This window comes from Eulemur rufifrons, chromosome 4, assembly GCF_041146395.1.
Source record: "Eulemur rufifrons isolate Redbay chromosome 4, OSU_ERuf_1, whole genome shotgun sequence".
Lineage (NCBI taxonomy): Eukaryota > Metazoa > Chordata > Mammalia > Primates > Lemuridae > Eulemur > Eulemur rufifrons.
Window position 1 is genome coordinate 12,687,293 of NC_090986.1, and position 72,089 is coordinate 12,759,381.

Genomic DNA, 72,089 nt, shown 5'->3' on the forward strand with positions numbered 1-72,089 from the left:
GTCACTAAATCAACTACGCGGGGTCACACTTTCCTATTTCCTTCATTTACTCATTAAACATATATTGAGTAATTACTTTCTACTGGGCGCTGTGAAGAGCACAGGGACATGCTAACCGCTTGGCTGGATATAAGGGGCCCTAATGCAGAGGGAAGGGGGGTAGGAACTGACTTTCTCTACTGCCTCTTCCAGCTCTGGTAGCATTGTTTTAGGTTGTTCTATTTTAATTTTCTTTTCCAAGGCATTCATTATTCCCCATTACTTACGGGATCAAATCTTTAGTCTAATATTTGAGAATTACCACATTCTTACTCAAACCTGCCTTTCCAACTTACATTTCTACTGTCCTCCCTGCTGACATTATTCCCTCCAGTTACAATGACTTGTGGACAGGAAGTTTTGCTTCATCTTTGTATCCCTAATGCCTAACGCAACGGCTGGCCCAGTGTAGATCTTCAATAGATGATTAATAATGGATACATGGATGCCTCAGCCCATCTCTTTTCCTGTCTTATACTGTCATACTTTGGAGCCCGTGGGATAAAGTACTGCGAAGCTTTGATTCCTTCAAGGAAACGAAGGAGTGATTTACTTAGAAGATTTTGAATTAATAGCTAGATTCCATTTTCATTTTATGAAACACATTTCCAGGAATTTCTCAAGAACTAATAATTTTCAAAAATTGCTTAACATTTTATAAATCACGATGAAGGTATTCTGTGATAATTTTAATTACATGCAATTCCAAGTGTTTAGATATTTAGAAACATGTGGATGTTCTTAGTATGTATACCGAATTGGTTTTTTTTTTTTTTGTTTTTTTTTTTGAGACAGAGTGTCGCTTTGTTGCCCTGGCTAGAGTGAGTGCCGTGGCATCAGCCTAGCTCACAGCAACCTCAAACTCCTGGGCTTAAGCGATCCCACTGCCTCAGCCTCCCGAGTAGCTGGGACTACAGGCATGTGCCACCATGCCTGGCTAATTTTTTCTATATATATTTTAGTTGGCCAGATAATTTCTATTTTTAGTAGAGACGGGGTCTCACTCTTGCTCAGGCTGGTTTCGAACTCCTGACCTCGAGCAATCCACCCGCCTTGGCCTCCCAGAGTGCTAGGATTACAGGTGTGAGCCACCACGCCGGGCCTCCGAATTGGTTTTATGATGATTTCACAAATCTTACTGGAAAGTTCTCAAAAAGAAAAATTTAAATTATTTTCTTTTACTAACTTTGCTTCAACTAAAATAAAATCTTTAAAACCTCAGGTGATGGGTATCCTTGTGTTCAGAGCCCCTGGAAGGCATTTCAAGCACTATCATGGATTTTGGGTTTTTTGAACCTTATAATAAACAGTGAGGTGGGAATTTTCCAAGCTTATGTATTCTTTCATGTTTAGCGATGAGGAAATTCGGTTTAACACCCATCTTTGTAGTGCTATACAGAGAGCAATAAACAAGCCATAATGTGGTTTACTTGGGCTAATATGTTAGCCATGTAACCTAAAAGCTTGAGCCACATTGAGAATACCCGTAATCCGCACAAGCTGAGGTGGAAAGCAAACATGACAACTGAGAAAAGGCAGGGCTTCCAACAACCTTTGTGCCTGCCTGCGTGCCACCCAACAGAGCAGCTGGCAACAGGGCCCGGCTCAGACTGCCTGAAGCTGGGTACCACTCAATCTCAGCTGTGTGACTTGGTCTCTTGGGGCTTCAGTTTCCCTATATGTGAAGCTCTTATATCAGTGTCTGGCACATGGTCAGTGGAATGCGTTTGCTGTTATTGTTATACAAATGAATTGGATAGCAAGCTAGTCATAAAGAGCTTGCTTTGTGCGCTACCGTACTTACATTTTGCCTCGTTCAGTCTGTTCATTTATCCATAGATAAAATAAACATTTTAAATAACTGCTTCTCATTTGTGTGCTCATGAATATTTATTGAGTGCCTACTATTACTACATAACAGCAGTGTGCTACGTGCTGCGTCCTTCATGGAAAATCTAGAGAGCAGCTCTCCCCACCTGGGCTCCCCAGATTGTTTTCACCAAGCCGTCTCCCAAGGAGACATGAGCCAGGTACCCAACCAGCACTAAAGGAGGCGTCCACCACATGGCTTTCATTCTGTTCACACAGTTGCCCCTGCTGGCCACCTACTTAGGTGCTCAACTGCCCTGACAGTTGGAAAGGCTGGCCTTGCTCCTTGGGAAGCAGGAAAGGGAGAGGATGACCATCCTGCCCCCACAGCCCTCAGCCCAGCAAGTGGCTCCCAAGACCACTAGTGCCATATCTGTGTATCCTCATTCTGAACAGATACTGCTCCTTGTTCATGTTCCTCTTGCCATGACACACGGAGTATTTGCACAGATATTCTGCAATGCTTTTTATCCAGAGATTGGTGTCCTTGCCTGCGATAATTTCCCGTGCTTTTTTCTTTAATCGCTGGGACCTGATTTTTCTTCAGAACCACGCTGTGCTTCCATGAGCTTCCCCAGAGGTTCCCCGCCTTACTCTGCAACTGCTCAGCTCCGCCAGCGTTCTCTTGAGAATGTCCACGCCAGCTGCAGGGTGACTCCTTCCTCTCTGCACATTTCTCCTGTGACAAGATGCGTATCGCTTTGCATCAGGTTGCATCATATGATGTCAGAGAGTGGAGAGAAAACAAAGTGCCCTCCCTGGGGAGCTGGGCACTCCAAAAACAAAAGGCGGCAGGGGAGGGGCCGGCCCAGCTTGGGTTTCAGCGGGAGAACAGCTATCTCTGGCTTCAAATAGTCATTCTTCAGTCACACATTCTATATTGGTGGGGTTTTCCCCCCTACGGGCATTACAAACACATTCTTAATTCTTAGGTGTTTTCTGGGACTCAAAATTCATTTTGCTGTTTACTAACATTCAGGGTTCCGTACACTACTTGATTTTGTGTCCATCATATTTTAAAGACAGATGATTAAAATACCATCAGTAACACAGGGCACCTTGTAGAAAGCTTCACCGGAGAACTAATGTCCTATTGATGACTCTCCTGATTTGCTCAAAGCTCACTTCTTGTGAAAGACTTTTGTGAGATCGAATGCTTTGAAATAAAAATTTATACATAAAAAATGTAGGTGGTGTTTTGTTTAAAACAGAGGGAACACTATGACTTGAGTTTTAGTCCTTTCTTAATCATGATTCTTTTTTCTTCTGGTGATCTTTGATTAAATTTTATAAAGGAGCCTTGAAATGAAATTGGCATTGATTTTTTTCTCTAGTGAGATCTTGGTTCAGATGCTAAGGGAAGATTTTTGAGGGTACTGGGCCCCCCAGTGGAGCTGGCTCAGATTCCTTCTCCGGGGTTGAGACACAGCGGTGAAGTCCTTTGGGGAGACCGGGCACCTGCTCCACGGCCACTATGGGGTCTGGGCTGCGGGAGGGCATCTCTTGTGCTACTCTTGGACGAAGATCAGAAGCACGCACACACACAAACTTGGGGGAGTAAGTCTCACATCCTAATCTGACTCTAACTCGCAGTTCCTGTACAAGGGTAAATAAGATCAAATTATACCCCAGTTTTCTTCTCCACTCACAATTGTCCCACTGGAGGGGAATCTTGGCCCATGAAAGCTCAGGGCTGGGCTGTCCACTCCTGTCCACAGGCCTACCTACCTTGAAGGGTGTCCTCAGAGACAAAAGACAAAAGACAGGCCAGGGCCTCTGTTCTCCTAAAATAATCTAGAATTTCCACTGTAGACATTTTCTCAACTGCATTCCAAACACAGGGCAACTGCTGGCAATGCTGGTGGAACAGTTCTGGAGGGCAAAGGAGCACAACTGTGTGGGTGATGACGCCTGTCGGGCCTGCTTTGGTTCTGAGCACGTCTGGGAGAAGTCAGTTCCTCACTGGAGGGTGGCGTCACGTGGGAGAAGATAGGACGGGGTGAGAGTCCGGGGCTTGATCCCCGGGCCATGTGGCACTCAGCGGCTCACAACTCTTGCCCCCTCAGTCTGTGAATCATTAGTCAGCGAAAGGCCATCGCACGGGGCCTGGCAGGTGTGGGATTTTGCAACCCTGTGTGCTGTGTGCCAGGGCTGCGGCAGGGCTGCCCCGCTGCCAGCCCTCCGTTTTGCCCTCTTCCATCCGCCTCTGAATTGGGAGGCACAGTCATGCCTGACAAAGGCCACCAGGCCCCTGCCCTGCCCACAGCCCGTGGCTGCCCCCTGCTCAGCATCTTGCTCTTCCCTCCCCGCTCCCACGCCCCGTCTCCTGTTCTCGCTCTCTGTTCTGCTGCCTCCAGGGCTTTCCTCAGCTGTTTGCACACACGATGCTCCGCTGCCTCTGGCTGGTCACAGGTACCACTGCTTTTGCCTGAGAAACCCTTCACTTCCTCTTCTACCAGGTAATTCCCATGGGCCCTTCAAAACGCACCTCACACGTTGCTTCCTTAAGGAAACTTTTTTTCACTCCCTCTCAGCTTAGGTAAACATTCTCCTCTTTTATGATGTCACTGTGCCATGTACTTCTTCAATTGTTATAAAACATGGCAAATATTTTTGAGCCACATTGGGGTAATTTTACGCTTTTTGTTTCCTGGTACACGGCCGGCCCTCTCGTCCCTCAGCCCGGCAGCCACCTGCCCTGGGGCAGGAGGGTGACCAGGGAGAACGCAGAGCACAGATTTATTATCCACGTGTTAGGATAGGCAGCTGCTGGCATGCTAACTAGGAGATTCCAGGTCACAAAAACACATAGGGCCTGAAGGCTGAGCTTTGCAGAGAAAGAAAAGGATTTCCCAACTTGGGGATCTCCCCTTTTGACATATTCAAAGCCAGGCAAAGTGGATTTGATCGTGGAGTTTTTGTACAAGGAAGGTGCTGACGGAACAGAAAGAGCGAAGGGAAGACCTGTCAGGTCCCACCGCACTGTGGGCAAAGCAGTGTGTGACGAAGGCAGCTGGGTGTCAGGGTTCTCGTCCACCCCAATGTGGGAGATGAGGCTGGGGGTGCACGGCAGCCATCCACAAAGACGGAAAGTAATCTGCCAAGGGCAGGGGGCTTGGGTCTTGCTTTTTAGTGAGGACTTTGTGCATCGTAGGCCACCCCTCCTCCAAAACTCAGGGTGGTCTTCTCAGAGTGACGGTGGCTGCGCAGCTCAAATAGGTAGAGCAAGGACCCGAGTTTAGTGTCCCAGTTGCCTGTGGCAAGGAAAGCTTTGAGACTGTCCCACAGGTGTGCAGAGGGAGTGGGAGGAAGCTGAGGACAGCCCAGAGGTCATCTCTGTGGCAAAGGTTGCCTGGACCCAGAACCCAACAGAAGTCACAGATAATTTCAGGGGGTTCATGGGACAGTGAAAGTGAGGCCCAGTGAGCAAGGGGAATGGCTAGAGGTTCCTGGAAAAATAGCCTGAGGCCAAAGGGACCTGGTGTTCGCCATCCTTTGCTATGAATGGCAGGGGAGCTCAGGATGGGTGGTGCAGGGGTGGCTGGGATGGAGGCTCAGTAACCTGGGAGCATTGCCTGAAGCTTGGCGCCTGAAGTGAGAGACGGTACATATCGATGGACTGTTCATGGCGACTGGCCCTGTATTCAAGTCTGTGTTCGAATCCTGCATCCACTGCATAGGAAGTGTATAACAATAGGTACATTATTTAAACTCTGTCTCAGTTTGCATACTGGTAAAATCTCATTTTGTTGTTGTATATAATTCAATGAGTTAAAGCAAGGAAAGGAGTGAGAACAGTGACCCTTGGATAGAGAGCACACAGATGCTCACCATTTTCTGCTGCTAATATTTTTAGAAGGTAAGCTTCGTGATGACAAAACCCATATAAGTCTTTTTTACCAGTGGGTTTTCTGCGGTTAGTAAAATGTCATGCAACTAATGGGAGATTAACAAATATTTCTGGAACAAATATATAAATGAATGAATGGGAAGCCTTAAGCTAGGTTAGAGTAACATAATTTTAAATGCCATATACTTGTGTTAATAGCATAGAATGATGCTGAAAAAATATATATATTATCAGAACTAGTATCAAGAAGCTCACTCACCATAATATATAATAAATATAAATTGATGGAACTTTCTTAACAAAAAGCAAAAATTCTCATATTAAATTTTATTTATGTATACATGTGTGTACTGAAGCAAAATGACACAGAAAACACACAAACTCACAAACAAAGAAATTAAGACATAAAAAAAATAAAAAGAATCCAAAAGAGCAACATTCATATTATACAAAGTAAAATTAAAGAAAAAATAAACAAGGTATAAAGTGGGCTATGTTATATTGATTTTTATATTGTATGTATTTTTATATTTTATATTGTACAAAGCACAATTAATTATGAGAATGTCATAGCCAGGAATGTTTAAGAGCCAAATGACATGACATCAAAAGATATCAAATAAAATTTTTAGAAATACCATAAAAGATAGGTAAAGCAGTGTTAATAGGACACTTTAAAAATATCTGCTTTTTATATATGTTAAGTAGATAATTTTACAGAGAAGAACTTAATAATGTCATTAATATGTTTTATTTACTCAGTATGTTAAAAAAAACATGTTATCTTCAGAAGTCCGTGGTGCATCTCAAGAAAGAGCTCAATACAGCAAATCCCAAATTCCATAGTTGCTATTTTCTGACCATTAGCAATAAGCTTAAAGTAATAACAAAAAGTTCAACACCAAATCTAAAACCATCGGAACTTAAAAATACTTCCTAAATAAGCTTTGAGTTTTTAACTCAAGGAAAATAACAAAGAAAATTAAAACTGAACAAAGAGAGTTTAGAAGGTAATGATACCATGACACATGGGATGTCATCCAGGTTATGCCAGGAGAAAACTTTGGAGATTTTCGAGATTTTCATCTATGAATAAGAAAGTATGAAAATAAGCTATCTGTTCCACTCCAGAAGCAAAAGCAAACAAACAAACAACAAACATAAGCCCCCTCCCCCAAAGCCCCACCACCAAAAAAAAAAAAAAAGTCCCAATGAAGCACAAGAAAGAAATTAATAAAGATATAGTAGAAATTAATGACTCAAAACCTGAAAAACTGTAATGAATATAGCAATTCAAACTTAATTATTTGAAGTGAAATATAATGTCAACAAATCTTTGGCATGGCTAAAAGAAAAATAAAGAACATGTAAAATATTCAGCGCTGAACATCAGGACATGGGGAGGGCAGTGCAGCCTAGTGGTGAGCACAGTCCCTTGGCCAGGCTGTCTGGGTGGAGGCCACCACTGCCCGGCTGTGTGATCCCAGCGAGGCTGCATGCCTCATAGGGCTGTTACAAAGATTAAGTCCAGTTACCATTTGTAACTTAGAACAGGATTTTAAAATAAAATGTATGGTGTTTGTTAGGTAAAAGAAAAACAATATGGACAGGAGGTTTAAAAAGTAAAGCAATACAATGCACACCCATAAGATAATACATTTTGATATCTAGCTGAAATGAATGAATTTCTAGGAAAATATGTTTACCAAATATAACTTAAGAAGAGACAGAAAATTTGAATTTATCAATGCTCTAGAAGATACTGAATAAAAGGATAGAGCTATACTTCTGCTGGTGGAAAAAATATTTATATTTTGCGTTCACTCGGTCATTTAACAAATACTGATTAATTGCCTGCTATGTATCTCATGCTGCTTTTATTCTGTTAAAGGTAGGATGATTTTTTTCCATCTCCATTTGTTTAAATTTCAGAAGTAATCCATATTCCTTGTTAAGGAGAGAGTATCAAGTGGTGAAGATAAAAAGCAAACATCTCCACCTCCTCTTCTCCCCAGTCTCCGTCTGCTGTGTGTTCTTTTAATTGTTTTTAAACATTTATCTGTCTGTCTCCATCAGTCCAAGGTATGTGTGTGTCTGTGTGTATGTGTGTGTGTCTGTGTGTGTGTGTGTGTGTGTATTTACTCTCGGTAGGATGAGATTATCCATTTGTTTTGCAACTTGTTTTTCACATGTGATCCAAGGCAAAGATCTGCTAGATTCTTTTCAAAAGCTTTGAAAGTTTTCTGAGCTTCCCGTAGCTGCCCCTGGTAAACGCACATCATGTTGTCCTCCTCTATTTTTTGCTGTGGGAGCTTTTAGAATTTTCCTTTAATTCCTGATGTTTGTAAATTTTATCGGGAGCTATCTAGGAATGGATGCGTTTTTTTTCTTTATCCTGTTCAGTCCTTGGTGGACCATTATAGAAGAAATTTCAGCTCTGAAAAGATGCTTCAATCACTTCTATGATTCCTTCTTTCTAACATTTCTTTCTGTTCTCTTTAAAAAAAAAAAAAAATCTGTTAGACAGTTTGAACCTCCTGGATATATCCTGTAAGACTTTTTAAGTTTTCATTTATTCAGTGTCTGTTTTTTTTCTCTTTTAAATCTGGGAGATTTCTTTGACTCCATGGTCCAGCTGTTGCTCTCCAGAGTGGAGCAGGTCTCTCTTCTAGAAAACCAGCTTGGTGTTTCGATGGAATTTTTATTTTGTCAATCATATTTTAATTACCAGTGCCTCTTCCTTTTCTGCCAGTGCTGTTTTCTTCTTTTTATCTTCTCCTTCCCTCCCTCCCTCCCTCCTCCTTTTAATTGTAGCTAATTCTAATTTTATGGGTGCAATTTCCTCTCCAATCTCCCAGGATCAAATTGGATTTTTTTTTATTTTTATTATTTCTGTTTCCTCTCAGGTGAGCTGTTTTATTTGCTCACCATTCCCATTATCTTCCACGCTGGTATTTTCCTTCTGTGTTGGGTGGCACTTGGTTTGGTTCTTTTTTATGAATGAAGGCCTGGGTTGATTTATGTCGGGTGGTTGTGGGTTTCCTCTGCAGTTATGCACATCTGTTTCCTGGCAGGCCTCTTCCTTGAATGGCGAACTACAGCCCCATATAAGTGGGTGAGGCGTCAACAGCAGGAAGAGCAATCAGGCAGCCTGAGGACCTCCTCCTCCCCACGCCCCTCCCGGGCCACTTGCCAGACTGGGGAGTTTTGTTTCCCTGAGAGCTGATAAAGCACCGAGACTTCCGAGCTCTCTCAGTTCATGGCTCTGTCATTGTCTCGGTAATTTTTTTCACAGCACCCCTAGGCCAAAAGAACTTCCTAACAGTTCTGTTTATAAGTAGTTAGCTCCAAACAACTTAATGGCTGTGTATGCCCTAACAACTTAGTAGCCGTTTGAAAAACTAATACATAGATATAAAAAGAAAAAATCTTATCTTTCATTCTTAAATCACCATCGCTTGCCAATGGACTGCATGTGCCTGCTGGGAATTGCGCAGCTTCTCAGACTTTGAAATTGGATCGCATACCTCTACTGGCATCCTCTGCTCCCCATCGATTTTCGTGTGCCACGTGCCTTTTATCCTAGCAACTGCTGCAAACCCAGCGTTGCATCACGGAAAGGAATGTCGTGCAATCGAACGTTGAAACCATGCACTATCTAGAGCAAATATTTCACGTGGTATCTGATGGATTTCAAGAGGGCTGTGTCCCTCGAAAATGTAAAAACTCCACAGTGCCCCTGTGAGTTTGCCAGGGTGTCCTGGGCCCTGAGTGTACACTCAGACTGTGGCTTTAGTTCGCTAGTTTTGCCCTCCTCGCAGACTGATGGGAAGGTCTGTGCTGCTTCTGTTAGGCCTTTAAAACTTCACTGAGAAATTCATCTTCTTTAAAACAGAGTGTTTGGGGTTTATCTTTGGGAGAAACATTTCCTCTGACAGTCGTTTGTAGACTCCATTTGGGGGATCAGTGGTGGGGACCTTCCTGACCCAGCAGTTGCAAATCTCACCCTGATGTTTGGCTCTTGGCAAATTCCACGTATTCTTGACTTTGTGCGTGTAGCAAAGTCTGGGCTTGCTTGAGAAGAAGTTTTCAGCATTTATATTCCACTGCTATTCCCATTTTTTCTTTTCCAGTAATGTTATGTTTTCATTTATATATGTTCTTTTTTAAAAGAAATACAAACTTGGGAAAGAGAAAATATAGAGCCATCTGCTCACTCAGCCACACTGAATTCTCTTGAGATTCTAATTGAGCCGGGCATCAGTGTTAATTCTCAAAATTTTATTTGAATTAGAACAAATGAATTTTGAATCATATTGATTCTTTTTGGATTTCCCATCTTATGCTGTCAGTTATCATTTAGCTTGACTTGAATCCTAAATCACAGAAAAATAGTCAAGCTGTCATAGTTTCTCCATTTTTAATGTAAGAATTTGAGGTTCAAAGTTAGCCAATTATACAATATGTTCCAGAGTCAGAATGGACACTGAAAAACTACTCTTTTCTGGGATAAAGATGACTAAATCAGAATCGCAGAGAACAGATTTCCTCTAAAATGAGCTCAGTTTGCAAATGAAAATGGACAAACCACAAAATATAGCAGACTTGCCCATCTTATCAGATGCCTGGAGCCTACATTTGTAGAAAAGCAGTTTGATTCATTTTCAAGGCCAGGCCAGGGGTAGGCGACCTTGAAGAGTAAAAGCTTGACGCATACTTATTGGAAAATGTGAGAGACATTAAAAAGATACAACACAAGCCTCTTAAATTATTGCAGTAGGACTCAAGGGAGAAAGAAATCATATTAACACACAGTGTGGCTTTGCCTGGTAGCCACTGGTGGAATGTTTACAAATTGCTGACAATTTTATGCTCTAACGCATATATGCCTTTCTGAAGTATGATATTTTACCGTAACATGGGATGTTTTTCCTATTTCCTCATTCTAATATCTCACAGAAACAAATTATTTGATAGTCTCCATTTTATGTTGTGTTGCACATCCCTGGGTGCTAACATATTAGGAGGTAAAATTACCCGCAAAACTGGGAGGATTATAACTCGTTGTCAGAAAATAAAGTCTCCCCACCCCATATACTCCTCCTTAGTGGATTTTGGGCTTCTCTTCCACTGCTAAAGTCTTAAATTAAATGTTCTAGAGAAAGCGCCCAGCCTCTGATCATTTCAAACCTGCCTACTTCCAGTCTTCAGTAACACACCTTCATCGTCATGTCTTTCCATGAATGGCTAGATCTGAATTTCCAAAGGCTGTCTGAACCTCTGCACAGTCACCTCAAACTCGCTGTGCCCTAACCTGATGGGCCTTTCTTCCCCGGAGCCCCTGCCTCCTGTATTTCACATCTGAGCTGACCATATGGCACTGGTCTCTTCTGTCCGACATCAGTTCCCTGAACGGTGTCGTCTGTCCCAGATGACTGCCCCCCACACCACGGCTCTTGCTTCTTTCTCTGAAATGCTTCTTTCTGAACTCCCCTCCTTTTCCTTCTTTTCTCTCCATCCTCGCCCACATTGCTCTACCTTGGGCCCCACTCTCTTTCATCTGGAGCCTTTCATGATGGCCTCTTAAATATCTCCCTCTCCAAAGATACTATCAACAGAACCACTTTCCAGAATCTTAGGTAGAACGGTATTGCTCCTCTAGAGCCTCAAAAACTCTTGGTCCATTTTCAGAAATATCTAAACTCCTGGCAACATAACTCAAGGCTTCTCACATGCCTGGCTACACCTATCTGGTGTCATCTGCCATTTCATTGGTTCATAAGCCCCATTCACCTGAGGTTTCCAAAATATGCCTTTTACTTTCACAGCCCATTTTCCTCTCATCCTGAAATGAACTTCTTTTCTCTGCCTCTAAGACCTACTCACGCTTGAACGTCCTGCTAAAATACCACTTCTTCCAGGACACACATTCACTCCCGAGCCTTCCTAGCAATTGTGACCATGTCTTGTCCTGTGCTACTTATTTTCTGGCTTTGTTTGCTAGTTGCTCATTCCTTGCCTTACGCCTTACCCAAGAAAGATTTTAACGGCTTCATAATCCTCTAAACATCCATAGCTTCAGTTCTAGATTAGTTACCCTTTTGTTATTTTTTGGAGGCAAATTTTCATCCAAATTTACTAACTGAAATAAAATTCCTAAGAAATCTCTACATCAGAAAGCAATTTTGGCATATTTGCATTAGGTATTTTTATATTAATTAAGATTTACACAGAAAGAACTGAATAAGCCAAAACCTGGGGGCTGAAATGCATGACACTTAACCCTTCTGGAAAGAGTAATTTTGGTTATATAATGGATTAAGTTTAAAGTTTTGAAACAGGTATGGGATTTTTAAAAAGTTATTGTGTTCTAGTTGTCTAGCCACTGTAAGGTCTGGATAAGTCGCCCCATTTGTAGAAAATCCTGTGTACATCACAGTCTCTCCATGTCCTGGAAAGTAGCAAGTGGCAAATATTTTGTGAAAGAAAATGGAGCAGTCGAGGCTGGGAAAAAAATAAAATTTCCATGACAATTATCTGGGAAACCTATCGAGGAACCAAATATGGGGAGTTCTGTATATGGCTAGTTCAAAAGCTGTGTTTGTGACCTCCACCTGGATGAGGAGACGAAAGGAAACAAATTAGCCAGGATACGAGATTAATAGAATCTATTAATAGATTGGTAACACTGTTTTAAGAAACAGGAGGATGGAATGAATCCAGACATCCTGGTTCTGACTTATTTGTGTTGGGATAGAAAGTGGTTTTCCCTAATAAGTGGATGTAAGGGAAACTGATGGGGAAAATGTGTTGACTAGAAATAAAAATTGTCCTATGGAAGGCTTGCTGAGGAATTCAACTATTTCATTCCGATAACCAGGCATTTTGGTTGCCAGCCATAGCCTTCCCAGGAATAAGCTATGTCCTCCCAAGGAAGCCATCTGGATTCCCTCGGCCTGCATGTCCTCAGCTGTTAGATGGCGATTTGGGCTGGGTTGCTATAAGCATCTCTTCTGGTGGCCAAAACCCGTGACTTCATAATTCTATGTACAGCTCAGTTGCTCCTTTGTGCAGTCAGATGATAACAAGCAGATTGACGTGCATCAGGGGTAGAAACTGTCACCTCCTTTCTTCTTTCCTCCCTTAGTTTCCGAAACACTACTTTCTCCTGGTTCTCGTTTCTGCTCTCTTTGGCAACCCATTCTCAGTTTCCCTTTTCTCTCTGCTTTTTTTAGATATTGTGGTTCCCCTTAGGCCCAATCCCAGGCTGCTTTTTTCCTCCCTGACCCCACCAGCAATTTATCAAAGGCAACTTCTTCTGCACAGATAGGTTCAACTACCCGATTGTTATTATTAGCGTAGACCTTTTTCCGGAGCATCAGACTCTAGACATCTTTGCTTCAATGCCCCGTAAGTGTCTCTAGCTCTGTATGTACAGAGCTGAATTTATTATCCCTTGCCCTTAATTGATCTGTCTTGAAATAGAATACTAATTGATTTCCTTCCCTTCAGTGTAACCCTCTCCAATCCATCTTCAGTCTGTCAACAGAATGATCCTACTAAAACCCAAATCTAATCATGTTTCTCTCATGAAGAAAAATCTTTAGTTTTCCCATTACATTCAGAATTCATTTGAAACCTCTTTCCAGCTCTTTGCAGCCCTGTCACCTGCTTCTCAAGTCTTTGTTCTCTGCCATATGGGCCCTTCAGCCACGTGGTACAGCTGACATTTTTGGTTGGCGGCAGTTCTGTCAATTTTGACTTGTATGGATTTGTGTAACCACTACCACGATCAGGATAGAAATAATTCCATCACCCTGCAGATCCGTCAGGCTGTGTCTTTAGTCACACTCTCTTCACATCCCTGCCCCTGGCAACTACTAATTGATTCTGCAACACCATAAGTTTGTCTTTTCAATATTGTCATGCCAATGTAGTCACAAGGCATATCACCTCTTGAGGTTGGCTTCATTCATTCACCATGATGCCTTTAAAATCCATCCAGTTTTGCGTCAGGTTTGCTTCTTTTTTCTGGGTTGTGGTCCATTGTGTGAACAAACCACAGTTGATTTACTCACTCAGCTTCTGATGGACATTTTGGTTGTTTCCAGTTTGGGGCGATTATGAATAGAGCTGAGATCAACATTCATGTACAGGTTTTTGTGCCATAACATATATTTATTTCTATAGGGTAAATATCCAGGAGTGAAATTGCTGGATCATATATGGTAAGGGTGTGTGCAACTTTATAAGAGCCTACAAAACTGTTTTCATGGGTAGAGGTCTGTATTTTTTTAAAAAAGTATTTGTGGTTGATCAGGATGCACGATGGGTTGGGAAGCCATGGCTGTGGATAATGGTTCATGTGCTGGTCGCCCCACAGACTGCAAGCTGCTGGGGGGTAGACACTGTGCGCATGTTTGCTGTTGTAATTGCTGTACCCCCAGCGCCCAGCTGCGTGCCCGCACACGGTTGAATAAAAGAGAGGATGTGTCCTCTGCAGGGATGAGGAGTAGGTGGTCACAGGCCTGGCTACTGCCCAACAGTGGTGCACTCAGAAGGTGTTTTTCTGAGAGTGAGTCTGGCTTTCTTGTCTAGGCTGGAGTGCAGTGGTGTGATCATAGCTCACTGCAGCCTCCCACTCTCAGGCTCAGGAGATCCTCCTGCCTCGGCCTCCTGAGTAGCTGGTACTGCAAGCGCCACCAGCCACCGTGCCTGGCTGCACTTGGAAAATATGACACCTAGAGCAGATACTTTTTAAACACTTCCTTCCTTCCTATAACAAAATTATTTTTAGTGATGATCATACAGTAATCGGTAATAATAATGATTTTTCTTGTTTTATTCTTTAAAAACAAATAAAAAGCAGTTCAAATTGTACATTTCTAATTTTAAAATATTTTAAAACTTCAGTAAAATATTTTATGAACTAAAATTTGCATTTATCAAACAAAAATATGATCTCTTGCAGTTGGTCCTTGGTTGCACTGACTTTAGATTTTAAACACAAATAAAATGGTCACCTCCAATAACTGAATCAAACTAAATTAAGTTGTGTTTCTTTGTCTTTGCAGTCACTATACTGTCACTTTTAATGTAGAATTCCAGGTTTAAATGCAAGAATATGCATTATCACAGTGGTTGGCAAAGCGCCCGGCCAAGCGTGCGTAGCTTACACGTCAGGGTGTGCCCTGTACCTGAGGGCATGTGGCTGAGTCCCTGTGTGCTGGAGCCAATGGTATAACTTGGAATTTTCTGGAGTGACTTTCATGGACAGTGTGATGTTTATTAAGTGATAAAAATACACATGAATTGATTGAAGGTTACATATGTATTAGTTTCCTAGGGCCACCATAACAAACTGTCCCAAACTGGGCTGCTTAAAATATCAGACGCTTATTCCCTCCCAGTTCTGGAGGTCAGAAGTCTGCGGGGCTATTCAAGCCTCTCTTTAGCTTGTAGTGCCAGTAATCCTTGCTGTCACTCGGCTGACGGACACATCATCCTGTGTCTGTCCCCTCTTCACAGGCCTTAGCCCAGTCACTCTCTCTCCTCTTCTTGTAGGGGCACCAGTAGCATTGGACTAAGAGCATGTCGGTACTTCAGTATGATGTCATCTTAACTGGATTCCTTCTGCAAAGACCCCACTTCCAGATAAAGTCACATTCACAGGTACCAGGGTTACTACTTGAACATAGCTTTGGGGGAGGTACAGTTCAACTCTGATATGTAAATATATATTATTGAAATTCAATCATGATCAAAGCCATTATTTAGAACTTTCATCAACAACCATTTGTGTTTGTGTGTGTGTGTGTATAAAAGTATTTTATCACTAACTGTGTTTAGAACAGTTCACCTACCGTGATAAAAGCAAGTCAACTTTGCTTGGCTTACTTATTGTATTGAAATTCTCTGCAACAGAACTTATGGTCCATACCCCAGGCTGACTGCTCCCCCAGCCCAGCCCTGGGTAGCCTTTGCCCCAGACATCTTCAGTGGGAATGGGATGATGCTTGAAATTCCAGGTGATGGTTGTTTTTCCTTAAACCCATGCTTTCAAACAGAGGCACAAACACCCTTAGGGAAATAGGGCTCTACTGTAGTGTTTCAGGGCTTCCTTGAGGCTCTGGGATATACATAACTTTTCTTTCTGGGCCATGAATTTTACTTGAAGGTAAGTAATTTAAAACATTTTAATATAAATATAACTAAAGGATAAAATAGGGTGCAACTTTTGCATTTATCTTTAGACTTAAATATGAGCTGACAAAACTTGTCTATAATTGAAGGCCCCTGAAGTTTCTTTCCTCTGTTATTATGTTAAACAAACAAAATAAACTAAGACAGAGTGGAAAGGGTTCATCTCAAACCAATAAGATGTGTAGTATTTCTAGGTCTGACTTCGTCATTTATTCGCTTTAATGCATGCATGGCAATGGAAATGATACTGCCTTCTTGTTATCGCATTAAGCAAGTTTGTAAGCAAACAATTTAACGTGGGGGGCAAGCTTCTAAGTTCTCAGAGGAACGTTGTTTCCCAGGTGCTTGGGAGTGACTTAGAGCCAGGGGTGGGCAATCTTTTTCCGTAAAGAGCCAGTTCATAAATACCTTAGGCTTTGTGGGTCAGACCTTCTCTGATCAAACCGCTCTGTCCCTGCAGCCTGAAAACAGCCACAGACAACACAAACACAACTGACGGTGGCTGTGCTCCAACACAACTTGACAAAAACAGGCATACGTAAGCCAGATTTTGGCCCATTGGCTGCAGTTGGCCAACCTCTGACTTAGAGGAAAAGATACTTGGAAGAGTAAGGCAAGCACTGAGGAGGAGGCGCTGAAGTTTTCTATGTATTCATTTTCTGTCTTGATGGAAAACATGACAAAACAAAGAAATTTCAGTAGTTTTGATACTTCAGGCATTTGCTATCCGTCCTCTGAGACAGTGGGACGTTACATTACGATGTGGTGGGCGGTGTGGCGGAGGGCAGCGGGGATAAAGGTTCTCCTTTCTGCCCTTTTAAACCAGTGTTTTTCAAGCTGGGGGGTCCTGACTGTTTGCAGGTCATTAAATCAATTTAGTGGGTCATGACCTGCATTTAAAAGAATAGAACTGGCTCAACGACATTGTTAGAATGGGAAATAACAAGGTACATCATTTGTAGTACTCAGTGTTTTGTGAATTTTTGTTGTATACTTGAACATATATGTGTATTAGGTGGCATACTTAATAAAGAACTACTAGGGGGAAAATAAAGCTGTTTTTATAAAGTTAAATTTTGGAAAGAATATTAGTCAAGTCACCAAATTTTTTTCTGTTATGTTATATGTAGGTGGAACAATTGTGAAATATTGGAAAGCAAAAACACCTAAAAAGATTTTACTTTCAGATTGTTTCTTGAGGGCTTCTGAAATTATTTAAAGACGTCCCAGCTAGAATTTAAGAATACACACTCTAAGTGTTATTTATGCAAAACAAAAGTATTGATCTATAATCTGCTGATCCACCTTTAAGAAAAGCCTTATCCTCAAACCTGGTGCGTGAGGATGCGACGTGTGCACCCAGGATTTTTATGACTGACTCCCGGCCCCCACCTTTTCTTGGAACTGTCCTGATATTTTGTTCAGTGCTAATGTAGATCTGCTAAGCCACCCCTTGCTGTGGTGCCTTCCAGCTGAGGTCAAGGTGAGAATGACTTTAGAAGTGAGAGGTGAAAAGTACCAATCTCCAACTCTTTCTTCCTCACAATCTTGGAATAGTTGGTTTTGATCTTATCTTTGCACTGCCCTCTTGGCCCCTGGCAAGAGACCACACAGCTCTGTGCTGGGCTAAAGCATGATTGATAAGTACAGAAATCGGGATGTAAGATGGACTGTATCCATGTGTCCAGGCAAGGCAACTGACTTCGCCTAACATTTTCCTTCCCCTCGCAGAGCACGTCTCGGTCCTCTAAAAAGACACATCTGGGGTGTGCGGCTTTCTCTGACTTTGTCCTAATGGCAATGCCTCCATTTCTATGAGATAAAGGTCATCCCAGGAGAAGTCAGAGCTCTCCACTGAGACGTGCACCTGTGTATGGTGGAGGCATGTGCCTCATCCGACCTGGATGTAGGTTGGGATGCCATACACTTTGGGGCTACTGCATTGCACTAATGGGCTTAGGAAAAGCCAGCACAGGGTTATCTAAACAGTGACCAGTGGTCACAAGTGGTCAATGCTACAGGTAGGAAAAATCAACATTGAGTAACACACCTCACAACCCTGAGGATACAAGCTAGGTACATATGTAATGTTGAGGCAACTAAGGATTTGTGAAGAATGCACTACCTAACAGAAGAGACAATAAAAATATCCTGCTTTTGTTTAGTTTGATGTATTCTCTTTGGGAGGGTATATCTGGGGCAGTTGAATAACACAAAGCAGGTAACACTCGGGTGACATGTGCAGCATCCATTTCCTCCTTCGTCTCTGATCCCTGATGCAGGCTGAGGGTTTAACCCGTGCACATCCGGCTGTGGTCAGCTTTCACCTGGTGGAGCTGGGGCTGCATCAGCTGATGGCGATGTCCACATATAGCTGCCGAGTCTTAGCACCGTGGGGAGGAATGTCTTGTCAAAAGCAGGGCAGCCCGAAGGTACAGCATGAAGAGTTTTTAATTACATTCTCTTATAATATCATCAATTAACAAAAAATAGATGCTGTAGTGTAGAGTGATTACATTGTCTGCCTTTTGGAAACCTCTAGGGGGTGGAGGAAGGGGTCTGAACATTCATCGCAATTGCTATACATGAAAAAATGTGCAGCTATATTTAACTATGTAAATTAGTGAAGTCACAACATCCAGGGGTGTTTTTACTAGTGCATTTTGTTATTAAATATGTATTACTGCTAGATATTTATTATTCAATATATGCTTACGAAAAGACAGACCAATATAATGAACACTCAAGTCCTCACCACACAGCTTTGCTGTATCTTAGCATTTTTTCCTGTTTGCTTCAGATAATTTTTAAAGAATTAAAACATTAGATTCTATGGAAGCCCATCCTCCTTCTTACCATCTCTTCTAAAATATTTTAAATGATTTTTAATATAAAACAATGAATTCAGACAATTAAAGACCCGCTGCCTAGCGGTTTCCCCTCACCGTGAAATGCAGAAGTCGCACTGCAGAGGAACATGAGCTGCCAAGCAGATAGTCTGCAGGGAAGAGCAGAATTTCAGACAAACGCCTTTTCTACTTTCAGCCCGAGCTTTGGTTTTGTAACAGATAAGATATATTTGCCACTGCTGCGATACGTTCTCTGTCCCAATAGCATAATTTAGACAGGGGCTGCCGGGAGGCATGATTATGAAATAAAAATATATTGCCATGCAGTCTGATGGGACAAGAAGAGCCTTCACAGACCTTGATCACTTAACATAAAGGTTGGAGTTCCTGCCATTGCACAAGGATTATGGTCATATTCTCTGCATTGCCATGGAAAGGTAACTCTCTAGTAATGGCCACTGAGCCGTTGTTGTTGATCGGACGGGAGGATAAAGTCATCATTTGGGACAAGTGTTTGTGTCCTGGTATAAGTAAAACTTCAGAGAGCTCAGTCCCCTTCCCTGCCCCAATATATTCAGGGAAAAACAGCAGCTGAGGCCAGGAGAGGGGCCCGGAGAGATTTCCCTCTGCAGTTTCTAGCGAGAGACGAAAACTGTCCTGGAAAGAGTTATTCTGAAAAGTGATCAGGTGGAACCAGTATGCCCATAGCACAGTGCACACCTTTTGTGATACTGACAGAGCATTTGGGTTTTTTTCTGGTGCTGGTTTTACCGTGAAACCTAACTTTGAACACTGCCCTCCGCAGCGCCAGCGCCACGGAAACCTGCCTTCTGCAGAGGACACACAGCCTGCTTCTCTATCCCACTGCTGTCCACAAATGAGGTGTGGGGGATCCTGGGCGGACGGCCCGGTTTGCTTACTTGTGTTTCCTGGCTGTTGATTTCAAAGAAATCTGGGCCAAATGAGGAAAATCTCCAACAATTTTCAGGAAAATGTAGGGATGAGCTTTGGCAGGAGCCAGGTGCATTCTCAAAGCAGGCTTCTGCCTGGAGTCACAGGGCACTGTCCGCATCGCAGGAGCTCATCTTTCTCTGCCCCAGTGCTGGAAAGTAAACAAGAGCCCAGTTAGTGGAAACAGAAAGAGAAGCCTTCCAAACCCAGATGAGGTCAACAGGAGTTCTTGGTCCAGGTGAAATTGGAATTCCGAAAAGACAGAAAAGTTCAATCCAAAGGACTTTGACTTTACACTTATCTCATAAAAGAAGTCATTTGGAGGCTATTTAAATGTGTAAAGCTACAAAGGTTTTGTGAGCAAATTAGCTCTCAGAGGGTTAAAGAGCAAATCCTGGCCCAGAGCAGGTACACCTGCAGGGCCCTTTTCCTGGAATTCTCCTGTCCCAGATAGCTGCTGCCTGGGCTGGCTTTGTCTCTCCCTCCCCTGTATAAAAGTCACTTTGCCTGCAGGGCCTTCCCCAGCCACCCCAAGTAAAATCTTCCACTCCATCTCCTTCACCCTGCTAATTTTTAATAATACAACCGCCTGACATGTTATGATACTAAATAAATATTTACTTGTTTAGCCCTTGTTTACACCTTCCAGAATGTTCCCTGAGACCAGGCACTTAACGATTTTATCCTCTGCTTTATAACTGGGCCTGGATAGTGTCTAGCATAGAATAGGCTCACTTTAATTATTTGCTGAACGAACAAACGACTGAATAAATGACTAAACAGAAATTTTAAAGCTCTAAATTCCTAGACTTCAATGTTTATTTTCAGGAGACTCAGTGTGTTTTTATTGTGTTGTATTCGAGTAACTTATTTATACCTCCTTTAGAAAGGGATATTTGGTACAAAATGTATACAGAACAATATAAAAATAGATAATGAAGTCAGAAAAATAAGAGTGGCTTCATTCTTGCAGGCAGAAAACACACATTCTTAAAAAAACACATTTCTAATATATTCTAAGACAGAACACAGGAAGTGAAAGACATCTTAGAGCAATGGTTCTCTAACTATATTCCTGTGGAAAACATGTGCTCTACAGACTGAACCAACGGCTTTACCATTAAAATAAAATAATGACCTTTCTTAGATGCACACACAAGGCTGAGAAAATGAATAGACTTTTCTCAATTTAAAAAGTTTCCCAATAACTTTTTCTTAAATCTTTGGCCACATTCTACTGCTTATCTGCCAGAAAGCACTTCAACTGATAAGAAAAAAGAGTGAACAGATACTAAACCTTAGCAGAATACCTTGGGAACAGCTAACTGAAGTGGTTTGACAGCTGAATTTTCATGGATAGCTATGTTCGTACTTGTGAATTTTTACCGTAAGATTTCAATGTTGCCATACTTTCAAGCACTAAAGAAAAATCTAGTTCTAAAAATAGAAAGTAAACATTGATATTTTATCATGTTTCATAACTTTCTGATGTTTCATTCCCTAAATAATTTTAAGAACCCTTGTTTAAACATATGGCTATATTAGATAGTCAAAAATATTAATTGAGGTGTTTTCCCAAGAAAATTTATGCACAGAAATGTGCTCTTGAAAATAAGGAGGGTAGATTTCACTTAATTTTGTTGTCTTCTCCTGTGTGATGAAGATTAACTCTTTTCATTGATCAAATTGCCCAAATAATTTTTCAATGCTTCAGTTTATTTTGAGCATTTGGTAAGACCCGAAAACGCTAGCCGCAACATTACATTTTATTTATTTATTTATTTATTTTTTAGTAGAGCCGGGGTCTCGCTGTTGCTCAGGCCGGTCTCCAACTCCTGAGCTCAAACGATCCACCTGCCTCAGCCTCCCAGAGTGTTAGGATTACAGGCGTGAGCCACCGTGCCTGACCTTGACATTACATCTTTAAATATAAAAGTCCAGATTCACCCTTCTACCTTTGGTCCAACATCTTTTATATTTGGCCCCCAATAAAGGCTCAATTTGCTCCGAGAGATTTGTGACGATGAGCTCCGTATGAATCTGGTTGCAGTGATTCAGTAAACGGCAAATTTCAAGAACATAAACAAATGCATGTGGAAAGCACAGTGATCCCCTCTGCAACAGCGTATGGGTTCTTATAAACCCACATAGCCTCTTCCTTTGTTGTTCCCTTCCTCCCTCCCCCCTTCCCCTTCCGAGGTTGTGAGACTTTGCTCTATTCGTTCTGAGTGGCGGTTCAGCCTCTGTGATCCACACAGAGGGCAGCCCGGCCTGCCCCGGAGGTCTCAATGGCGAACGTCAGGCCTGCCCTGCCCACTTCCTTTTCTGGACCTTTCCCTTCATTTCTGCCCCTTGACACAGGCTTAGTGGGCTCCAGATTTTGTTCTTTTACTTTTTTTTTCAGAGGGTTGCCTAACTTTCCCCTTTGGCCTAAACACGACAGCGCTGTCGTTGCTAACGCCGATGGCGCTGGCTCCGTGTCATTCGCTGCTATTTCAGCTCCCGAGTGCAGTAAATTCACGTTTCCCCAGCCCTGCAGTAAACATCACCTTTTCCCCAGTTGACCTGCCCGTGCTGAAAACACACCCACCCCTTCCTGCTCGAATTACAAACTTAGGCTTGACTCTGTGCCAAGGAGCTTTTCACACAGGAGCCACGTCTCTGCCCCGTGCTCCCTGTTCCAAGGGAGGCGGTGACCGAGGCTGGCGCCCACAGTGCTTAAGCCTTTTTATTCTCCGGGCCACAGAGAGCCACACAACATTTACTCTGGTTAGGAGAAATCCAATGTGAGCACAGCAATGGAGGGTCATTTCTCATGTGTCCCATTTTCAAACATTTGTTGGTTCTCTGCCGAACCACGTCCCTCTTTTCAACCGTACGGCCTGAGATCTGACACAGATTTGTCCCTTGTTTGCTCTTGGGGTGCTAGTATCTCCTGTGAGGGATCAACACTGGGGGCAGTTAGAGGTGTGGCCAGGAGTGGGCCCTGGCACATAGGTGGATTGTCCTGTCTTGGAAATGTGAGGAAAGTCCATTGCTAGTGGATTATTAGCTCATAAAAAATTAGGAAATATTTTGATGGATAACAAAAACAAAGCAGAGAGCTGAAAGCTGCTGGCTTAGACTTAATCATCCTGGAAGCACGGATTATCTTATGTACTACAGTTGCCTGACTCGATAGAGTTTAAACTAACGAATCATCTTTGCTTCGTGAAGCAAAATTTTCAAACTGCATTCGTATATTTTTGGCATCCACCCTGCATCACTGGACGCCAGGCACAGGTCATTCTCTGCAGCCTTGAACCCCAAGCTTCGAGCTTTTTCTTGGTAGCCAGCGATCCTCTCCATGCACCTCTGTTCTCCCTGCACCCGAGCTGGCACGGATCCTCTGTGGAAAGTCACACAATCATGTGAGTGATGTCCCTGCCATCGATGGCGTCCACACCGCTGACATTGATGCTGCTGGAGGAGGGGGAGGGCTCCTCTCTCAGCTTCCAGAAAGCTGCCTTTCCCATGCCCCACAGGGATCACTGCACACTTTTACCACGTTCCTCAAACTCCCTCCCTACTTCTCCCCACCCCCACACCGGGCATCCAACCTTCAAAGGAAACAGAAATAATCCAGACAAACCCCCTCAACTTGCAGATCATTTTCCCATCGCTGAGCTATCTGTTCGCGTATCTCTTAAGCTCATATCAGAGGAGAAGTTATTTCTCTTGCTCTTCAAGGAAACACTCAATACTGCTGCTTTTTTTTATATATCAATTTATCGACTAATCTGTCATCTTCCCTCTCTTGTGTCTCTTCAACCGTTTTTTGCCACTATCTTAAAAAGTCAAGAAAACCTTTATCAACCTTCAGTGTTAAATTTCTCCTTAAGTGTCTTCCTCTACTCTTCTCTGCTGTTTCTCACATGGTTTCTACGCTCAGAACTTCATTAGCGTCACGGCAGTGGTGCCTACCGTTTTATACTCATTCAGCCAACTCACCACGCATGTCTTTTAGGTGAAAATCCTGGGTTGGGGCTACTACGATGCACTGCACTCTAGCCGAGGTGACAGAGCAAGACTGTCTATTAAAAACAAAAATCTTGGGCAAAGAAAAAGCTACAGCCAAGGAGTACCCATCATTCTCAGAAATTCTCTCGCTTATTTGTATGACTGCTTATTTGTAAGCACCAAAACTGCAGAGCCTTTGCCTTCCCTGCTGCACGCCCAGGGGGTGCCGGCTGTGGAATGGGGCTGCAGAAACAGCTTTTGAATGAATGACTGAAGCTCCTTCCAGGAGTTTACCGTGCAGGGGGACACGACGGCCAGATCGCAGCTCAGCTGTGCTTGTGGTGTGGGCAAATGTCTTCAGAATGTGCTGCGTGAGAAAGCACCTGCCTTGCTTGGTAGGGTTGAGAGGTTTTCCTTGAGCTGCATCTGAGAGAATGGAGAGGATCAGATCAAGCCAAGGATAGTGGGAATGGAACGTTCTAGGCAGAGAAAGGGAGAGAAGCCTCCTTGGTGAGGGGCCCAAGAGCAAACTTGACTTACTCAGAGACCACACAGCAGGAAAGAGTTACAGGAGGACATGATGTGCCCACCAGGTGGGGCCTGGGTGGGGGCTGCAAAGATGAGCCTGAACTTCAGAGCCCACCCGCCACGGGATCGTGGACAGAGGATGTTCAAATGGGCGTTGACCAACACCCTCTTGATTTCAGGGCAGAACTTTTGGAATGGGGTGATTGGGGGCAGGGAGACCTTTCTAGGAAGCCAAGGGAGGGAGAGTGAAGGGCTGAGGCTTGGTGGTGATAGCAGAATTGGAGAGAGGGGACAGATCCCAGCCAGGCTGGGGTGAGACCAGACAGACCTTGGGGCTAGCAAGGGCCCGAGAGCGGGGCTGATGTCGGATGGCACAGGCTTCTGCCCTGTCTTCTCTGTTTCACTTTCCAGACAATGGATTCCATGTTATTTATCACTCTGGTTTCTTCCCAAAACAGCTGCTGTGCCCTAGAGGGGCAAGGAGAGCGGTCTCCTAAGTAATGAGAGTCCGCGCGAGGGCAGAGGAGCGGAGGCGGCGGAGGCCTCTGCCCCAGCCCGGCGCTGGTGTGGGTGTGTTTCTCAATCCAGGCCTTTTGTCCTTCTCCTACGCTGGCTTGGCTCCCAGAGTCTGGCTGGGGGCGGGTGATTGACAGTCCTAGCTTTCTGTGTTGTTGTGTCTTTATCCTTTTCTGTGCTTTTGTAGGTATTCCAGGAGGAAATGGGAAGCGTCTGAGTCAGGCACTGTTCCGCAGACACAGCTTCAATCTGGAACACCCTTTGCTTCGCATAACTGCTTTGGGGAGAAAGAATCGCGTGTGGAAGAAACGGAGGAGTAGCAAAAGTGAACTGCTTAGCGTTAGAGCTTCCCTGGCTCCCTGTGTGCTGTGTGTGTGCATGTACACACACGTGTGCACAGGCCATGACTGGCTACATGCAAAGAAGTGCAGCATTTGGGGAAAAATGTAGAATCATACAATCTGAGTTCTGTTTGTCAGCTGTGTCATTCTTTGACCACTATGAACTTCATTCTCATCAGCTGGAAAATAAGATTAACAAACCATCAGTCTGGATTTCTATGGGGAATGAATGAAATAACTATTACGTGTTAAGTGTTTACTTCAGTGGGTGATGACAAGGAGAAGATATATATAGATTAGAGACAAAGTTACCCTCCCCCTCAAAAACCCCCAAACAAAAAAATTACATACATTATTGTGATATAAATATGTTTTTCATGCTATATTTGGATTTATTATAAAGAAGCAATTTTGAAATTCTTTCCAAATTAAAGCTGTTTCTCTGATTTTGTAGTTCCATTTTTTAAAAATTTCCAAGTTTTAGATACATGAACAGTAATCAGCTATGATTATTTATAAAGAAAGGAAAAGTGTTACCGAAATTTATTTTAACAGTTGACAAAAAGATGACAAATAAATCAATCCTCTGGAATATAAATTCAATATAAATGTCTTATTTGCTGCATGTCATCTTTTAAAGCAAAACCTCTTTTAAGTTTTTGCATCCTTCACAGCCCAAAAGAGGATGGTGGTGATGTGGCCAATGTCATTGTTCGGTTCCTATAAGTGGAAGCTGGCATGTCCCACCAGCTTCTGCTCACTGCCCTGGAATGTACCCTGGCCCTGATGTGCTATTGCACAAGACCGTGCTGTGGCTCAGGGTGACGGACAGGTGACGGGAGAGGATGGACTGGTCAACACAAACTCCCCACCGTTGTTGGAAATGCACGTTCACCTCTGCGCTGTGTTGGGATCAGTGCAGAGGCCGGTCGGGATCTCAGTAAAGTATCCAGAAGACATGGCATTGCCCTGGCCTGTCCTCACTTGGAAAGCCAGGTGGATTCTACTTTGAGGATGGATCCTAAGCTGGAAACACAGAGTGAATAAACCAAGATGGTGAACTGCAATGAAACTCAAGTGCAATTAGTTATAGCACACGCATCTTAAGTTGAGCACATAGTTCCTTTCCCCCCACTTTTCTATGCCTCTACCACTAAGTGAGACATCAAAGGAGTATTTAGGGTCTCTGGGACATGGACCACTATGGGAGTCCTCACATATGGCTGTAGATCTAACCAGGGCAGGGATCATAAAACCCATGAACACGATTCCCCTTGGAGAAGGTTGGTCTGGACCTTCCCTCTATTCTGGTCAGGACAACCAGCATGATCCAGGACCCGATGGCACATGTTCTGCCCTGGTGAACATTTGGCATTATTACAACTGCATTATGAATCCATGTTTTCTAGTTAACTGCACAATCTTGCTTTTCACCAACCATGATTCTTTACTTGGTCCCCAAGCCCTCGGTTACCTGGACTCACTCCTACCTCTCCCCCTTTTGCTCCACTCCTCTGCTTCCTAAGTCAAGCAAAGCTCCTCCTATGGGCCTGTGGCTTCAGCCGCAGCACCTGTGCTCTAGTTCCCTCCCAGAGAGGGTCCCCTCTCCTCGAGCTGAAGTCCTGCTCCATCTTCACATTCTAGTACCTCAGGGATGGCCTCCACTCAGAGTTCAGCCTTTTATTTATTTACTTATTTTCCAAATTACATAGCATTTGCCCATATCTCTTTTATGGCACTGAGGATTTTATAGCTGGTGGGGTCGTTATTTGTGGCTGTGTTTGTGCATTTCCTTCTGGACTATAAACTACCAAGGACATGGTCATGTCTCGGTCATATTTTAATACCTTTAAACATTCATCACTATATTCTGCCCATGATAGGTGCTGAATAACACTATCATAGTTATTCACAGTGTTCAGATATGTAAGCATAAAGGAGCTTTCTAAAGCAAATACATAAAACATTCGACGTGGAAAAAGTATAAAGAATAAAAGTATTAATTACATTTTTAAATTTTTATAGAGTGCCAATGAATGAAATTGTTTTGGCATTTTATAGCAACAGGTAGATTATATAACCGTAAAATTTGTTTTTAAATAGAAACATGGTCATAATGACTTTTCTTAAATTAAATGTTAGGGGTTGAATGGTGTTCCCTCTAAAAATGTTGAAGTCCTGACTCTCGATACTTATGTCGGTGACCATACTTGTGAGTGGAGTCCTCGCAGATGATCAAGTTAAGGTGAAGTCATTAGAATGGGCCCTAATTGAATATGACAGGGGTCCTTATAAAAGGGGAAATTTGGACACAGAGACACACACAGAGGGAAGGTGATGTCAAGACACAGAGAGAAGACAGCCATCTTCAAGCCAAGGAAGGCCTGGGGTGAGAAGAAACGTGGAGAGAGGCGTGGGACAGATTCTCCCTCACAGCCCTGGGAAGGCTCCAACGCCTTGGTGGAGGACTTCGCTATGGAAACCCCAGAAACTAATACAGTAAGATATTTAAACACCTATATTATCCTGCACATATAAGACTTTAAATTTCTCACTAGTCTATCAAAACAACACTTTTTACCAAATCTATTCTCAAGCCTTAAAAAACATTATGTATATGGAATTTTGAGCTGCATTTATTCTCTCCTATCTCTTTAGGAATCCTGCTCAGTAGCATCTCTACTGTGTTTCCTTTTAGTCTAACCTGCATTTTTAGATATATCCCAAATCATTAAGAAAAGACAAAACAATAAAAAAGCAAAAAGAAAACGCCAGACCAACGTTTGGTGTTGCCATCCTCCAATTTGAAAGCCAATCCCTTCCTGCTTATTCATGACCAGATTTCTTAATAAATAATCTGTCCCAATATGTGGTAGAGAAAGCTGGGGTCCCCCACATGTCCCTCTCCTTCTGAGGAGCAGAAGCTTGGGGCCTGGCCGGGCAGATCATCACCCGGGATAAAGACCACATCTCCCAGTCTTCCTGACATGGGCTCGTGGGCCTGGGACTGAATTACGGCGGAGGAGCTGGGTGTGAGGGTGCGTGTGGACTGTCTGCGGCAGACCCTGCAAATGGAGTAGCTCAGACAGAAGGTTCGTTCTTTGCGGCCCGCAATTTTTCCTCCTGCTTCCAGCTTGTAACAGCCGTGGTGCCTAATGCTCCAGAGCACTTGGACTATGATTTGAGGGCGAAAGCTACATGCTAGAAGGATGGGGCAGCAAAACAAAAGAATAGAAGGTCCTGGGCCTCGGATGGTCATAAGCTTTCAGATGAGCCTGTGCCTGCCTTCCTCGGGACTCACTTTTGTGAGATTAGTCCTTGTGTGTGTTAAGTGGCAGCTGTTTGCTGGGTGGGGTTGTTCTATCAGCCAAATGCAACTCTTATATGAAGTATCCCCATATCCTTTTCTTCCAATATGAGAACATGGGTTTTGCCATGATCCTCTGTCTCATATACCCCCGAGGTGTTTTGTCAATCAAATAATGAATATCTCATGCATGCCTAAATGTACTATTTTATAAATGTGTATAGATATTTTCATGACCAGTAGACTATAAACTCTATTCAAGCATTACTGAATTTATAGTAGCTTTTAATTACCTTTACTCAAAGATTTTTTCAAAGAGAAGGATCTTTCTCCCCCTTTTCCCTTTGTCTCTCTCTCTCTCTCTCTCTCTCTCTCACACACACACACACACACACACACACACACGCACACATCAGTTACCCAGCCTTGAAACGTAGCTCTGATCGTGATACCCCACTGCCAAAAATCTTGCTGCAAGTCCAATCTTCTCGCCCTATTGTTGGAACCTCTTACTCCTGTTCTGGGGATATGTTGCATGTTCTTCAATCAAGTGGACGTGTGCAACCTGAATTTTATCAGCTTCATGCTTTTGCTCATGTTCGTCCTTCCTCCAGCCCAAAAATTACCACGAAAACTCATTTTTATCTAACAAACACCTGAGAGCCATTCACTATGTCAGACACACTTCCAAGCAATTTATAAATACTAATGTATTTAATTCTCACAACACCCCAATCCTAGAAGTTCTGTTTTTATCCCCAGAGAACGCTGATGTGAAGAGAGGTTTGATGATGTGGCCAGGCTGGCGTGGAGCGCGAGCCCTCACTGTCACCGACACCCAGGACTGTAGTGTGTCAGAATACTGTGCTGAACTTGGTTATTTATTTTATTTTTAATGATAATTATCTCCTAAACTTATAACAGGAACACAGAATGAAAGGTTAGAGAAAATAGATTAGTTACAAACCCCTAAACAAACAAACAAACAAAAAAAAACAGGCATGTATCCATCAAAGACTCATAAAGAGGAACTAAAATTTTGGTCTCCCAAAAGAGGGCATCATTGGGTTCGGGGCACGGTCATTGTTTAGGTTTTCCTGCAATGTTGATGAAGTAACAACAAGTCTTTGACCTTTTTATAGACCTTATAAGTTAGGCTTTGGTGTCTCCTCTGTTCAATAAAGGTTAAATATGCTAAATTTGTAAAGAAAAGAAAAGTCACCTTGCCTTGGGTTGACAGCTGTGCGGGGATTATTGGTGCAGTGGTGCAGTGGTTAACCTGGGTGTGAGGGTGCTAGAACCAGCAGCCTGAGTTAAATTCCAGTCCTCAAACTTGCCAGCTCTGTGTGAGTGTGTTGTCACCTGTGAAACAGGGTTGGTAACTTAGCTACCTCATGGGGGGATGGGGGAGTTTCAGTGAGGCAATGCAGGTGAAACATTTAAAACAGCACTTGGCAGGCACAAGCACTTAACAATGCTAGTTATCATCATTGCATGATATTCAATAACATCAATGAAATTACTCTGCAAAATAAAAAAAATATGAAGCCAACACTTTTTGCTTATAATTTTATAAAAGTATTTGAAGTCATTATTCCCACTGCCAACAAAATCTGTCTATCTAACATATAGAGTCTTTTAAAAAGTATTATGAGGCATTTTCTTTTAACTTTGAATGTTGCAATAGGACTCCATGGAGCTGGACTGGTAAGTCTTTGCCATACTATCATGAGCCTTCAAGAAAGAATCTGGAGATTTCCAAGTCCCAGGTGTGGAACTTGAGGCAGGTTATTCTGTGATTTTTATTCATGGTATTCTTACCCTGGGAAAGGCAAGGAGCAGTGACTTCATTTTTGCCCTGGCAGACAATCTTGAAACAATTTTATCTAATAAAATGTGGTATTATTAATAGGAAAAGGGATAATAAGAGATCTGACTCAGACTTCTCGCTTCTTCAAATGGTATTGGAAGTTCAGCTCACCTCTGCAACTGTTTGCTGTGTGCCCACCACGCGCCAAACACGGGGATAAATGAGACTTAGCCTTCACTGTGAGAGGCTCATGCTCCGGCGGAGAAGCCAGACTCGTAAGCAGATGATTTCCAGGAAGCACGGGAAGCGTATATCGTCCTTGGCACCTGGGGACCCAGGAGGAACTCACCACGCCATCTCTCATGGAGCCCTCCCTCTGGGAGTCCCTTGCCACTCTCTGCCCCTACTTGTCTGAGTGTCCATCTCAGTTCAATCCTGTAGCTTAGCGAGGAAAGGCCTGGCTTTCAGAGGGGCCACAAGCCCTGTCTAAGGTGATAAGACCACCAGCGGCAGCCAGGATTTAAGCCCAGGTGTCCTGACTTCTGGGGACACTCGGATGGTGGAGATGTTAGGATCAAAAAAATCACAAATCTTAGCATTTAAGGAGCTCTGGAGCCTCCATAAAATTTAATTTTATGTGTCTCAGATTTAAACAACACAATTATATTAACCTTCCTTCTTTTTTTTTTTTTTTTTAGTATATACTTGTTAAATTTCTTCTATGAGGCAGGCATTTTTTTCTAGATCCTGGAATTTAGAGGAGGCAAAGATGAACTAATTAGAGATTGCTGAGAAAAAGACAAACCAACCACCCAGCAAGCAATTAATCCTCACTGTGCACATCCTTCAGTGATTACGGTCAACAGAATGTGGAAGGAATTCATTTGTTTATTTCCTTTGAGGGATGAGAGAGCTGAGGATTAGGCTCTCCAGGAGTCCACCTAAAGGATCCACAGGGCAAAGCTTAGGGGTGGGCCACAGCCAGGGCCATATGCAGAGGTGAGAAGGAAGAAGGGAGAGGCCAGAAATTCTGAGGGGGGGCAGAGGAATTGATCCTTAGGGACAAGAGCTGGCAGACATTTTTGTAAATAACAATGGGCAGACCAGGGAGCTAAGGGGGTTCTAATGGTTGTAGCCCTGGGAACTGTGTTTGTCTCCTTCACACGCAGAGTGGCTCCTGAGAAACACAGACCCATAAAAATGCCCAAGGACTGGGGAAAAGAAAGTGTCTATTTACACACTTTTTTTAGGTCCACTTTGTCACCAAGATCCGTGGTTATAGGACACGATGCCATTTGCCATTTCCCCTGTATGTCTGTCGTTGGTTTGTAAGCAATGAAGAAATATAATTTCTTTCTCAACATTTGCTGATGTGGAAATTTGCAAACCTGAGCCGGGGGCTCTGCCGTCACCAGGTCGTTGGAAAAGTGCATAATGGAACACAAAGTTGGCTTAGCCAGGTTGAGAAATCAGCTTGCCTACAAATCCAGCCCAGTTGGCAAGGAAGCCTCCCCTATAGATGGCAAAGCAAAAATCCCTTGAGACTAGTTAAGTGAAAACACATTTCATTGAGTTGGGGTTTCGTTACAAAATAGGTAAACGTGCATGGTTTCCAGGCCAACGTTATTCAGACTCCTGAGGTCTTGACCAAGTTGGCAGTTCTTTCTAGATGCCTCTTAGTTCCACTGGAATTAGCAGGTTCATTAAAACTCAGACTCAAAGAGGGACTTGTGAGCGAGCCAGGACAGAGTGAACCAGGTCCTCCAGAGAGTTTCATTGTAGTGCCGGGTGCTCGTCCAAAGCCCAGTGGCCTTTGCCTTACCAGAGATTGCTGCACGAAGTGGTGCAACGTGGAGCCTGTGTGCAGGCACAGTGGATGCGGGAAGTCCTTTCTGTTCTCATCTGCCTGCCCCTCATTTATTTCATTTTATTTCTATGAAGATATAATCCATAAATTAAAACATCCACTTTTCAAGGGTGTACAGTTCAGCAATTTTTAGTATATTCCCAAAGTTGGGTAACCATTATCACTATCTAATTTCAGAATTTTATCACCCCAGGAGGAAGTCCCATACCCATTAGCAGTCATACCCCAATTCTCTCTCTGTTTAGTCCCTGGAAACTGCTGATCTGCTTTCTGCCACTTTAATTTGGGTATTCTGGATCTTTCACATACATGGGATCGTGCACTGCATGGCCTTTTGTGGCTGGCTTCTTTCACTTAACACCATGCTTCAGAGTTCATCCGTGGAGCAGCATGTGCCAGTGCTTCACTCCTTGTTTGTGACTAATAGTCCTTGGTGCAGATATACCACATTTTGTTCCCTTATTTTTTTTAAATAAGAATTTTAAAAAATATATACCAGTGCAATATGCTGTCTTTTAATATGCTAGCCTTAACATGGTAGTGTCCGGAATATTGCCCACCAACTGCTCTTGTGTTTCTTGGATGATTTATCTACTTGCTCCATGATGGTACATTGTTGTATTCTTGTTCTGTTGGGGTTTTGTCTATTCTGTTGGCTTGAGTGTGGCTTTGCTGAGCCCTTGGGATAGGGGACTGCTGTTGGCCTGTAGTTCTCACCTTCAGGCTTTATCTGAGATGCAGTCTTTGGGCTGGAGAAACACAAGACTTTCTGAACTCTCTGACGAGGAAAAGCATTTGCAACCTCCGATTCTTAGGCAGCATATAATTTTCCCTAAGTCAGAAGCGTGTGTGTGTGTGTGTGTGTGTGCGCGCGCGCGTTGGGGGGTGTGCGTGTAAAAAGAAGCAATCTTTTGTTTCTGATAGTCTTTCAAGAAGTGCATCAAAGTCCCCCCAAACAACTTGGTGGCCCTGAAGACTCTGTTTTTTCCTTCCCAGCACAGGCATGTGCTGCTCTGAGGCTGATACTTGGTGGGGTCAGTGCCTTTAATAACACATGTAGGGGACAAGGGACTCCACATGTCTGAGTTGGTGCCACAACACAGCAGGGCCTTTCACCTGTCCAGTGAAGGCACAGAGGTGGTGGTGGTCTGCATGGGGGGAGGGGAGTATCGATGATGGGTGAAGAAGAGACAAGGTCACTATGTGTTCCAGCAGACTCAACAGGTCACACCAGTCACCAGCTGGAGGAGGCACCGCCACAAACTGCAAGGAAGGGTCCTCCCCTGGGTTTATGGGGAACAAACCTCCCACCTGCCCCCAGTGGGGAGATGCTGTAGCTCGCAGCTCTGCCTGGTGGACACAGCCCAGAGCAGCTCAGAGGAAGGGAGAGCAGAGCCCCTGGGGCACAGGCTGGTGCATTCCTCAGCTCGAGTCCTCCACGTCTTACTCAGGGAGCACGGCACAGGGAGGGGATTGTCAGCGAGGGCTTACAGGATCAGCTTTGAAGTCTACCAGGAATGTTTCTGGCTCTGAATAACATTCCCTTCTTTCCAGAGCCATGCTCATTTGTTTTTTCTATAGAAACAAAAATAGTAACTGAGCATGTCTCTGAGGATGCCTGAACTGAGACATCCAGGAGATTGATCACAGAATTGTCTTTTTTTCAGTTGCCTTATACTAAGCAAAGAACATGGCAATGAGCCCATCATTATTTAGATATAAATATTTGTTGAGTTGAGACTTACAGCACTGGCTCAAACCTACTTCAGAACAACAGGGGAAGGCAAAGTTATCCTTGTTAGGGGAGCGGTGGATTTGGGCTGCCCTGGTGAGTAAATGGAGAAACTGCCAACTGCTGCTTGGCCTCAGATGGCCTCGCTAAGGCGCTTTCTGGCATGATTTAGAATTTGAACTTCCCACTTAATTTCTGAATTTATTTTGTGATAATTGGCTCTGGAAAGGTCACCAGAGGTTGAGTCTGGCCTGACACCCAGGCTCCAGCCAGTGCCAGAAGGATACGCTTGGTGGTTGTGCACACCTCAGACCCCCCATGTCCTCGGGGAGCAGATGAGGACCCAGCCAAACTGTCAGCCAGTCCTACAACAGCGGTAGGCACGTGCAGGGCCTCCGGAGCAGGACTGGGCACCTGGACCTGGATGAGGTTGGCTCATTTGTGCCGTGCACCCTTTGCAGAGGCTCTGAGGAAGATGCCACGGAGCACATCCAGACCCGTTTGAGACCGGTCCTCAGGGAATTTTCTCAGACTATTTTGTCCAGGTGGCACAGGCTAGACAAATGCACATGCTAGAGAAACACTGGCATTCCTTGTACGTCCCTGCGTCCGCCTGCTCTCTCCCCTCCAGGCTGTCCTCAGGCTCCGAAGGCTCAAGCAGGTGCCGCGCCGGGGAGGGGAGGGTGCGCTCATTTGGAGAACGTGGATTGGGCCCTTTCTGTGCAAACGGCATCTGGAGCTGATGCCTGTTCATCTTCGTGCCTTTCGCTACATCAAAGTGCTGCAGTTCGGTAAGAAACTAGGCGAGCACACCCTAGAACGAGGTTCTCCGCTATGAAGGGGCAGGGAGGAGTCGGCCATTCTACCCTAAATCGACCATCCCTGCCTGTCCCAATGGGGAGGTGCTGGCAAATAGGCTCTGCACCCCACAAATGGGCGCCCAGGGCCTCTGAGGAACGGAGGAGGGAGGGTCTCCTATAACTCACTGCAGATGTCGGGTATAATTAAAATTTGAATTACAACCTTTCATGCAAAAGCACTAAAAAACTGGATCCAAGTACTTCATCTCCTACCAGTGGGGCCTAATTTTGCCTGACAACTTTAAGCCATTTGGAAAAATATCAAAAGGAGAGAAAGGGGGTTATGTTTCTAACACGGTAGAGAGGCTCAGGTAACTGAGGGAGGTTTCCCCCTTGAGTGTAGAAATGTCTTTATAAGGAGGGTAGCGCACTTTGGGGGCTCCTTTTAACTACGTGTATTCAGAGAAGTACTCACTTTTTGTGTTTAAATGCTATCTGTCCCTGTTTTCTCTAAAGTAAGTATCTACAGAGACATTTATCCCATTATCACACCTCTGGTTGGAAACAATTATATTTTTGACTTGATGGATTTTTTTTTTCCACTGGTTAGAAGGGGCTCCTTTATTCCCAAATGTAAAATTCTAGCTTCAAAGTAAATACCTAGCCAATCAACACCAAATAAGGCAAAAAAAGCCTCACAAAGCCTCAGATTGTAAGGGCGCCTAATCAGGTTTCAGAAACTCTAGTCCAAACAGGCATTCCTAACATATTCCAGGCAGCTCTTACCTCCAGGCACTTAGCAACGTGCAGCCTTTGAATTTGCTTAAAACTATTAAGAAGTAATTAAGTAGTTAAAGGGTCTTTTTCAGCCTGTCTGAGGTCTGGGAGGTGGGCTAAATGAAAGAAAACAAGCACAATCCCCAAGCCTGTCTTCCTTTTAGCTGACCTTGCACACTAATAAATTCATCCTGTATTTTTCTGCTACTGCCAATTTATGGCCTACAGGAAACTAATCTTGTACAATAACTACCTTCCTGTACTTAGTTCCTAAATAGAGCCAAATGGATCTGGTGGCGGAAACGCTCCCCGGCAGTCCTGAGAAACAGTGCTGAGCCCAGCAAGATCTGATAGGGGCTCATGCTCTTGTTGTCTCTGACGATATAATTATGTTCTTGTTTGGCTGCCCTGCACTTAAGAGCAGAAAATAAAAAGCAATCCTCTGTACGACGCCTACAACAATGATTTAAACTTCAAACTGAAGAGCAAGATGTGTATTTGAAACATGCCAGATATCCAGTTATTGTGAGTTTAGGGAGTGAAACACACATGGGCAATCGATATTTCCCTGGAGCCTTTGATAAGAAATATGTATCTGCTCTGTGATTTTTAAAAATATTCACAAAGGAGTAATTTTTGTAATGACCTAATGAAAGAATTGTAGCTCAAGGTCAGATGCATTATTTGGAGGGGAGGGGAAGAGAAAGAGGGGGCTGAATATAAACACAGAGACAATTATTTAGTAATCGTTTACAGCCAGGTTGATACAGGCGTGGATTAAAACGAGGCAATGCTGCTAAAATGCAGGATAACCTGTGTGGTATCTTTTCAGACCCTCACATACCCCAAATAACTGAGCTGGGAAAACCCAGAGTTTGTCCTTTAAAGAAACGGAAAGTGTTTAATCTTTGATAAGCCCCTGGGCTCCTCTGGGTCCAACACCGGATGCGCTGCGGCCACCTGCCCAGGCTGACCTGATGACTTTGTGTTGACATTGATCAGTCCCCTGTGAACAGCGGCTACTTCCTGCGTTAATTTGGGGTGCTGCTCTAGAACCGTCAGGAAGCTGCTAATGCAAAGGGAGATGGGGCCTCTGCAGAAAGGACGGAGGTATCAACCTGACCCAGGGGCTGCGGCAGAGAAGAAAGGTCGGCATCAGTAATTACAGCTGGACCACAAGAGACTCACCTGGGTGTGAGGTAGGGACTCTCACCTAGACGACCTACATTAGCACCCGTGGGGTGTGGCTCAGGCTTCTGCATTTCCCAAAAATTCTATGGGGGTGGGGGTGGCTGTTATATATCTGGAGCTGTAGTTACCTGTGTCCTCTGAAGATGACCCAGAGGTGCGCAGCGCCATGGTGGTGTCAGAGGGAAGGCTCGGCCTTCCGGTCACGAGCCCATCGCCGAATCGTACACTCCCAACTATAAAAGTGGGTGTACTGAATCCTGTGGAGGTTAGGGCTTACAAGTGCAAATTAATACAAATACCTGTTAACATCAGCGATACTACACGTGTCCGGTAAAAAATCCTTACAGCAGTGACTAGCCAGTGTTATTATGGTCGTCATTATTGACATCAGTAGATATGAGTCCAGCGGTGCCCCCACTGGTGGCTGGACGGGAGGACTAGGTGGGTCTGCAGCGGGTGGGAATGAGCACGACAAGGATTACGGGGGGCGGCTCACGAGGAGACCAAAGAAGTAACTTTGTTCCTAACTTGTTTAATTGTCATTGTACCTCACCCTCCTAAAAGTAACTAGGACCAAAACATTTATGTCTTCTGTTTACGCAGCACTTTACAGAGGCAATCCCTTTTATATCTCTTGTCTACTGAAACAATTCGAGCCCAGACATGAGGCAGAAAAGAAGTGGATGTGGAAAAGCAACATGCCCGTCCCAGGATGGCCAGGATGGCTCCAGAGTGTCATCAGGAAAGAGAAAGGCATCAGTAGTTCAGCCTAGGAAACCACCTCCCTCCCTCAAACGGGCAGGCAGACGCAGCAAAGGAGGCAGAAAAAAGTTCCCGAGGAGGAAAGCAGGTTCAAGAACAGAGAGCAACTGGCCCCTGAGGCGTTAGGCACGTAACCATGGAGGTTACATCCATCTGTTCTAATCTTAGCCTTTCACTTCCTGCCCTAAGACTTGCAGTGAAACTGTCTTTGGATGGACCAAAGGGCTTCACACCTGTGAAAATGCCTTGCCAGTTTCCTCCCCGGTGTCTGCTTGCCTGGTTCCTCTGCAGTGCTTAGCACGTGGCAGTCACGCAGTCCAGTGGTGGGGAAATGGGTCCTTGAGTGAATAAAGGAGTGCAAGTTCCAGGGCTGTCACCCGGACCTCCAAGCCGTCTACTCCCTCTCATATCTCAGTTTCCCACTGCTGTCGGACCTGCTACCTCGGCCACTGCTCAGCCAGATGTCAAGGACGTCTTTGGTCTCAAGGAGGTAAGAGGCGACAGAATATTAACACCCATGTTAAAAACAGATGGACTCATTGTTTAGCAGCAAAAGGCCAGACACGGTGCTCCATCCCGCTGCCAGTAACAACACGGTATACCATGGAGCCTCCGTATCCATGGCAATATTTTCCATGCACCACTTTGAGACACAGTCCCTGAAACGCTCCTCATGAATATAATGCTTTATGTTTAGCTCTGCACATTGTCATTATCTGTGTATTTGAAAGAAAAGGCTCAAACACAAGCAAGGCCACCTGACGCGCAGCTCAGCAACCCCTGAGCCCTTGGGCATGAGCGCGTTGGGTGGGAGGTTTGGGCTGCAAGACAAGCTGTGACTCTACCTGCTAGACTGGTGGTTCTAAAGGGTCGATTTAAATCACAGAAGGGACATAGAAGAGATTGGAAAAGAGGAGAGAATGCTGCCTGTTCCTGGAAGGAGTGAAGAGATTGCACAGAAGCTCACAGAGAGTGAGTGATGGAGGCTGAACCCAGGAATGCTTTCTCCACTACTGCAGGCCGCTTAAGAAAATAAGTTGTATTTGAATGTGTTAATATTACTTTTGCTACAAAAGTCTCCCGTTATAAAGCTGGTGTCAGTGAATGTGAGCCCTTGCAATAAGAACCTGGCAGGTGGGACACACAGGGGCAACTCTGCAGGTTGGGAGTGAGAAGTCCTGTGACCGCAGGCTCCACATGTCCTCGTCTTAGGCTCCTCCTTGTGAGACAGATAATAATTTTGCCCCCTTCCTAGGAGCATTGTGATGTTACACACAGCAGGGTGACCTTAGCCAAGGTATTTCACCTTTCTAAGTTTCTCATCTCCCATAAGAAATGCCAACTATACTCACTTCCTAGGATTGCTGGGGTGGTCTTGTGGGATGGTCAGAATAAACGGCAGCTTTGGTTATTTTCCTTGGCCCTGAGATTCTCTGATCTCTTCTCACCGAATGTTCGTTTGACTAGATTTCAAGAATAAAAATGACCGTGGGTCGAGCTGGTCAGTCTTTCCAGCCCTCCCAGGCTGGCAGCTGATGTGGTATCATCTGTGGGTCTCACTGTCCTTTATTTAGGACACTGGCAAACTTACGGGGGTTTTCACCATGGTGCAACGTGCTGGCACGGGGGAGCATGCCTGTCTCATCACAGCGGAGCTGTACGTGGCCTGGGAACCCCTCCAGGCCAAAGCTCTGGAGCATGAACGCCGGGAAAGCCCTAAGCGGGTGCAGAGGCTGCCGAGGTGTTTGGGGGATTTATTTGCATCAGAAGTTTTTATCCTCTCTTCACGCATAAAGGTACCAGCTAGAAAAAGTCTGAAATGACTTTTTTTTTTTTAACACATACAAACCACTTACGAAAATGTTGCAAGTAAAGCACACATTTTTTTTTTTTTTTTTCCTGGAACTTTTGAGAATAAATTGCCTACATGATGCCTGATCCAGCCCTGAACACTTCGCTACGTAGTTTCCACCTATACAAATATTCTCCCCTACAACCATGGTAGAGACAATATTCTCCCATACAACCACGGTGGAGCCGACAGAATGGGAGAATTAACACCGATGCCCTGCTATTGCCTGATCCTCAGACTGTTCACGTTTGCCTCAAAAGTGTCCTTTAAAACAAAAGGACCCACTTTGGAGCCAAGGGCTGCACTCAGCTGTCACATTTCATTAATCTCCACCAACCTGGAGAACTTCTTCAGTCTCCCTTTGACTGTCACGGCCTTGGCACCTGATGGTTGCAGGCCAGCTATGTTGTAGGATTTCCGTCAGTTTGCGTCTCTCTGAAGCTTCCTCACAAGGTCCAGGCTGAGCATCTTTGGCAGGAGGACCCGGGAGCGGCCCTGTGGCCTGCAGGTCCCAGGCGCCCAGGCGGGCAGGGTCCGACCCACCTTATTGCTGCTGGTGTTCCCTCTGGTGACCAGACAAGGGGGTGTCTGTGGCTTCTTCACGCCTTTCTCCCTTTGTAATTAGCAAGTATTATGCTGAAGACCACCTTAAAACAATGCAAACAGCCTGCTCTTCAACATTTATTCCTTTATGTTTTTATCTGTGTGTGGATTTGTGGCTTCCTGTTTTATTCGGTGGATTAGGACTTGTCCTCGTCATTACTCATCCGATACTCACGTTTTCTCAGCCCATTATCCAGGGAGGGCGGTTCCCCCAGAGGGGAATGGGCTTTGGACACCACGATGCACGCACTCGGTGTGTGTCTCTCAGAAGACAGAGCTGTCCAGCATGTGCGTGGACACACACATGTACATTCACGTGTCTGTTCCTTCCTAGAAGCATCCATCTATGTGGAAAGCCCTGAGTTCACGCCAATATCTCCAGTTTAAGCCCAGCACCTCAGGGTTCACCCTCGCTTTCTGCCTTTCTCCATGTGTGGCTCTTGTCCCTTCTGTGAGCAAACCCTGCCATTTTCTGTCACCACCGCCACCCTCCCCTGCACAGACCCCTTGCTGTCTGGTTCTGTGTGGTCTCTGAGGCCAACACCCCATGTGCGTGTCGCCCCCACCCTTTGGTGTTGTGATATTCTCTCTGGACCATGCCCTAGGTGGACGCCCCCTCCCTGTGCCCTCCCTGTCAGGGTGCCCTTCTCACCCTGCCCAGGTGGACACTTCACTCTGCCCACCCCTCCCACCCCCTGCCATTTTGTTGGGAGCCTGCAACCTCCACTCAGGCCCTCTCTCACTCGGCCCCACCCTGCTCAGGCTCCAAGTCCCAGAGCCCCACTGCCCCCAGGGACCCAGTCTTGATCCCACTGGGCCTCTGACACCGTGGCCCAGCCATGTGGACCCTCCCACCCCCAGGTCAGCCTCCAGCAAACTCCCCAGATCCTGTCCTCACTTGGAGTTCCTCCCTGGTTCCTCGCACCCAGTGTGCACGTCCTCCTTGTTGGCAACCACACAGCGGCTTTAGGATTGAATTGTTCGGGAAGAGGAAGATGTGAAAAAAAGGTAACAGAGCTAACTTCTAGAACACACTTAATAAAAATTACCCAATGAGCTCTAGGAATTAGTAGGCATGAGGATTGGTAAGGATAAGGCCTCTTCTCTCCTGAATCTTTGTGTCCATCAGCAATGGCTCTGCTGTGTAATTGGACATTGCCGGGCATGGGGCGGGGGGGGACAGTGAATAAGTGCTTGTCTCCACCTCTGATAGAGAGCCAGTGGCAGTAACCTAGCCAGGAACCTCCACTGTGTATTCTGCAATTAGACATACTCTACTGTACCGTGCTGTGCTGCTGAATGAAGCCCTCTGGCTTCTTTCTTTCCTCTTCTGGGGCAGGTTCTGGAAATCTACCCTGGCAAGAGAAGACAGTAGTGTCAGCTGTTAGGCTAGCATGGTCAGGGCCCCAGCTGATGTTTGCGAGATTTCCCCTTGTGGCCCTCAGAAACAAGTCCTCCGTAAAAGCTGGAGACACTGCACTTACTCTGGGCCAGGTTTTGCATTTGTTAAACACGTAAATATGCAGTTGCTCCTTTAGAACAATGCAGTTGGGATTGATGTTTACACAGGAAATGCCAGTAAGCTGGCAAAAGATATCCCGAGCCCAGTAGCTATTAGCACGGGAGCATTTGTATAGTTGGAGACAGGAAACAGCCATGCGGAAAGGTGGCTCGCAGCAGAGATTTACCCAGGCAGATTTTTCTTCTCAAGTCACATAAGCTCTCCACTTTCCCTACCTCATCTATAGATACTGACAATCATTTCAAGACTGTATTTTTTAGGGCCAACTGCCTATGAGGAAAGACTTTATGTGAAAACGTTGGTATTTTAAAATCAAGTGGAAAAATGCATTTTTATTTAATAAATAATGCTACAACATCAACTCATTTTACAAATGTAAAATCAAGAAAACAAGGCTGGGTGCGGTGGCTCACGCCTGTAATCCTAGCACTCTGGGAGGCCGAGGCGGGTGAATCGCTCGAGGTCAGGAGTTCGAGACCAGCCTGAGCAAGAGCGAGACCCCGTCTCTACTAAAAAAAAAAATACAAAGAAATGATCTGGCCAACTAAAAATATATGTAGAAAAAATTAGCCGGGCATGGTGGCACATGCCTGTAGTCCCAGCTACTCGGGAGGCTGAGGCAGTAGGATTGCTTGAGCCCAGGAGTTTGAGGTTGCTGTGAGCTAGGCTGATGCCACGGCACTCACTCTAGCCCAGGCCACAGAGCAAGATTCTGTCTCAAAAAAAAAGAAGAAGAAAACATAAAGCAACAAGCAAACAAATATACCTAGATTCTTCTTTCAAACTAGTTACAGAAAAAATCCAAATAGATTAGGGAAGCAAATGTAAAAAAGAAAAAAATGAAGATCTAAATTGAAATGTAACTAGCCTTAGGAGGAGGTTTCTTAAGCATATATCCAATTGAAGAAAGCACAGTGGGCATAGTCATAGATCCAACTGCGTGAAAATGAAATACAAAAGTTTAAATGAACAGTAGGAACAAAAGCAGGAACAGTGTTAAAAATCCAATACAAAAAGAGTGAATACAATATTTTTGACAAATCATTAATGACCTTTAATGTGTAGGTGTTTCATTAATCACTAACAAAAAGGATGACTACCCCAAAAGAGAAAATTTACAAGGATAAGAACAAGAAAAATACATTGGAAATGGCCTAAGTGAACTCTGCTCAACTGCAGAACCAGAGAACAACATTCCAGATCGACCTGGCAGTCCTCAGGTAGGACATCTTCAAGCCGCGTGGATTGATACGGCATATTCTGGTACTACTTACAAATCAGGGTGAGAAAAAGTTGCAAGAAAACAACTTGAAAGGAACATACTTATGTTTTAGCTAGAACTTTTGCCAAACCCCTAGTGGAAGGATTTGGTAACACAAGAGCTCCAGGAAGGAATGAATCTGAATTAGATTTCATCTTATGATTATACACAATGTATTCTTGGGTACAATGTATCATAAATTTTCCCAGTTAGGTTTTCATCATGGGGGTTCAGTCATCAAATAATTCACCTACTAAAAATGAAAAGAATAGTAAAAGTGACACTAGCTAACATTTACTGAGTGTATCCAGACACAGCACTATGTGTTCATAATTTCCCTTAATCATCACAGTAAGCCTGTGAGTTAGGTGTTATTATTATTATTTTTTTAATCTTCATTTTATAAAGGAGAAATTGAGGGCTGGTGTCTTTCCAAGGTTTCGTGTATCAGCTAGTGTCAAAGACAGATTCAAATCCACATTCTAGAGTTTAGCTTAGTGCCCCCCAAATCTGCACCGTACTTAACTGACAACTCTAAATCTGTCTCTCCTTTTCCTTTTCTTTTTATTTTTTTATCATTCACCCCTTCCAACTCACCGATCTGTGAAACTTAAGTCTGGTAAACACAGCTTTATGGTAATTGTTTATTTATATATATGTCACCCTCTACTTGATGAGAACTCCCTGAAAGTAGGAACAGAATATTATTTATTTGTATGTCTTCACTGTTCAGCCCTGTGCCCAACCCATGCTAGTCAATGAATGTGAAAGTGAATGACAAGTGGACACACAAAGTGGGAAGGGGCTTTAGGTCCTGGCCACAGCATCTTCCAAGAGAATGGACACCTTTGAACAGGACATGGTGCTTAGTCCTTGAGAAAGAGAGCATAACATGTTGATTTTACCAATTTTCTCCATAAAGCACTGCCTGAGTGTGGTTCACCATTACTGGTTTTCTGGTGAGGTCACCAGTGACGTGTCCTAAGGTGACTAGGGGTGAAATCCACGTGCACATCTACTGTTCATTCCTCCCTCCAACCCTGCTCACCACAGGGCATTTAGCAAGAGTGAAACCACTGTTACTATGCAGGTCATTTTTGCCAAAAAGTATTTTTCCTAAACAAGAAGACTTAGATCCCTTTTTTTCGTGTGTGTGTGTGTGTGTGTGTGTGTGTTGTTTTAAGTATTTCTTCTCTGAGAACTCATTGATTGTACACATAATTCTCATGTGCCACTGGTAGCTTTTAAAATGAATGTTTCTCTTTATTAACACCGAAAAGGATAACAGGAAAGAGAGAATAGGGTGAAAGGGTAGCAGCTTGGGGCAGGTGGTGCCTGCTGTAAACAGCAGGCTCGGCAGCAGCAGGATCTGTGCGTGGGGCTGTCCACCTGAAGGAAGGATGTCATTCTACATCCTCACACCTTTCTCAAGGAATCATTTCAAAAAGAGAAAGATTCTTGTGTTTAAAGAACATTTTTTTAAAAAAAAGAGTTTTTAGGGCCAAATAATATTCTATTGCATACATGTAACCCAGTTTCTTTATCCATTTGTCCATCCATATTATTTTTTTCCGACATCTTGGCTATTGTGAATAATGCTGCAATTAACATGGGAATGCAGATATTTTTATGAGGTAGTGATTTCATTTCCTTTGGATATGTGTCCAGAAAAGGGACGGCTAGGTCATATGGTAGTTCTATTTTTAATTTTTTAAGAAACTTCCATACTGCTTTTCATAATGGCTGTACTAATCTGCGTTCCTATCAGCAGTGTACTAGGGTTCCCTTTCTCCATGCCCTGCCCAGCATTTGTTATCTCTTGTCTTCTTGATAACAGCCACTCTAGTGAGTGTGAGGTGGTATTTCACAGTGGCTTTGATTTGTATTTCCCTCATGATTAATGATGTTGAGCACCATTCCATACACCACTTTTATGTCTTCTTTGGAGAAATGTCTATTCAGATCTTTTGCCCATTTTTAAATTGGGTTATTTGTTTTTCCACCATTGAGTTCTTTATAAATTTTGAATATTAACCCTTTGTCAGATATATGGCTTGCAAATATTTTTTTCCCAGTGTGCAGACTGTCTTTTCATTTTGCTGATTTATTAATATTATTTTTTTTTAGCTATGCAGAAGCTTTTTAGTTCAATGCAGTCCCATTTATTTATTTTTGCTTTTGTGGCCTGAGCTTTCAGTGTGATATCCAAAAAATCATTGCTAAGGCCAATGTCAAGGAGGTTTTCACCTGTATTTTTTTCTAGAAATTTTATAGTTTCTGGTCTTATATATCAGTTTTTTGAAAAATTTATTGGTTTTATTGGTTGGTTTTTGTGTATGGTGTAAGATAAGGGTCCAACTTCATTCTTTTGCATGTGAAAATCCAGTTTTCCCAACACTATTTATTGAAGAGACTATCCTTTCCCCATTGTGTCCTCTTGGTGCCCTTGTCAAAAATTAGCTGACCATACATATTTGGATTTATATACTCCTTTGGGTACTATGGACATTTTAATAACAATTTCTCCAATCCATGAGCATGGGACATCTTCCCATTTATTTAAGTGTTCTTCAATTCCTTTCATCAATATTTTATAGTTTTTAGTCTACAGGTCTTTTACCTCCTTGGTTAAATTTATTCCTAGATACTTTATTTTTTTGGTGCTATTGTGAATGATATTTTTGTTGTATCTTTTTCAGTTAGGTTGTTATCTCCTATTTGTAACCTTTTTAACTTCTGTGACGTATACCTGTTTTCAGATGCTCACTGGGAAACCTGGAGCTACTGTCCCCCGCCCAAGCTGCCTTTCCACCCTGAAGACATTCCTGTGTGATTTGCCAAAATCCATTCTTTCCTCTTATGAAAAAAGCTCCTTATGTTCAGTGTGGATAAAACACAAAATATATAAAATCAGAAAGAATTTTAAAAGACCCATAATTCTCCTTCCAGAGATAATCACAGTTAAAACTCTGGTGATCCTTATTCCAGAATTTTTTTAAGTATGATTATACTTTGCATAATATCTTGTAACCTGATTTTCTTCTTTCCACTTAATATTACTTGAGAAACGTCTTTTCCTTTAATCAAATAACTATGTCCAACACTATTTTAGCGGTTTAGCAACATTCAGTTGTAGAATATATCCTCATTTATTGAAGTAATTCCCTATGGCTATATGAGATTACTTTATTTTAATTAGCTCTGTAAAATCCCTGCTATGGTTTGAATGTTTTTTCCCCCTCCAAAACTCATGTTGAAACTTAATCCCCAATGTAGCAGTATTGAGAGTTGATTGGCCAGGAAGGCTCTGCCCTGGTGAAGTGGATTAACAGGTTAATGGGCTAATGGATTAATGGGTTATGGTGGGAGTGGGTTAGTTGCCACAGGAGTGGGCCTGTCACACAAGCCAATTTGGCCTACTCTGGCCCTCTTGCCATGTGAAGGGCTCTGCCATGTGATGATGCCCTCACCAGCTGTCCACACCTTGATATTAGACTTTCCAGCTTCCAGAGCTGTAAGAAACACATTTTTCTTTATAAACTACCAAGTCTGTGGAATTCTGTTACAGCAAAAAAAATGGACTAAGACAATCCCTCTTTTAAAATTTTTGGTAAATTCTTGACTTTCAGATTTGGAATTGTATATACATATGTGTGCATATGTATCTATATCTATATCTATACCCATATTTATTTATAATTTTTAAAACTTTTTTATTAAAGTTTAGACCTGTTTGCAGGCCCAGAACTATAAAATACCACTATAAAATACCATGTAGAAACCATGGAATACACACAACATTTGCATATATTTTCTATATTTGTATCAGAACTTGGTGACTTACTCAACTGGGATGAATTCAAGACAAGTGCTCTGTCCACTCCCAAGACATACTGTAGTGCCCATTTGGGAACCAGTAAAGTTGTTATTTTATATCTAAAATGGACTGATCACCTGAAAAAAAAAAAAAAAACCCTATGTTTATTTATTACATTTCCCTCCATTTTCTCTGAAATTTGACTCTTTTTAATACGATCTTACTGAACAGGTTGGAAACTAAGTATATTTCATAGATTGATCTCCTGAGACAAGTACGTGGTGTTTCAGAGCCGTGGCTGTCGTTGTATTAAAGCAGTTATGAGAAATTACAAGAGCTAGTAGGGAAAGCGGATATGTTTATCTGCAGCAGCATTCATCAGGGACAAATAGCAGATTCACGCACAATTTTTTTTTTCTCTCCACTGTTGGCAAGACATTACCAAAATCAGAATTGAATTGGTGTGAGTTAGTTTGGAGACTGACTTGAGTTAGTTTGATACACACCACACACACACCCCATTACCCCATACACACACACACACATACTTTTTGTTTTAAAATAATATTCTGAAATTATAGCTGAAGTGTATAGGCTCTAGGCCCAGAGGGCCACATCCTTCTCCATGACAGCACTGCTGTGTTTGCGCTACTAAGATTTGCTTTTAGGATTTCCGAATTTGTAGCTTACAAGTGCCCATCCAGAGAGACAAACGGGTTTTAATCCAGTTTATCCCAGTAAGCAAACATATACCATTATGTGTGGGGCATGTTGATACCGCCAACTGAGATGTGCGTAAATACCAAAGGAAAAGCTTTTGTTTCTGTTCCTTGATACAGGGCTTAAGACAGGAGAGAGTAAAGGAAATGTGTCACATTGTGCTTGTTTCCCTCTGAAGCTCCAGACTCCTTTCTCCATCAAATTAAATTATTTCACCTTTAATATAATGCTTTCATAGGGTTTGAGTTTAAAAAAAATACATAAACCAAACTTTGCCTTGCAAATCTGAGACTCAGGAGTCTGCAAAGGTGGTGTTTGGACTTTGGCCATGGACAACCGTTTTCTCTTGTTTGCATTTTTACAACGATGGGAAGGAGAGAGTCAGAGGCAGAAGAAGAAATGTGTTGAGTGAAAGTGTGAGGGGATGGAGTGCCACGCGACCTGGCCAGGTGACACGGGCGCAACAAAGGCAAGACTTCTTCTGGGAAGAGGCAGCTTGACTTGCCGGGACCATCGCACGTTGTGAGGTTCCTCCTAAGGCAGCTGACACACGGGACAGGGGTTTTGATCAAAATTAGCAAACACAAGACTCACTGAAAAAGGAAGTTTTCCCATTTTAAACATTATTACTAGACCAACTTCATGATGCTCCTTGTTCCTGTCTGGATTAGCAGAAGTCTCACCAGACGTCCTTTAACCCTCAGGGTTTAAAAAAAAATGTAGAAGAGGAATTTTGAGGATGTGGGAAACAGCTATCTTATATTAGTATTTCTCCTTTTAGAGATTTGGAGAAGTCTGGAGGAGCCGCGCATTCCGGGGAAGCCTCCGTGGCAACCTACCAAAACTCGCTTCCCGATTTTTGTTTCTCTTCCTGCCTCTCCAGTCAGTTATCAGTCCTTCCCACCTTGCATCTAGTTGGCTCTTTTCTTTCCTGGAAAGGGACTTGCAGGGCCTCCTGCTGATAAAACTTCTGAGAAGTCCAGATGGGATGCCTGGTCCCCACGAAACCACCTGTTTATAATAGTTAGTGCCAGGCCCTGCCCTAAGCTCTTCCATCCAATTTCTTACTTTTTTTTTCCCCTCACACAAGTATTTATATTTATCCCATTTTCATAAATGAGAAAACTAAGTCCTGGAGAGATCAAAATTTATTCAGCTTTTAGGGAGGGGAAGCCAAGGGTAACCTATGATGTTTCTCACTCTCCACCAAGCCAGCAGCCTTGAAGGTGTCCCTGGAATGGGCTCTGCCTCCCTGCGCCGAGTTCCTACAAACCAGCCTGACCTCCCCAGGGCGCTTCTCCGGGAACTGGTGAGAGCCCTCAGAAAGCCCATGGGAATTCGCCGTGGCCAGAGAGGATACCCAATTGCTCTAAGATAGCTCTGACTGTGAGCCAGGGCTTGGGAAGCCCCTGCTCAGGAAGGACTCCTGTAGGTGGACCCTAAAGAGGTTTGCCCAGAAGTCTATCATAACCGAGTGTTTTGGGACCTAGGATTACACCTATTTCAGTTTTTGCATAGTTGCTTTGGGACTCGTTCCTACCCATTCTGCTCATGATAAGTGGTTTTCACTTGTTATCCGTCACTGCTGTGGGAGAAGCCAGTGAGAAATGTCTTACTTGTCATTGCACTGCACTGTTATTTCTAAATTCAAGAGGAAGAGAAGGAAAAAAAGGGAAATGAAGACATCCTTGGTTTAGAATTTAACTCTTCCCCTGAAATTGGAAACAAGTGTGTCATTTATGTTGAAACATCAGCCTGGCTTAGCTCACAAAACACCATTTATCAAAATTCCTGGCTTGCACAGTCACTCTGCCAGACTCAATTATAGAATTAATTCCACCCTAACTGGAAACAGAGGTTTTGGTTCATTTCCTCTCCAAAATCTCTGGGGATGCCTTTGATATAATTCCAGTGTGTCCAAGTTCAAGCCAGTTCAGTTTGAATCAATGGGCACTTTCTGGCTCATCTATGAATGTAGAAACACACACATGCTCACACACACATGCACTGCACACAGAATACACACACTCACAGGCACATACAACACACACTCACACACACAATGCATATACCACATACATGCACACATACACCACACACATGCACACACCATACACACAAGAACACTCCACGCACACACTGACACACACATGCATATACACATACCACACATCCATACACACATGCACACACCCCACACACACACTCACACACAGTCCCAGGATCCCTTAAAACATTTGTTAAGCATATCTTTAAGAAGTTACATCCTTATTCTTCAACATTTGCAAGCCATATATGTTTACTTCTTTGTATTTTTTTCTTCACAAATTGTTTTCTTAGATCGCTGCTTTCTCTCTTCCTCATTGCAGAAGTTACATTTAGATTAACAGGAACTGACAAGAACAGAACACTATGTCTCAAGTGAACCCTATCAGAGAACTCTATTACAACATTGCTATCATCACCATCGCTTCCTTAAACCAAAAAAATTCCTGCCAGTTCCGATACACAACTGAATTGTGGTTTTTAACTCCTTGTGCTAAGAATATCATGGGCAATCAAATATAAAGTATGTCACTATATATCAATCAATTCAGATGCATGCAGAAAAATATATTTGCATAAATATATAAAATATAATTATAATACTATTCTTACTCATTAATATCAAGATAATAATTGTGAGGTTTTCTGCTTTTTGTTTAACCAGATATAGTAAATAAAATTGTATGAAATTGTCATTATTTTAGGTAAAAATGAGTATCATCAATTTTATATGTCTTCATTAGAGGTAAGTTTATATGGTTGGTAATTTCAGACATAAGAAAATCTGACTTTTGACATTTTCTCAGAATTCTGTCAAGCAGCTCAAGGCAAAACAGAACACTTTAAAAATATATTAAGTTAATGAATTAAAATAAGGAGATTTTCAAAACCAAGAACATATAAATACCTGAATTTTCTAAATAAGGACACTTATGTTTAATGACAAGCCATTGTATATGACACAGATAAGCATATGCTTTAGTAGAAAGATATAAAAATACAGGATATAATTTGACATTTAATGAAATGACAATATATTACATTATATTAAATTCTTAGGGTACTAATGCAGAAAAATCACAACATGGTCATACAAGGCAAACATAGTCATGAATAAGAAAAATACTTTTGTAAATGGTATATAGTATTAACATCAAAGACCCAGAAAGATAGATTGAATTGGAGCCACAAAGAAAGCAGATGTACATCACTGTAATTTAGTGGGGGAAAAGGTAGTTTTGTCTTTATTATATGAAGATGAGGCATTTTTATTTTAAACGTAGTTCCCATTACCAAATCTCATGTGAGTTTTTCTTATAACAGAGAAGTTTTATAGCAATTTTTAAATCCTAGTTTACAAATAGACAGTTGCTTAAGAGGTCAATTCATGTGTGAGGATACCCCCCCAACCCCCCACCCCACCCCACCGCACCCCACCCTCACCCCGGCCCCGGCCTCAGGATCCGCTGTTCTGTGATGGGTCAGTTGGCTAATGGATACTCTTTAGGAATCCTGTAGGACAGAGGAACTGCAGTGAATAAACCTGAGTTTCACTTTGGTCCAAATTCCATTTCTGAGAAAGAAAGTAAAATTGCCTTTTAGCTGGGCAAGTTTCTTTTCAACAGTAATTCTGGGAATTCAAATGTCACGTCCTTGGGTTCAGGTGGGCTGTTAGAGGTTAAGAATGAGGACTTTGGTGTCAGGCCACTTGGTTTGGGATCCTTCTTAGTTCTGTGACCTTGGGTGAGTTTCTTAACCTAAGAGTCAGTTTTCTGTTGTGTGAATCCCTTTTTCACTGAGTTGATGAAGGAGTTAAATTAGAAAGTTCACATAAAGCTTTTTGCACTGTACCTGTCACACGTTGAGTACTCGATCACCATTTCCTGGGGAAATTGTACATGCCACTGAATTACTGTCCATACTGGAACTTTTAACCCTGTATCTCAGGTCTTTGGGAATAAGGAAACACTTCATTTCCGGCTTGGGAAAGAAAACCGTGGCTGTGACTTTATGACAGGAAATACAATCCAAACAATAACATTTTCCCCCCTAGATTCAAATTTCCTCTTTGAGAACTTCACAGTTGCCTTTGCGGAATCTTGGCTGGTTATTGCAACAGTGGTTTCCAAAGGCTAAATTCACAAGACCGTCCTGTGCATTTCAGGCCTGGTAACATACACATATTTTGAATGTCTGCATTATCTGGCCCAAATGATCGGAGTAGGCTCGCTAACTCTCTGCTCTCTGTCACTTTTCCTATGAGGAGGAATTCCTAACAGAGTCAAAGAATGACAAACTCATAGGTCTCACCCACAGTATCAAAAATCTCAGGATTGAAGGGGACATTCAATATCATTATTTGAATCCCTTCAATTTGCGGGTGATGAAACTGAGACTGAGAAAGAGGGGTCAGGTGTGCGGCTATTTCCCTATAACTTTGCAGAGTTTAGATATAGTAGTCTACATCTTGGAGAAATGAGAGGACATGGTCATAAACTCTCTGGAACAGATAGTCATCCTAACTATCTCCGTACCTGTGGGTAGCAGAGCTGACTATTTACCTAACTTGCCCAGACCATGTTTATGAACATTTATTAGGCAGAAAAGGGTCAGGGAATCTTCCCACTTTGTGAAATTGATAAAAAACAAAGTTGTAATACTTTGCAAGATCTCCATATGCAGCCACTGCTTGCATGTCTTTCCTTTCCCCTTGGTGTTATCTGACGGCTGGAGAGCCAGTCCCAGCCTCACTGTTCAGTTATTTCCCTGCGCATATTTTCATTCCCACATTTGCCTTTTGAAGTACTTGGCCTCCTGTCATCCCAAACACCGTTTGAACGTAGCACAATCTTTTTGTCAGGCTTATAAACTATTTCCCTCTGATCTACTGTCACACAGCAGTGCAGACCCAGACTGGTCCCTGAGCCTTGGTAATTTGGATTTACTCTGGGTTAATGCCGTCACGGTGCTCAGATCTGGAAGGCGTCCAAAACAGGAGACACACAACCCGTGCAAAGAGCAGACGTTCAAAGATGTGTTTTACCTTCTCTCATAAATACTTTAAAGAAGTAATATTCATTTCATACTTCTTCTTTTTTTAATCTTCCTCTGGGAGGGTTAAAAATGAAAGAAAGACCTTATTATTGTTTTGGCCTCTGAATTACTCGTTATGGGCACAACGATAATTCCTGCTTCCAGTGTAATCGTCACCTTTCATTCTTCTTCATTTACCTTTTATATCATTAACTGTATCAGCAGCATTTTTACAGTTGCTAACATTTAGCTGGAATAAAATTACCAAAATTAGGGAAGCTAGCTGATTTTCATGCATATTTCTGTAAAAAAGTTTTTTGTTATTTTTGTTGCAAGTTCTTAATAAATATTTATTGAATAAATGAATGAATGACTCCCATAGCCACATCATTGCTATGATTGGAGACAGACTTATTTCACATTCTGAATGTTTATTGCAAATACCCATTTGCTGAGGAATTTTTCTTTAAATAAACTTCTTTAAAAATTTGGAAAAATTTACGGTTTACAGAAAAGTTGGACAGTACAAAGAAAGAGGTCTCCTAATGTTAAGACCTTATGTAACCATTGTACATTTGTTAAAACCTAGAAATTAACATTGCTACATTACTTTTAACTTAACTATAGATTTTATTCATATTTGACTAGGTTATAAATTAATGTTCCATTTTTTGTTTCAGAATCCAATTTAGGACACTATATTGCATTTAGACTAGGTTGGGGGTTTTTCGTCATAAAGTTAAAAGAGCAATAATTCCCCCTTAAAATAAACAATTGATGAACTTTATAAAGAGTTGACAGAATTATTCTTAGAGAACAAAACTGTGAATATATGAGGCTTTGTGGTCCATATAATCTCTTTGCATCTACTGAAATCTGTCTTTGTAGTGCAAAGACGTAAGTATTAAACCAATGGGCATGACAGTGTTCTAATAAAACTTTATTTACAAAAACATGTGGGGCCATAGTGAAGCAATATGCAAATTTGCCAACCTTTAACTTTATTAAGCTGTGATTCATATTAAGCCTGTTATGCTAGTCACGAAAATGTACCTTTTCTTATTGTCACCAAAGCATTTAAAGTCTTTCTTTGCATTGCCCTGGACTAAGTGTGTTTTGTGCTGAAGGATCTAGACAGATCTCCTCTCCTTTGGTCTAGGCTGGAAGTGGCTGAATTCTCTTGACTAAAGATTTCTCCTGCACCTTCATCTATACCCAGAAATCCTCATCCACAATACTAATAGAATAATCACCATGGAAATAGAAATTTGAATTGCCCATTATGATTATTTTCATTCAATAATCATGTCAGTTAATACTTGCTATGGGAGGCACTTTTGAACAAACTGTTAAATTCAGATACTCAATTCCATTTAACTGAAATGTATTTCTGTAAGATTCATTTACCTTCCATGTAGTTACGGTTGGAGATTACTTCTTTGAAGAGTGTGCTGTTGTGAGTTAAGCTTTTTTTATATAGAGATTTTACGTTTTAGAGCAGTTTTTTAGGTTTATAGACAAAGTGAAGAGAAGGTACAGAGTTTCCACACCCTTCCCACAGGCACAGAGTCCCCCACTGTGGTGGGAAATTTTATGTTTCTACTTGGCTGGGTCACAGAGTGCCGAGATACTTGGTCAGACATGATTCTGGGTATATCTGTGAGGGTGTTTCTGTATGAGATCAATATTTGAATCAGTAGACTGAGTATAGCAGATACAGCTCCCTGATGTGGGTGGGCCTCATCCAATCAGTTGAGGACATGAATAGAACATAAAGGCTGACTCTCTCCCAAAGAAATGGGAACTCCTCCTGCCTGATTTTTTGAGCCTGGACATTAGCTTTTTCCTGCCTTCAGACTAGAACTGAAATGTCAGGTCTTTCTGGGCTTCAAGCCTGCTGGTGTTTGGACTGGAACTTATACCTTCAGCTCTCTTGGGCCTCCAGCTTGTCAACTCTCCTATCAGAGAGTGGGACATATTAGCTTCCAAAATCACATGAACCAATTTCTTCTAATAAATCTCTTTCTCTCTCTCTACATATACACACATACACACACACACACACACACACACACATATACATGTATGCACATATACACACATCCTATTGGTTCTGTTTCTCTAGAGAACCCCGACTAATACACTCACCATCCACATCCTGCACCAGAGTGATTCATCTGTTACAAGTGATAAATCTATTTGGCTACATGGTCATCACCCAAAGTCCACAATTAAAGTTAAGACTCACTGTTGGTGTTGCACATTCTGTGGATTTGGACAAATGCACACAGACATGTATCCATTGCAGTTCACACAGAGCAATTTCACTGCACTAAGGATCGTAGGATCGTTGTTGCCTCACCTGTTCATCCCTCCCCCGCTCCCTTCCCTAGGCAACCACAGAACTTTTTACCGTCTCCATAGTTTTCCCTTTTGCACAATGTCATATAGTTGGAATCATATGACCTTTTCAGATTGGCTTTTTTCACTTAGTAATATGCATCTAAGTTTCCTCCATGTCTTTTCATGGCTTGAGCGCTAAATTCTTTATAGTACTGAATAATATTCCACTGTCTGGATGTCCCACAGTTTATTTATCCACTCACCTAGTGAAGGACATCTTGGTTGTTTCCAAGTTTTGGTAATTATGAATAAAGCTGCTATAAACATTGTATGTAGGTTTTTACGTGGACATAAGTTTCCAACTTATTTGGGTAAATGCCAAGGAGTACAATTGCTGGGTTGTATGGTAAGAGTATGGTTAGTTATATAAGAAACTGCCAAAGTGGCTGTACCATTTAGCATTCCCACCAGCAATAAATGAAAGTTCCTCCTGTGTCACATCCACACTAGTGTTTGGTATGATCAGTGTTTTGGATTTTAATAGAAGTGCAGTATTGACCAATTGTTGCTTAAATCTGCAATTCCCTGATGACATATGATGTTAAGCATCTTTTCATGTGCTTATTTGTCACTGGTATATCTTCTTTGCTGAGGTGTCTGTTGAGATCTTTTGCTCATTTTTTAAAATTGAGTTTTTCATTTTCTTATTGTTGAGTTTAAAGAGTTCTTTGCATATTTTGGATAACATCCTTTATCAGATATGTTTTCTTTTTATTTCAGCATATTATGGGGGTACAAATGTTTAGGTTACGTATATTGCCTCTTTATCTGATATGCTATTCACAAATATTTTCTCCCAGTTTGTGGGTTTTCTTCTCATTATCTTATGGTGTCTGGTTACAGAGCAGAAGTTTGCAATTTTATTGAAGTCCAGGTGATTGATTATTTCTTTTATGGATCATAACTTTGGTTCTGTATCTAAAAGTCATCGTCAAACCCAACATCATCTAGGTTTTCTCCTCTACAATCTTTAGGGAGTTCTATAGTTTTGCATTTTGTACTTAGGTCTATGATTCATTTTGAGTTAAATTTTTGTGAAATGTGTCAGTTCTGTGTCAAGATTTTGGTTTTTATTTTGCACGTAGATGTCCAATGTTTGCAGCACCATTTTTTGAAAAGTCTATTCTTTCTCCATTGAATTGTTTTTGCTCCTTTGTCAAAGATCATTTGGCAGTACTTGTGTGAGTCTATTTATGGGTTACCTATTCTGTTCTATTCTGATCCATTTTTCTATTCTTTTGCCAATACCATGCCACCTTGACCACTGTGGCTTTATAGTAAGTCTTGAGTTTGGGTAATCTCCGTTCTTCAACTTTGGTTTTCTTCAATATTATGTTGGCTATTTTGGGTTTGTTGATCTTTTTTATACTTTATAAGATTTGGAGATATGGTTTTTCAACCCTATCTTTTTTTGTTACAAATCAAAATACATCTTACTTTAAATTGAGGTATTAAATATATAAATTTCTTAAAAATCTTTACTTTTTTATAGGCCTTGAATTTTCCCTCTTCTTTGAATCTCTTTGGCTCTCATGTAGCTCTTAATTTTGTTGTGTTTTTCCTATTGGGGTGACAGCGTGCACAATGCTGTTTTTTTTAAAAAAATTAAGTTTTTAATGCCACAGTTAGATCATCTATAGAATCCGCAGTTTTGGGTTTAGAGACTTCTTTATATAGCTGGGGAAAATGAATTTCCCAGTTACAAGGTGTGGTTTTGGCATGTTCAGTAAAAAACAAAACAATAGTAAAGAGAAATTTCTAAGAACATTCCCCTACCTATGAGTAATCTCATTTTATTTCCTGCTTGGCCTGCCTAAAAGGAATTGATCCTCCTGGGAATATCCTCAGGTTTCACTAGACCCTGAGGGGATTGTGGAGTTTGTAAGAAGAGCTGAAAGGAGATGAGCTATGGTATTATGGAAGAAGAAATTGACAGTTTTGTGACTGCAGAATGCTATTTCCCCCTTTGCTGCCTCACCTGTGGAGGTTATGGGGCCCAGGAATGTGGCTGGGGAAATCAGCAAGGCCAGAAACTGTCATTGCTCGTGGTTACACACATGCTTGTCTAGATTAGAGTTTTATAGAGTGGCTGCTATAGTTGCTATAAGAAAGAAAATGTGAAGTTGTCCATTTGGAAATTGATATTTACTTTTAAACCAATGTTTTTTGATCTTTTTTTTTTTTAACCTTTGGGAATCTCCCATTAGTTATGGATTGGGGCCCTAGGAAAATACAGTTATACACAATTTTCCTTATAATTTTAAGGGATTCAAGCAACCTCTGTACCTCAGAATGAGAACTCACGCTTTAGAATCTTACTTTAGAACTTACATTTTGAGAAGCATATGTTATATATACTATATAAATGCAGCTTAGTCATGTGTCGTAGTTGTATACTCTGCTAACCTTGACAGTTTTGTTTCAATGCTATAAACCAAGAGTCAGCAGACTATGGCCTAGGGACCCAGGGTGGCCGGCCACCTGCTTTTATAAATAAGTTTTTACTGGCTACACCATTTGTCTCTGCATTGTCCATGACTGTTTTCTTACTATAAAAACCAAGTTAAATAGACTTTGAGACCACATGGCCTGAAAAACTAAAAATATTTACTTTTTGGATGTGTTTTAGAAAACATTGGCTAACCCCTGCTATAAAGGGTGAAATTTGGAAAAATAGAATATGGCTTTATATTGAATGCTGTTCAGTAATTAATATATTTGAGATAGTCTCCGAATCACACAACCTTGACGGTTCTGCAGGAAGGAGTTCAGTGGTGCTTTTCCTGTTATCTCAGAATTTGGTCTGAGCCTCCAAGCTGAAGACTGTGGGCGCTCACTGCCCCTGCATTATACAGAGAGATGCTAAACTCACACACGCAGCACCTGCAAAACAATAAGGAAATGGTTCCCATCATTATCACCTCAAAGAGCTCATGTAAGAAAAGGCTCGACTTTATTTCACAGGATAGAAGTTTATTTATGTGATTTTGTAAGAGTAGCGGAGAGCCTGGGGCCTGTGAGAGGCCTGAGTGGAGATGCAGGGTGTTTGCGAGAAGAGCAGAATCTTGCCGCGCTCACTAGCTGGTCGCTTGCTGAGCTGCCAGGCCCACGGGCCTGCTCGGGGCTCCTGCTGCAGTGAGGCCTGAGATGCTGTGGGCAGAGCTGGAGCTGTGTCCTCCAGGGCAGTGGTGACAAGGACCATCCCTGTCCCTGTCCTGAAGGTAGAAGGTCGTCTGCCATGGGGGAAGAGAAGGGCCAAGAGGTGGCCAAACTATATGAGCTTTTAGAAAGGGCCCTGAGTTCCCCTGTGGGCCATGAAGGCAGTAGAGAAAGTAGAGCCCATTTATTTCAGTCAGTAGAGCCTTGACTTAGGAGAGGGGGTTTCTGGAGCAAGAAGAACCCAGCACAGAGGAACCAGAGCTGTGCCACAGGGCAGGCGCCGGGCTGGCAGAGGCAAGAGAGCTGCACATGCATTGCCCCTGCCGGGGAATGATGGGGGAGGAGCTTCCCTGTGTGAGGAATCACAGGAACCCTCACCTGTGCCTGGTGCAAGGGCCAGCCTTGAATGGCTGCAGTGACAGGGACACCAGCAGCCCAGAGAGAGGGGCCCAGCATCTCCTATTTTCCCCATTATTTCCTCTCGCACCACAACCCTCCCTGGCCCCAGCCAGACTCGGGAGAGGCCCAAGCATCCGAGAGGTGGGGACGGGGTTGAGCAGCAGTGACTGGACCTGCCCTCATCCGCCCTCCTCCGCCCTCCAACCGCCATCAAGCCGAGCAGAGAACGCGCCAAGACCAACACCAAACTGAAGAGCAGCCTTGGGTTGAGCTTTTTAAACCTGGAGAATGGGCAGAAAGCTAGGAGACCTAACTGGCACCCAGGGCCGGGGAAGGACAGTGGGCTGGATCAAGGGTTCGGAAGATGCTGGTGCGGACACAGGGAGGAGGAGCAGCCATTCCTGAGTGTGCCCTGCCACAGTCTCTGCACTGGATCAGCGGAATTTCCTCCCGTTCCCCCTTCCCTCCAAGCGCCACATCCGATAGCAAGAACTGTCTGTGCCATCCTTGTCCCCGTGTCACTCAACACATCCTCAGTTTCCTGTCCCAACATTGCTGAGCAGCCTATTCCAGGGTCCCAACCCCTAGCCAGTCACACTCAGCTGAGGTCCCTACTTCTATTTCTTGTCACAAGGCAGGAACCGTCAGGTCTGAGCTCACGAGGTGGTTTTGAGAGTTGCGTTCATTCATTGGTCCAGCAAGTATTTACTGGGCAGCTTCCACATGCAGAGCTCTGAAGTCAAGGCTGGAAACAGAAGGCCCGGGGAGACGTCACTGAAGGCCGTGCAGCCAGTGCAAGAGCCTGACCTTGTGGTCTGGGAGATGTCATTCCAGGCACTGTCTTCTTTCTCCTGACGGAGCATCCGGATGGCGGCTGCCCCGTGCGCTGAGTTGCTCTAGTCAATGAGTGACGGCAAGCCCAGCACTGCAGAGACCCTGCGTGGAGATCCGGTCACTCCTGTCAGAATCAACTCACAAGAGTGTAAATGAATCTGGAATGAGCAGTGCTAATATAAGAAATGAATCTGCCATTTTCTCCATGAAGTTTGCATCTTCGTGGCACGAGAGGATTTAAAACACAAGAACTGCTGGCAGTGAGAACGTGTTATGAGAAATGAGATTGTGCCGCGGTGTCCCAGGAGGGCTCCAGACTTCCCTGAAGGAGCACATCCCGGGCCCCTCACCTGGGGAGCAGCGCGGGCTGCCAGGAGGTGAGCAGAGCCTCGAGACCTCTGTGCAGCTGCAGGCACCTGCTGGGCAGATGCCACGATGGGCCTCTCTGTCCATGCTCAGCTCTCAGAGCCACGGAGCTGCAGCTGCAACAGATTTCTGTTCTGAGCCTTTGCAGAGCCAGGCCAGTGCTGAGTGCAGATGGAGAAGGCACATTCTCTGCCCTCTCAGGTGAAGACTAGCTGTGACAACCATGCCGGTGACCTGCATGTGACAGTGTTTGATTAACGATCAAACGCGATGCACATACCTGTTATTGGACATATGTTTGTTGTCACGGCCATCTGCTGGCCTGGCACGTGGCCCACACCACACTCTGGTGCCAACACAGGGAGCCGAGGCATTGACCAAGGATGGACAGACCTGTGGATCCGTGGGAAAAATACTGACTGCTTTATGGGGCAATGAACTAAGCGGGGCCTTCTCCTTTCTGCAAAAAGTTCAGGAAGCTTCCCATGTTGAAGGGTGTTGAGACATTGTGGCTCTTTGTGTTGAAAATTAATACACATTTAATTTATTAACTCATCACACCTGAGATATTTCAGTATTCTTTTATCAATGTATTACACAGTGAGTTTTCTTTCCTGTGTTATGATGTAAAATGCCTAGGACAGTACCTGGCACTGGGCACCTGCTCAATGATTTATTTGCCTATTTCTCTCCTTTTCACCTCCCTTGTTCAATCCCTAACCAAAGTCCAAAACAGGGAAGATGTGGTCAGCCGGTAATACATTGCAAAATCCTTCATTCCTCCAAAGGAAGAGTTGACATTTCTATACACAGGAAAATATGCACAAATCTCGCAAAGTTTTAAGATCAGAAAGATCATATATGAAGAACTGCTCACTTAGAAGTAGGAGGAAAAAATTCAAAAGATATCATTGATCTTCATGTACCTTTTCTTAAACACAGAATGGGGGAATTACTGATGATATAGAGCATACATTCTCAAAATGGTTGATACTGTTCCCAGGAGAGAGAAGTTGATTCTTGGCACGCAAGAAAACCTTGCACAATAGTTTGTGGCCCCTCAAATGACCATAGTGAACACACAGATACACAGTATATCTGTGATGTCAAAATTTCATGGGGAAGGAGTCAGGAAAAAAATGTCTAAAATGTTTCCTTAATATTAATAGACTGATAATGAAAAAGTTAAGGGACACGGACGTGGAAGATAGCACACAGGTAACACTGAAGTGCAGACACGCTGCTAGAAAGAAGTCTGCATGCGAGTCCCGCAGCCTGTCCCTCTCCTCCCAGGAATGGGTTAACCAGGATGCAAACATACCTGGCCATTTCCCTGGCTGTCAGTCGGTCCCCAGACTAACCCAAGGAGGTCCTCGCCTGCAGGGCCATGGGCTGGGATAACCCAGTGAACACCACAGACGAGCGCCACCTCCAAGGAGGTTGTATTTCAGTTGGGAAAAGGTGAGAAAATAACAAATGAAATATCAATTAAAAAAATAGAAGGTCCTATTCTGGACAGGTGAAGTGAGACCTGAAACATGAGAAGGAGCCAGCCACGGGCTGTGGGAGGGAGGACACCCAGCCCGGGCCGCGGAGGCAAAGACCACGGCAGGGGCAGAGGGCAGCCTAGTGTGGCCTGAGGACCGTGAACTCTGAGACGGGGTGGTTGTGCGGGTTGAACAGTGTCCCCTGGGAAGTTCACCCACTCTGAATGTGTGACTGTGATCTAGTTTGGAAATAGGGTCTCTGCTGATGCCATCAAGTTAAAAAGAGGTGGGTTAGAGTGGGCCCTAATCCAATGACTGGCGCTTTTATAAGAAGAGGAAAACTTGGACCCAGGCACACGAGAAGCAGAAGAGGGAGGCAGACATGGCAGTGATGTGTCCACCAGCCCAGGGAGGCCAAGGACCACCCGGGGCTGGCAGGAGCTGGGAGGACTCTCCCCCGGAGCCTCCAGAGGCGTGCAGCCCTGGGACACCTTGATCTTGGACTTTTGGCCTCCAGAACCATGAAAGAATAGATTTCTGTTGTTTAAGCCACCCACTTTTTGGGACTTTGTGTCAGTGTCAGGAAAATAAAGCAGTGAAGCGGCAGCTCAGCCAGGGCCCTGCAAGCCCCGGGAAAGGGTTTGGTTCTATTCTACACGCACACGGAGACCAGGTAAGGGCTTTTAAGTCAGGTGCTCATATGATCTGATTTCCATTTTATGAAGGTCATTGGCTGCTGGGTGCCCAAGAGCTCAAGTAGAGGAAGAAAGCGTGTGAGGAGATGTAGCAGGTTTCTGTGTTTGTCCTGTCCTGGAGTGGCAGTGGGTGGACAGGGCTGGCCACAGCCGTGAGCAGAGCTTGCAGGTGGGGACAGACACCCTTGCTGTGGGAGCGATGGGCGGCGGGGGTGGTCGTGGACCAGGGTGGCCAGTAAGGGGGCCGTGGAGGTAGTGGGGCCGTGGACCAGGGCGGTGCAGGGGGCAGGTGTGGGGGGCTGGGCTGGGCGTGGCAGGCTGGGGGTGGACGAGGCACAGGCTGACTCCCGAGCATCAGGCTCTGCATGCCGGGGAGACTGAGCTGGCAGAGATGGGTGGAACCAGGCTGCCGGGAGGAGATACAGCGTCTGCTTTCGACATGTCCATTTTTACATGTCTGTGGAAGTCTGCACGGAGCTTCTCTTCACATCTATCCCACTCACCTTCCCACTTCCAATCGCACTGTTTCCCATCCCGCTTTTTTTTTTTTTAAGTTTACCAGAGAAATTTTTCTCTTTGATCTGACCTGTTTGTTTAGCGTGTTGTCTTTGCTTTTCAAGGCTAGGGAGAAACTCATTCTCAGCCCAGGGGAGGACAGACAGGGATCACAGTTATGGTCATATAAGACTGGATGTGGAGCTTCCAGCCGGGAGAGCTGGGACTGCTGAGCTCAGAGGGTCCTCCCGGGTACGTGGGCAGATCCCTCAGTGCCCAGCTGCAGAAGGCTGTGCCAACCCCACGTGCCATCCAAACTGTCCTGGGTGCCCCAGGTGCCTGGGGTGACTGTTGGCCTCCATCTCTGCCGGGCGGCCCCACGGCCCCTCCAGGCCCTGCCTGAGGTCGGCTCACTGTCCCCTTTGTGAGCCACCAGGTCCCTGGCTGCCCTGTCAGGGATGGGGAGTGGTGGGGGTCTCACCAGCATCCTCATTCCTGCTCAGCTCTCCACAGGGATTGACGAGGTTATTCTTTTCCTCACTGTCCTTTTTAGGGTGACACATAGTTTATTTAAGTTAGTTTCATAGTTTTTTTTATAATTTCCTATCTTAAGATACTTTGGGAAACTTTTCCGGAGGCTTGTTTTGAGGATATTTGAGGGATTCCACTTGCTGTCCCCCGATACTTGCTTCTCCGAGATGTCAGCCTGGCCCCAGTGCCAGCCTTCCCTAGCAGGGCGGGCCTTCAGAGGTTGGAATAAACTGTGGTGGCTTCCGTTTCAGACATCTTCACTTCAGCTTATAGCCTGACTTAGCACCAAAGGTGTGTCCGCCATCCATGCGTGTGCACCACCCTGCCTGGGGCAGCCTCACACCCGGCCACTGTCCTTGTCAAGCCAGGATTTCAGCAGAGACTATAATCACCAGGAGGACCTTGCCAGAACCCTCAATGCCTGCAAATATGTTGCAACTCTCTTGCCACAATCAATATTCTTCTCTGTAGAGGCAATAAGGAAAATTTATAGTTTCTAATAAATTGATTTTCTCCAGAAACGCATTGATCACATAAAATTAAGTCAAACAGAACATGCTACATTTACAATTATTTTTAATGTCTTTGATGAATCTTTCTTTATTTAAAAAAAAACAGGAACATTTTTGTGCTAGAGCATTCTGTACATTGCCAGACACCACCAATTCCTGCGTCATGTGGCCCAACGCAGAGGTTTGGACAGGGTGATTTTCCTCTTCAGGCCCTCATTTCCCCATGTAGACAAATGTCTGAAAAATGTCAGAAAATTAGGGGCCTCCTCATTTCCTGACCTGAAAGGGCTGAGCCAGACTGATTTCCAGAGACTTGGACTGGATCAGTGAACACACACAGTCCACGGAGTGTTCTGAAGTGTTCAGCCTCGTGGCGATGGCATAACCAAAACCGCTGGCTCAAAACAAACAAATAAAAATATTGTTCTAGTGTTTGTTAGAACCAATTGCACAACTTGAATTAATTGCACTGACCATATAGTCAGTTGTGAAGACCCCAATATAAAGATAAGTGGGGCTGGGGGCAGGCACTGATACCACAAACAAAGAAAATGCTGCTTTTTGCCTGACCTAACGTGGCCTTCCTTCTCCTAACGAGTAGTGCATGTGGACAAATGATGTTCACAACATGCAGTGAAACTCAACACAAGTGGAAAGATTGGTGGAGAAAGAATACCCCCATCGTTCAACAGTATCAAGAGGGGATGGGCAGTGTGAAAAATAATGAACTGGCAGAAAACTGTGTGCCTCCAGCCCTCTCTCCTCAACCTCGGTCAGACTGAGCATCCTTTTTGAATGACATGAGCACCAGAAATATGAAAATGGAATATGGCAAATTGGTACCTTGTGTTTCTTCTGCTTCTGAACAGTGCAGACTTTTTGCTTGTGATGGAAATCAGTATATGAAAAGAAATCAATCTGTCAATATGTTCTTGTTTTTTTCCACCAGCAAGGAGCTCAGCTTATTTTCAAAAGCCAAAAGGAACACAGGCTGCCTTTTATAATTAAGTCCCCCCAGGAAGCTTAGACTTGGGAAGTCGCACTTTCTTGGCGGGCAATCATAACTCCTTAGCTTGTCTGACCTTGTGATGTGGGGAAAGCACAGCGGCTTTGATGAGATGTGCCTTCGAAGCCTGTCCTGGTGCCCACTGTGGAGAGTGACTCAGGCAGAGAATCAATAGGGCCTCATGCTGTTTAGAGGAACATTGGCTTCTGCTCAGTGAGAGGGACTTCAGGGAGGACGAGTCACCAGAGATCTGGGTCACCTTCTTAAACTCTCTCCCAAGGTGCTCTGTGATTGACACCTGGCTCACCTGGACAAATACACTGCCCCACACTGATCAAGTCTCCTGAGAGTTTTGGGGGCAGAGGCAAAATAAGGCTATTCTGACTCCGACTCAGTGGTTAATTACAAGAAACACGTAGCCTTAATCTGTCTTCTGCCTACAATTCCCTCTCTCCCCGAGCACCACCCCACCCTAGCCTTCCCATCTTGAAGAAAGGGAAGAAGAATTTATATCAAGCTGTGGGGTATTCTTGCCAGACCTTGTAGATTCAGTTGTTCAAAGCTCTTGGACTTGTATAAAAAAGCAAACACCATAAACAAAACCATGAAACCTCGAGCAATTTGAAATACACAGTAAATGAGTGACAATATTTATCTTTTGAAAAAGACCTTTAAATAAAGGCTCAGAGGAAAAACAAAGAAAAATAATCATTTGGTATATTTCCCCAACATATTGCCTTTTTAATTGTCAGTGTATGCATTTTAACTTTGGCCAAGAAATCTGCATCTGTGCTTATTACTAAGGATTGAGCACCACCAGGAAAGTCTGTTACTATGGCAAATGCTTTTTATCAGAAGAGGACTGGAAATGAAAGGAGTGCTGACAAAATGGGTGAGAAAACATGAACACAGGGAAAAATGCATTGTCCTTGAGCCTTAGTATTTTAAAGGGCATGATGACAATTAAGTCAGAACCACAAATATTTAGAAAATACCTATTATGTAAAAAAACCCATTTTAGGAGTTATAGGAGATACAAAGGCAAAAAAAAAAAAAATAAGATCTGGTCTTAAGGACCTTCAATTGTAATTGGGGAATGCAGACATAATCACATGAGAAGTTAAAGATAAGCTCAAAACAACAGAGAGACAATTATCTTAATGCAGTACATACATGATTAACTGAGAAATAAATTATTTAGACAATAGCTGCTGTGGGAGTGCAGATGAGGGAGATTTAATGGGCAATGTTTGATCAAGAACAATCTCACTGGGGAGGAGGTGCAGAAATTGAATTTTAATAGTGGGTGGTGTTGGAATAGGTCTGAGAGAAAGTATGGATTTTGGAAAAGTTAAAATGTATATTTGGGGCCTTGGGAGGTTAGCTAAAATAGGGAACCCGTGAAAGGAAAAGGTGGGGTCCTGGATTAAAAAGGTAAATGGGTTTACATTCTGGGGTGTCCCTTTTGAAATGCTAAGGAATTTGGGTGTTATCTTACAAGAAAGGGGCAGATACTGGAGGCTTCTGAATGGGTTTCGGTTTCCCACTTCCTTTTTTTTTTTTTTTTTTTTGATTTTTCTCAAAGTAAATGCTTTATTAATTTATTTATTTTGAATTTTTTTTTATTTCAGCTTATTATGGGGATACAAAAGTTCAGGTTATATATATTGCCCATGTCCCACCTGATCCTCCGAGTCAGAGCTTCAAGTGTGTCCATTCCCCAGACAGTACACATTGCACTCATCATGTAGGTATACACCCATCCGCTCCCTCCACTCCCACCTCTGTCCGATACCCAATTGGTGTCATTCCCAAATGTGCACTTAGGTGATGATCAGGGAAACCAATTTGCTGGTGAGTACATGTGATGCTTGTTTTTCCATTCTTGGGATACTTCACTTAATAGAATGGGTTTCAACTCTCTCCAGGAGAACAAAAGGGATTCTGTATCACTGTTATTTCTTATAGCTGAGTAATATTCCATGGTATACATATACCACATTTTACTAATCCACTCATGAATTGATGGGCATTTGGGTTGTTTCCACATCTTGCAATTGTGAATTGTGCTGCTATAAACATTGGGGTACAGATGTCTTTTTTATAGAATGACTTTTGTTCTTTTGGGTAGATGCCCAATAATGGGATTGCTGGATCGAATGGTAGGTCTACTTGAATCTGTTTAAGGTATCTCCATAATGCTTTCCACAGGGGCTGCACCAGTTTGCAGTCCCACCAGCAGTGTATGAGTGTTCCTGTCTCTTTGCATCCACGCCAACATGTATTATTTTGGGACTTTTTGATAAAGGCCATTCTCACTGGAGTTAAGTGATATCTCATTGTGGTTTTGATTTGCATTTCCCTGATGATTAGAGATGTTGAGCATTTTTTCATATGTTTGTTAGCCATTTTTATATCTTCTTTTGAAAAATTTCTATTCATGTCCTTTGCCCACTTTTTGATAAGGTTGTTCGATTTTTTCTTACTGATTTTCCGGAGTTCTAAATAGATTCTTGTTATCAGTCCTTTATCTGATGTGTAGTGTGCGAAAATTTTTTCCCATTCTGTAGGTTGTCTGTTTACTCTTGTGACTGTTTCTTTGGCTGTGCAGAAGCTTTTTAATTTAATCAGGTCCCATTCATTTATTTTTGTTGTTGCTGTGATTGCCTTAGGGGTCTTCCTCATAAATTCTTTGCCTAGACCAATGTCTGTAAGAGTCTTTCCTACATTTTCTTCTAGAATTCTAATAGTTTCACACCTAAGGTTTAAGTCTGTTATCCACTGTGAATTGATTTTTGTGAGAGGTGAAAGCTGTGGGTCCTGTTTCAGTCTTCTACATGTGGCTATCCAATTTTCCCAGCACCATTCATTGAATAAGGATTCTTGTCCCCAGAGTATGTTTTTGTCTGCTTTGTCAAAGATTAGATGGCTATATGAGGATGGTTTTATATTTGGATTTTCTGTTCTGTTCCACTGATCTGTGTCCCTGCACTTGTGCCAATACCAAGCAGTTTTAATAACCACAGCCTTGTAGTATAGTTTGAAGTCTGGCAAATTAATACCTCCCGTTTTGTTTTTTTTATTGTTTAAAATTGCTTTTGCTACATGAGGTCTTCTCTGGTTCCATACAAAGTGTAAAATTATTTTTTCTATATCTGTGAAAAATGATGTTGGTAATTTAATAGGGATTGCATTGAATCTGTAGATCACTTTGGGTAGTATAGACATTTTAACAATGCCCAATTCCTTCTAAATGATAACTGTCTAATGATGACACTTGGCTGTGTGCAGCTAGAGCCAGCCCTCCCCAGTCTGATTGGCACCCCTAGTCCTGAGAGCAAAGATGTCTCCAGACATTGCCAAATGTTCCTGGGCCGGCGGGGAGGAGAAATTTGCAGAATCACCCTGGGGTTGGGAACCACTGCCATAGATGACGATGGATTTCAAGGACAAGAAAAAAAATAACCTAGTAAAGGAGTTATCTAAATACGAGAAAGGAGTTAATATACACAAGTGATTTGTTGAGTGGACAAACAAAATGTGAGATACAGACACACACACACTGGATTATTCAGCTTTAAAAAGGGAGGAGATTCTGATATATGTCATAACATATATGAGATTTGAAGACATTATGCTAAGTAAAATAAGCCAAACACAAAAACCCAAATACTATATAATCCCATTATATGTAGTCCCTAGAGTAGTGAAATTCACAGGGACAGAAAGCAGAACACCAGTGACTAGCAGCTGGAGGGGGGAGGATGGGGAGTGACTATTCAATGGACATAGAGTTTTAGTTTGGGAAGATGGAAAAGTTCTGGAGATGGAGGATAGTGATGGTTACAAAACAATGTGAACGTATTTAATGCCACTGAACTATCCACTTAAAAACAGTTAAAATGAACTATCCACTTAAAAACAGTTAAAATGGTAGATTCTCTGTTATATGTATTTTATCACAATAAAAAGTAATTTGCATGTATCAGTCAGGCTCTGCTGCACTTGTTACAGTCTCTGACTTACTGGCTCCAGAAGGGCGTGAAGCACCACAGTGGTGATTCGAGGAGGTCTGCAGGGAGTGGGGCAGCCCAGTTGCACGCTGGCCCTGGGAGCGAGTGGCCCCTGTCTGCTCTGCGTTAGTGCACTCGGGGGCCTCACTCGATGGGAATTCATTTCTCACTATTGTGGAGGCTGCATGTCTGCGATCGGGGTGCCAGCAGGGGCAGTTTCTGGTGAGGCCTTTCTTCCCTGTGTGCACCCTGTGGCTGTGTCTCACAGGGCCTGCCTGTTCTCCAAGAGTGCATGTTCCTGGTGTGTTTTCCTCTTCTTAAAAGGACTCCAGCCCTATTGGATATGGGCCCCACCCTCATGACCTCATTTAACCTCAGTTACCTCCGAAAAGACACTATTTCCAAGCACAAGGACACTGGGAGTTAGGACTTCAGCATATGGATTTGGGGAGGACACGAGTCAGTTCCTAACAGCTCCTCGATCCTCTCCCGTTTGTACTGGGCAGTGGGCAAAGGCAAAGGTGAGAGAAAGCTGAGGGCAGTTGCTTCAGGTGTTCGTGAGTGACACCCAGGCTTTCGTCCAGGTGGGGAGATGACAGTCTGCAGCGATGGCACGATGAGGAAAGCAGCTGTCATCCAAGCGAGCACCGACAGCAGACTCGGACAGGAGCGATGATGAAAACTAAACGTTACTAGCAAAATGCACACATGGCTTATAACTTTGGGAATAAATGGTGACCCAGGCATTTGTTTACATAGCACGGAGCTTAAAGCCCATGGGCATTTACAACACTTGAAATACATAATTCCTTCGAGGGGAGCAAAATAACCCATTATTTTCCAAAACTATTAAATAATGATAAATGGGTGATGGCCTTCTCTTTTAAAGCACTCAGGGAGATTTCTGCACAGCAGGTGACAGATTTGAGTTAATTTCTGACCAGAGAGACTAAAGCATTTAAAATAACAATTTATACTGGTCCAGTGCTTTTTCCTATTTATTCTAAAGGCATAATCTTGCTCTGCTTATATTCTCATTAAACTATGTTGAAATAAGTGGCATTTGGCTGCTGAACATGATGGAATGCTAAATATGGCTTACGCAGGATGTAATTGTCCCTACAAATGATGGCTGGAGTCTGTCCCTTGGCATGAAATTGGACTGCAGCTTGGCTGGTCTCATTGTGGTCATTCCTGCCATTGGTGTAGATTCCTGGAAGATCAATTTGACCACACTGATCATGAGGATGGCAGAGTGAACAGTTTGACCAAACTAGACCAAAAGTCTAGTACTGATGGTCCATATAGACGTAGCTATAACCCAAATGTGCGTTTAAAACTACCAAATTTCAGAAAAGAACAATTAAGGAGAAGTCATTGCATAGCAATTCTATTTATTATTTTTCTCTAAGCAAATCAAATCAGGCAGGAGAACGTCGACGTTGCGGAGTGCACTGGCACGTCTTGAGGTGGGGCGAGGCTCCTAGGGACTCTCGTCTATTCATCATTCATGATCGCTCTACCTAGAACCTTTCCCCCCCTCTTAAGTAAGCCACCCAAGCTTGTGCGTGAACTTGTTGGCTCAGCCTCACCGACCGTCACCCTGTTTACCCGGGTGGGCTTCCTCTTATTCTGTCTTCACTGCTCCAGGCTCAGGAGTCTTCCTCATGGGCAACCTCTTTATACCTGTTCCCATTCACTGCTCGTATCCCCACCTCTTACTCACTAACCCCAGGAACATTCTCTTCCTTTCCATGTATCCCATCTACATGGAAACCAGATTCTTGGAATGGAAGAGCTGTGTCTCTAATCTGTCACCTGCAGAAAAACAAACACTAGACTTGCCCTGCTCCTGACACACGGTGTCTCTGTTAATGGCCTGACCTTCTATGCTCCTTAACTCTGATGCTGGGAAAACATTACCAGTGAAGTTACAGAATTTCTTGGAAAAAACCTGTTGAAATTGCATTGTAAGTGCAAAATAACAGCTTTAGCTTATGCTCTCTCCCTTTTCCTAACAAATCGAGTCTTGATTAGCTGGAAACTTCTGCTTTAGCAATTAGATCATTTGTACTTTATGTCCTGGGGTTAAAATGACAACAACTCTGTAAGAAACCTATGGGCATGTATTATGGTGTCATTAATAACATTCTCCTGGTGCATTTCCTGTGGTTTTGGATATTAAAAATACATAAGGCCTGTGAATCACTCAAGTTCTATATCTGTGCTAGACCTCTGGTTTAAATCCACGAGGATATTAACTCCTTAAACTTTTTATAGAATGTTGCTTTTCATTGTGAGTGTGTCATTGGGTCAGAAGTTGTTGCCATCAGAGCCTCAGGACTAAGAGCTCCGTGCCAAGGCAGCCCATGTGATTCATGCAGTCAAGTGGGCACGTTTCAGAGAACATGTTGAAGAGTCAACTGAGCGTTCTTCCTTATTTATGTTCTCCCTCTTTCACCCCAAATTTGCATGACAAAGGGGATGGTATCCTCATACAAAAATAAAAATGGCCGGCGCTGAAGGCAGTGCTGTCAAAAAATTTTTGAGGGTAATCACATGGTTTGGGAAACTGGGCTTCAAGGCAGTACCAACCCCAACCAGCAGCTCACTTCCACCCTTGTGCCACCACTGTGTCACCACTGTGCCAGGATCTGGGAGAGGGCAGAGCAGAAGCCAGACAGGGTCCTCGAAAGCTCAGAGTATAGCAGAGACCTTAGAGATTAAACGAGCAATGCACAAAGTGATAAACGTAACGAAGGAGCAAACGTGACAGTGGGAACGTATCACCGAAGTCCCGAATAGATGTAAGGTGAAAGGATTTAGCTGCGTGGGTGCTGGGGAGCCGGCGGGGCCGAGGGAAGAGCAGCGTGTACAATGCCTCGGGTCTGCAATCGTGTGAGGCTCAGTTTCAAGAAAGTTTTAAAAATACAGTATTGCTTAAAACATACACAGGAATTAAAAAAGAGTGGTATGAAATCACAGGGTAGAAGGGTTAGGCCCAAGACCTTGAAAGAATGTATAAACCAGACTAAGAATGTTGGATTTTAATCCCATCAGGAAGCTACTGCAGAGTTCTAAGTAAAGTCGTATTTGTATTTCAGTAAAGGTGACCACAGTCTGGAAAGTTGATTGGAGGAGGCCGGAGTGAGTTCAGGCAGACCAGTGCGGCTGCAGTGCATGACGACGGTGTGGTCCAGCCTGGGACAGAGAAGCCGACTAAAGGACTTGGACTTGTGTGGCTGTGCTGTGTGTGCAGTGGAGGGTGTGGCCATGAATTTCCAGTGGTCCAATATGCCAGGTTGTGACATATTCTCTAGCATCATTCAATATCTTCAGCACAGGTACAGATGGAATGGAAATTTTGATTCATCCTCCCTCCCCCAAATAATTTTTTCTCGGCAGATTTGAGGGATGGAAACTGGGGTAGGGAGTTTAGGCCACTTTTGTGGTAGAGCAGTGCCAGGCGCTAACAAGCAGAAAGGGAAGTGGAGGTGGCAGTATAGAAATGAGCAGTCACGATGCCGATGGCTCGTCTGCCCAGACGTGGATGCCTTCAGGCTGCGGGCAAGATTAGTCGGTGAGGAGGACTTGGACTCAGTTAGCAAAATCTTTAGTCAATGAGCGGGATTGATTAGGAAAATGGCAGGAAGCAAGCCTTATAGTTTGGGGGTGTTGCCATGGTTACCATGAGCCAAGCACTATTCTGGGAGCTGCAGACACAGCTCAGCATACGGCAGACAGTGGATGTCCCACTTGCACGCAGCTTCCATTCTGGTGGGGAGAGATGGACAGTGCTCACCACGCAAGCAAATGAGTGGAACAGCAGAAAGTAGTAGGATTTATGCGGAGAATTTAAAATACGGTGACGTGACAGCAAGTGACTGAGAGGTACCATTTAAGCTGAGCTCTAAATGGCAAGATAGATTTGCCATGTTGAGCTT

The 72,089-nt window shown here is 43.4% G+C and overlaps 1 long non-coding RNA gene across 1 annotated transcript; it reads left to right on the forward strand.

The window, feature by feature from the left end:
- The first annotated feature begins 4,163 nt into the window (after positions 1-4,163).
- Positions 4,164-25,470, forward strand: LOC138382572 (uncharacterized). Its single transcript, XR_011233464.1, has 3 exons — positions 4,164-4,367; positions 15,323-15,430; positions 24,992-25,470. It is a non-coding gene; the product is annotated as an uncharacterized lncRNA (long non-coding RNA).
- Positions 25,471-72,089: the final 46,619 nt, after the last annotated feature.